General features: G+C 44.9%; 1 protein-coding gene across 1 annotated transcript; it reads left to right on the forward strand.

Annotated features, from left to right (window-relative positions):
• Positions 1-15764: 15764 nt before the first annotated feature.
• Positions 15765-58828, forward strand: gabrb1 (gamma-aminobutyric acid type A receptor subunit beta1). Its single transcript, XM_060051148.1, has 10 exons — positions 15765-16075; positions 16230-16329; positions 16462-16553; positions 16643-16710; positions 28491-28711; positions 36981-37063; positions 38291-38431; positions 45880-46032; positions 55630-55883; positions 56118-58828. Exons 2-10 carry the CDS (start codon positions 16250-16252, stop codon positions 56457-56459), a joined length of 1434 nt encoding a protein of 477 aa, XP_059907131.1. The 5' UTR covers positions 15765-16075; positions 16230-16249; the 3' UTR covers positions 56460-58828.
• The last annotated feature ends 2120 nt before the right edge of the window (positions 58829-60948 follow it).

Raw genomic sequence — 60948 nt, forward strand, 5'->3', positions numbered from 1 at the left:
TTGTTGATGGCCGTATCGACCTTCTTGGCATGTGGGCTTCTACTCCAGGTTGGGGCACAGTACTCAGCTGCAGAGAATACGAGGGCTTGTGTGGAGATACGTAGAACCTTGGCCGAGGCCCCCCAGGTTGTACCAGCTAGGCGCCGGATGAGTGAGACCCTTGCTGTTACTTTAGCCCTCACTTCATCCAAATGCTGTTTGTAGGACAGTGTCCTGTCCAAGCGTACGCCCAGGTACTTTGGGGCCTGCTGGAACTCCAGGGGTTTGTTGTCCACTGAGATCTCCAGCTCCCTTCTTGCTTCCCTGTTGCAGAGGTGGAATGCTGCTGATACAGTCTTTCCCTTACTGAGCTGCAGTCGCCAGCTTCGAAGGTAGGCTGCCATGACGTCCATGTCCTGATTGAGACCCTCTTCAACCGCCTTCCATGTGGGCCGGTGTAGCATGATGGCTAGATCATCCGCGTATCCGTACCTTCTAGATGTCGTCACCGGTAGGTCAAAGATGTAGATGTTGAAGAGCATCGGTGAGAGGACAGACCCTTGTGGGACCCCGTTTCTCAGCCTCCTGAGCCTGCTGCGCTGGCCGTCACTGGTCTGGAGAATGAAGCTGCGGTTTGACAGCGTCTCCATGATGAAGTTGACCATATGACGGTCCGGGATTGTTCTCAGCAGCTTCAGGTGGAGTCCGCGGTGCCAGACGGTGTCGTAAGCAGCAGTCAGATCCAGTAGTACCACCCCAGCTTTGGTTTTGGCCTGGAAGCTGTCCTCGAGATCTTGTGTGAGAAGGGTTACCTGGTCCACTGTAGACCTGCCCCGGCGGAAGCCAGCCTGTTCCCTCGGTAGCTGTGAGTCAACTACTGGCTCAATTCGGCTGTGTATCATCCTCTCCAGGATTTTAAAAGGGACGCACAGCAACGAGATTGGTCTGTAGGACTTGGGGTCATCCGCAGGTTTGTTGGGTTTCAAGAGGGCTATGACAGCGGCCCGTCGCCATGCCCTTGGGAGCTTGGACCTCCGGAGGCACGCAGAGAAGAAAGCACACAGCCAGGCGGATGTTATTTCGCTCTGGTGGATCACAAACTCTGGGTGGATGTTGTCGGAGCCTGGTGCCTTGCCTTGTTTGAGTTTGGCCATAGCGTCCTTGAGCTCAGCTGGTGTGAAATCTCCTGACAGGTTGGCATTGACACTGGCCGCCCTAGAGAGACTGGATACCTCGTGGGATGTTGAGCGGGCAAACTCTTTGTCTGCGTCTGGGAAGCGGCCATTTTTCAGGAGTTGGGCTGCGATGGCGTTTGCTGTCACAGGGCACTTGGGAGGCGGTGTACTTCTTCCTGAGAGCTGGTTTATGGTCTGCCACGCTTTACGGCTGGAGTGGGTAAAGTCAATCGACTCGACGACCTCTGTCCATCTAGCCCTGCGAGTGGCGTCCAGCTTCTCAAGCAGTGCTGTTGCTGTCGCATCCACTTCAGCTCATGAGCTAGCCTGCTGGTGGGCTCGCAGGAGGTGGTTGCACTCCTCGTTCCAACACTCCTCGTTGCACTCCTCGTAGTTTGCATTGTAGCCTCGTGGTATGGTTTTCTTCGCTGCCCCTGTCAGCACTTCACAGTAGGCTGCATATGCAGCATCCACATTAGGAGTGTCTGGGTCCGGGAGGGTGACAGATCTTCTCTCTGTGTCAACAGAAAAAGCATGCCAGTTGGCCTTCCGGAAATTCCATCTTTTGACAGGCTTCCCTGCGACCGGCTGCACCAGTGATGGTATTCTGATGACAGACGGTCGGTGGTGTGATAGGGGGAACCTGTCAATGACCCTTCTCTCTGGCATCGGGTCCTTACTGTGGAACACAGCAAAGGCGAGGTCTGGGTTGGTGAAGGTGTTCCATCTGGAGGAGTAGAAGCTTGGTGGCTCTTTGGGGTCAAACAGGAGATGGGCGTTGGCATTGGAGGCCCACTCGCTCAGCGTCTCCCCATCCGGTGTTGTGTGGGAGTATCCCCAGTCGGTGTGCTGGCAGTTGAAATCCCCGGCGTAGATGGCGGGTGCCGGGGTAATTGGGAGGGCCGATGTGGACAGTACAGATGGTGGGGGCTTGTACACGTTCACAACCGTTGTTGTCTGTATCCTCGTGGACATCCACTCGAGACTAGCGCCTGGAGGGGATTGGCCTGTGGCTGTCCAGCTGAGGTCAGACCTGACAAAGGTGGCCATCCCGTGCTGCCTGCTGAGGATGGAGCCGGCGAGGTGGAACCCGGGCAACCTGAGAAAGTCTGCTTTTCCACAGTGCGTCTCCTGAAGGAGGACGGCCGCGACTTCATGGGAGTCGGCGAGGTGGCGTATGATGTCCAGTTTGGCGGTGGTGAGGCCCTCGACATTTAGCTGGAGCACTGCCAGGCCCTGTCGCTCGATGGTCGGGATGGCTGCCCGCCCTGACGTGAGCTTGCGTCCCCCCGGCCTCTTGCGCCCTGATCTGACAGCGTGACGATTGGGTGGCGACATTAGTTTCATGAGCTGGTCTTGCACCATATCTCATTACTTGCAGGGGAGGCCGCGTGGAGGCTGTCGTCTTCTTCCCCATGAAGTGGAGTGGAGTGGTACATTGTAAAATCCGGAAGTCAAGTCCATGGTGGAAAAGAAGACATTTCCTCCAAGTGCAGCAAGAGTATCTGCTTGGTGAGGCAGTGGGTGTGCATCTTTCAGTCTTCGCATTAAGCCATCTGAAATCAGTACAAATGCGCAGACTGCCATCCTTTTTCCACACCAAGGCCAGTGGTGAAGCGTACTCACTGTGTGACTTCCGGATAATGCCTCTTTCCTCCATCTCATTCAATGCGGTTCTCAACTTCTCGTACTGTGTTGATGGAACTCGGCGGTACGGTAGGCGAAACAGCCTCTCGTCCACAAGGTGTATTTTGTGGACGAAGTCCGTAGCCTCCCCGCAGTCCATCTTATCCCTTGAGAAGACCGACTCATACTTCACGACGAGCTCCAAAAGTCGATCTTTCCACTGATCAGACACCTCACAGCCATCTAAATCCAAGTCTTGTAGTCCCAAGTCGTTTAAGACCTCTTTTCTCTGCTGAGGGGACTTTGTCACCACAGAGCCCTGTGAGACATCTTGGATATTGACAGAAACCTTTTCAGGTGAGGGCAGTTCCTCAACTGCGACACATGGGAAGACATCTGCAATCTTGCAGTTTCTCCTCTTGCAGTCACTGCCTTGCTGCTAGGATTGATCAGTTTTACGGGCACCAACCTGTCACCCCACAGAGGTGTGACAACACGGCCAACCAGTACATTTCTGGGCCTTGATCTTGACTGAGTCGGTTCGACAACAACTGTGCTCCCCACTGACAAAGGTGCAGATACAGGCAACTTGCCCCAGACAAGGTGTTCACACAGAGGTTCAAGTGTAATACTCTGCCTTAACTTTACTGTGCCGATCTTGTCAGGCATGGGCCCCCCCCGCCACTTTTCAGAGTTGGAGAGCAGGGATAAGAACTGGCTACAGTCATCATCTGCCATGTCAACTGGTGCAGCTAGAAGTCTCCAATAGTCCTCAGACTTTTTCATCAAGTGTATGAGCAGTTTGATAGCGTTACTACCAACAATCATGTCGTCTGTCTGTCCAGGGATGACCAGTGTTGGGATGAGCAACTTGAAGCCATAGATAACCACCTCTAAATCATAGACTGCTTTTGGATAAACATGGTGACCTCCAGCACCAACAACAACAATGTCATCAGCAGGACTACTATTCAAATCAGGGCAGTGTTGCAAGAGACGTGCAGCAGCAGCTTCACTTATAGAACATGACATGGAACCACTATCAATCATGGCTTTCAATTGAGCTCCACCTGCAGCACAAACATCAGTGTAGAACAAGCTGTCAGATTTCTGAAGTCTGTGTGTTGATTGGAAAATTACTGTCTTTCCAGACGGTGCAAAGGAGCAAAGAGATTCATACAAAGATTCCAAGTCATCACTGTCACAGCTGGGAGACTCACTATCATGATCCACACTGTCCTCCCTGAAGTGCGGACCCACTAGTTTTACGGCTGCTGACGAGTGTTTGAGGCTGTGTGGCCAGGACAAGCACGACTCGAGTGGTTTGGTGAGTGACACTGAAAACAGAGCCTATAGTCACGGCAGTGAGTGAAGGCGGAGCGAGCAGTGTCACGACAGACGGAACAAGGTACGTCATGTAATCCTTCAATTCTGGGACGCCGTGGGCCAGACTGCCTGGATGGACCCGACTGAACTGGTCTCTGCAAAAGCACCTTCTCCAGCATGCTGATAAGCCGTTCAATGGTAGCAGAGTCTGTGGCCTGTGACTGGCGCGCCCTGCCCCCCAGTAGGTGGTACAGGTGGTGGAGGAGCAGTCTGCTGTATGTTCATTGTTACCCTCTCCCTGGCTACCTTGCTAACAGCGGATGTCAGACCTGAATGATACTTGCATAAGATTTCCTGAACTTCATGAGCAGTCCACTTGTCCATAGTCTTTGAACGAAAGGTCATAGAAAGCTCAGGGGTGGGTCAGTTTCTTATGAACATGCGTGTTACCTCAGCGCCAGGACTTTCTAGCGTCTTGCCATGCTCTTTCAGACGTTCAACAGCAATGTCAACGGCACGGTGCAGCCTGAGCCAATAGTCAAATGCCCCCTCTCCTTTCTCAGGCAGAGTGGTATAGAAGTCTGCTAGTGGGAGAGGTGAGCATGGGGCAGAGTCAAAGTGCTTTCGTAGGAGACCATAGATAGCTTCAGGGTCACGGGTGATGTCTATGTCACTATTTCTAGTACCAACTCGGGCGATGTCTTTAGCTTTACCTCTAAGGTGAACAAGGATCTCTTCAGCTTGTTCCTCAGGTCTCAGATTACTTTTCTTAATATAAGTTCTCATGAGATCCTCCCACTCTCTCACAGACACAGAGTCAGAGCTCTCCCCTCTGAAGCATGGGGGATCTTGCAATTTTCTGTGGGATACAAGCTGTACATGAGAGGCGTCAAGCATGTTTGAAGAAGACACGTCAGCGTTGGTTGGCGAAGCGAAAGCATTGGTTAAAGGGGTACTAACAGATGGGCTGAGCTGGGTTATAATGTTCTGTACAACCTTCCGAGTAACATGCTGAATTACATCCCCCATCTGATTGACTATCTCATTGGCAAGGGCCTCAGGGCTTGGGAGAGCAGAACTTGTGCGTTGAGGCTCATGTGAATTACCCACAGGGTGACTTGGGGGAGGGGACACATCCCTACCGATCAAAGGGAACCCTGGTGTACCCTCATTTTCCCCCAGAACAATACCACGCCCGTTCACAGGTGTTCCAAACTGTAAAAACATAGGAGAACCCAACACTCCTCTCCCCCTGCCAACGGCACGAGGGGCGTTATACCCCTCTTGACTAAAACTCATTGTGAAAAAACAAAACAAAAAAAAGTAAATTGTTCAATGTCACAAATTAAATTCAACACTCAAAAAAATGCAATAAAGTAATTACAAAAGAGCACCTGAAAAAATAAATGAACAGAAAAAATCTATATGCTCTTTGACAGCTCAACAGTCCAAATAAAATGTCCACCTGATTACACTCAGAGGAGCAGCAGTAGAAAACGAATCCCCGGATCGCGCTGAAGAAGCCACCGTCCAGCAGGAGATCGACGAGTCACGGCACCAATGTGACCTTGGGTACACTGCAGCTCTTCTGCTTCTTATATGAACTCACAGAGACAGGTTGGGTGGAGCACTGGACTGGTTAATTAGCTGCAACATGGGACAACACACAACCAGTGTTCACATATATATATATTCAGCCGTAGTCCGTTCGAACACAACGTAAGCTTGGTTGCTTCTGCACTTTCAAACATAAACTTCAAATGATCGTATACTGGTATTTACAACAAAAAACATTAAGTGAACATACCTGCAACATGGGACAACACACAACCAGTGTTCACATATATATCTATTAGCCGTAGTCCGTTCGAACTATAAAAGAGGAGGCCCGCATTAGCGCGCACATGTCACATACACCTCGTGCTCAAGAACTCTTCAAACATCACACACAAACCAACAAAACCCCTTACAGCATGTAACATTAGATGTTACATGTTGTGCTATATTTTAAACATTGTACTTTACATGGCTTGCATTTATAGGTGAACTTATGTACAAGCGGACAGAACGGCGACTTACCACAACGTAAGCTTGGTTGCTTCTGAACTTTCAAACACAAACTTCCGCCGTGGGCTTTCAGAATAAAATATAAAATATTGGTTGGAGTCCCAAGTTTAACAGAATTTAACAAATAAAAGAAATTAATTATTACATATGCATCATAAAGGACCTCTAATACAATAGACAGTTGACAATTCAAAAGAGGTAGCTATTAAATCAATTTACCTCAGAAGTTACTCGACGGCCAGCAATGGAAATGAATGATCTCCTACGCCGTTAAATGGTTGTTTGGAACTATTCGAGGCTCCATACCCCGGAAGTAGGCGCTACAACGGAGTCCAATGGAAGTGTCGCCTCTGTTTCCCAAAGTGAAGGCTGCAGCCTTGCTAGGACGCGTCCTTGCTAGTCGCGTCCTATGGAGATGAGACTAGAGTGCTAGATCGATTGCTTCCTAGCGTTTGTAACGTCGGACTTTGGGAACGACTTGGTAGTGTGGAAGCACTTCCGCTTCCGCTTTTTAATACTGCGTGTCCGCTTGTAAACACATGTGCGCTTATGAATAAAACATGGCAGCAATCAAGCTGATCGATATTTATTTGACTTTTGTCTGTTATGAATGCGGTCATGTCTCCTTCGCATGGAGCCTCTTTGGGGAAGTCACAAAAGCTTTGTTGTGGTTGATCGAATTGTCTTTATTAAAAGGAAAATCCATTAAATTTTTATAAAACTAAGTGAAATTGTCTGAGAACTTAATTCATGCATCACATTTACAGTACGGTTGATTACGCAGGGGGAAAAAGACAAAGAAAGAGATGATAAACGTGTATTTATTTGGATATATTATTTAACTGATCTGATTCATTCATTCATATATGCCTACAATCTACCAGTGCTTTGAACACATAAGTATATCATATAAAATACAATTAAATACGTTCATTAAAAATTACAAACATTGCAAATGATCGGTTGTGCATTAATTGTACAACATTGGATAGTGGCACTATCCCTTCCACCGGTAAACAAATGTTTGTGCGCCACCCTAAGGCGCACAAAAGCCTCCGTTTGCTGGGCTGACCCTAAAAAAAAACGATTCAACACAAACATAAATAGGTATACATAAATAATGTAATCTTGTGAGCGAGTAAATTGACATTGGTGACAGTGGTGTTTAACACCAGCTACGTCCATGCAAAATATAGCAACGTATCATTAAGTTGCAAAAACGTTTGAAAAGTGGCACAGGTCTTTAGGCTTGATTATTTGCATTAACATGATGAATCTATCAAAAGCAATACGACACAAAATATTTCTGAAAACGAATATAACTTCACTTCATTTGAACGTGTACTGCTCTGCCATTTTCAAGAACCCGCCCAGTGAACGCAGAGGATTGTGGGTAGTTTTGGCTCGTCTAGGATGCAGCGATGCATCCTTGAAAAATCTCGGAATTCTCAAAAACAAAGGACGCAAAAATGGCGCGGCTTTCGCGTGTCCTCAACGGGACTCTCTAAATCGACGCCACTTCGACCTGGGCGGGACTTTACGTCCTACGTCACTCTCTATGGGTTTGCATGTGTGCGCGTAGCCGTTTGTCTCAGGGATCTGTGCACGAACTCCCTTGCACTACAGATTACGAGCGTCAGTGTCGTACGCGATGGAGGGTGGGTGACATTCCTACAGTCTGTGATGATAGGCTATATTTCTACAAATGACTTACTATTACTAGCGATTAACATGACGAAACAACACGAACTAAGCTAACATTAGACTATAGCCATACCAGATAACGCCATACCAGCTAACCCTAACTATTTCTATTAAACTCTGAACCATTTTGCAACAGGCAACTGTGTGTTGGTGCGTCTTATTGCTTCCCACGTCTGCGTCTGCATCTTTCCCACTCCTGGCTAATAGTTTCAGCTTTTGTAGCCTACTGTATATCAGAAATGATCACCCTGTACCACACTGCTGACTTGTTGATGTTTTGTGAGCACTCACGCATTTCTCTAGGTATCTTAAGTTTCCTACTGGAGTCATCAAAACTTTGGACTTTGTTATTGTAAGAAATATTGTGTTTCAAAAACACTTTGTGTCTTACCCTTAGCGTTACCCTAACCTTAACCCCAGTAACATTTCTTCATCATAAACTACAAGTTACGCAAAATGGCATACAAACATCCAGTCCAATATGAAAGAAAAAAGCTAGCTTCATTAAAGGCACCCAGTGCAACTTTATGTAAACATTCAATGAAAAATAAACATTCAATTTCTAGTCTTTTTTACACTTAGTAAGTTTCAATAACTCCATACCATTACATATCGACATTCAAGGAGCAAAGATGAGACGTCGTTGTGTGGTGAGAACTGATAGAAAATCGTAAACAACAACAATCGCCGGTGGGGAGAAGCCATTTTTCCATTGACTGGAAGCCTGCTTTATTTATTGTAGGTTACAAAAAATAAAGAAAATGGCGGCATTGTTGTTGTTATCGATTTTGTATCAGTTCTCACCACACAACGACGTCTCATCTTTGCTGCTTAAATGTCGGTATGTAATGGTATGGAGTTATTGAAACTTACTACGTGTAAAAAAGACTAGAAATTTAATGTTTATTTTTAAGCCTCGAAAGTTGCACTGGGTGCCTTTAAGGAATCGAACCCCTTATCCCCGCGTTAATGAGTTGTTCTCTGACCACTAACCCATCAGGTCTTAGTACATGCGATTCAAGAGTTACGCCTCGTGCCCACTGCACCGTCAGTCAACGGACGTGGGAAGGCGTGGCTGACGGATGGGGGAGTAGTCTTTGCAGAGGCATCCGTCAGCCAATCAAATCGCTTCGCCGGGTTCTTCCCGCTTCTTCCTGCTTGTTGCGATGCAAGATTACCCGCTTTCCCGCTTTCCAGTATCGTCAGAGCCCGAGTCGCGTCACAGTGCTTAAATTTGCATACGCAATCTGATTGGATGACGGAACCGTCGCTGCCGAAAAAGTTTAACATTTTTCAACTTTCTGACGGTGGCGAACGCTCCAAACGAACGGACGGATCCACAATGCATTGCGCGTCCGTCCCCATTCAAAGTCAATGGGCAACGGACAACTGACGGAGGTAGTGGGCACGGGGCGTTAACCACTTGACAATCTTTAAACTTCGGTTGCCTAGAAATTGTAAAGACAGTGATGTGTGTACATTGTGCGAGTATCCACTCGCGATGTGTGTGCAGTCCAAAATGAAAGAAAAAACCTTGCATCACTAGGGAATCGAACCCCCAATCATCAGTTGGTCGTTGGTAACTGTAAACAAAGAGATCGCATTTTGTTTAACTGCTAACTAACAAACGGGTTTATGCGTTCACTGAACAAAGATTATGGAAATAAAAGACCACTTTTCCATCAGAAAAATCATCAGAACCGTTATTACCAACCCATAGACACTAAAGCCAAAAACCTTTCTCACATGCACACCCATCGCGAGTGACGGCTATGCGCACACATGCACACCCATAGCGAGTGACGTAGGACGTAAAGTCCCGCCCAGGTCGAAGTGGCGTCGATTTAGAGAGTCCCGCTGTTTCCCAATGTCAAGGAAGCATGCTCAACGGCCGCCCTTTTAAGGACGCTACGTCATAGAACGCCGACAAGCACTGTTCCAATGTTGAGGACACTCGAAAGCCGCGCCATTTTTGCGTCCTTTGTTTTTGAGAATTCCGAGATTTTTCAAGGATGCATCGCTGCATCCTAGACGAGCCAAAACTACCCACAGTCCTCTGCGTTCACTGGGCGGGTTCTTGAAAATGGCAGAGCAGTACACGTTCAAACGAAGTGAAGTTATATTAGTTTTCAGAAATATTTTGTGCCGTATTGCTTTTTATAGATTCATCATGTTAATGCAAATAATCAAGCCTAAAGACCTGTGCCACTTTTCTAACGTTTTTGCAACTTAATGATACGTTGCTATATTTTGCATGGACGTAGCTGGTGTTAAACACCACTGTCACCAATGTAAATTTACTCGCTCACAAGATTACATTATTTATGTATACCTATTTATGTTTGTGTTGAATCGTTTTTTTTTAGGGTCAGCCCATCAAACTGAGGCTTTTGTGCGCCTTATAATTTTTAATGAACGTATTTAATTGTATTTTATATGATATACTTATGTGTTCAAAGCACTGGTAGATTGTAGGCATATATGAATGAATGAATCAGATCAGTTAAATAATCTATCCAAATAAATACACGTTTATCATCTCTTTCTTTGTCTTTTTCCCCCTGCGTAATCAACCGTAATGTAAATGTGATGCATGAATTAAGTTCTCAGACAATTTCACTTAGTTTTATAAAAATTTAATGGATTTTCCTTTTAATAAAGACAATTCGATCAACCACAACAAAGCTTTTGTGACTTCCCCAAAGAGGCTCTGTCACGTTAAAATTGTACCGGGGGCGAAAATTGTACCGGCCTACGTCATCGTTTGTTTACATCCTGACAACCTGCCCGGCAACAGACTACGCGATGCAGAAAACATGTTTCCAAACGACGAAATAACATAATACAGATAGCGGATCGCTATCTGTATTATGATAGATAGCGATAACAATTGTTTTTACTTTATATTTGTATTGTATTTAATTGTTTAATCGAAACAATAAAAAAATTTGCCCGCGAAACTGCCGAACGCGTCAAATGACAAATGTTTTGCCCGCGAAACGGGCGATCGCGTCAAATGACGTAGGAAGGTTCTTGAAACATAATACAGATAACGGATCGCTAGATAACACTTGTTTTTACTTTATATTTGTATTGTATTGAATTGTTTAATCGAATTTAGCTAGTAAATAAAGTAAAAACAAGTGTTATCTAGCGATCCGTTATCTGTATTATGTTTCAAGAACCTTCCTACGTCATTTGACGCGATCGGCCGTTTCGCGGGCAAAACATTTGTCATTTGACGCGTTCGGCCGTTTTGCGGGCAAATTTTTTTTTTGTTTCGATTAAACAATTAAATACAATACAAATATAAAGTAAAAACAATTGTTATCGCTATCTATCATAATACAGATAGCGATCCGCTATCTGTATTATGTTATTTCGTCGTTTGGAAACATGTTTTCTGCATCGCGTAGTCTGTTGCCGGGCAGGTTGTCAGGATGTAAACAAACGATGACGTAGGCCGGTACAATTTTCGCCCCCGGTACAATTTTAACGTGACAGCTCCATGCGAAGGAGACATGACCGCATTCATAACAGACAAAAGTCAAATAAATATTGATTGCTGCCATGTTTTATTCATAAGCGCACATGTGTTTACAAGCGGACACGCAGTATTAAAAAGCGGAAGCGGAAGCGCTTCCACACTACCAAGTCGTTCCCAAAGTCCGACGTTACAAACGCTAGGAAGTACTCGATCTAGCACTCTAGTCTCATCTCCATAGGACGCGACTAGCAAGGACGCGTCCTAGCAAGGCTGCAGCCTTCACTTTGGGAAACAGCCCGCGTCCTCAACATTGGAACAGTGCTTGTCGGCGTTCTATGACGTAGCGTCCTTAAAAGGGCGGCCGTTGAGCATGCTTCCTTGACATTGGGAAACAGCCATTGCGTCATCTTAAACAGGAAGTGTTGGAGATCGATATGGATCTCTCCAGTCTCTCCAGAAAGTAAGGTAATGATGCATGACCATTCAAAAATATGAGTGGGTTTCTAATGATACAAAGCTTAATGGAAATGGGGGAAGTTTCCTTCTAAGTAGTGAATCTCTGACAACTTTTATTTAGTTAGTTATTGATGTAGGATTACTAGGATCAATAAGGTTGATTAAAGACGGGTTTAATCTGCTGAACCTGACGGTGTTTGCTACGATGTTGGAGTACTGTGTGTCTGATGCTATAGCTAGTAGAAATAAGGTGGCTTTTGTAAAAAAAAATATAAGCCATAATGACGAGCTTTCAAATGTTATTAAATGTTATTAGTGTCATTCTTTTTTTCATAATGTAAGCTTCTGTCCACCCCTTCCCCAACTTGGGAGCAATTTGTCCATGTGTGGGGAAACTTATTGACCTACAGGCTATTCAAGGTCTGATTATTTTCACTCTCCTGCAGTTGGTGGCTGCTGGTGCTGGTGGCGACGGCTGCTGCTGCTGATGGTGGATGCGACTGATGGTGTATGCGGCTGATGGTGTATGCGGCTGATGGTGGATGCTGATGGCGGTGGCTGCTGCTGCTGGTGGCTTGAGGTGGCTGGTGCCGGCAAACACTGCTGCTGCCGGCAAACACTGCTGCTGCAGGTCGCTGCTGCTTGAGGCGATGGCTGCTTGAGCTGGCTGGTGGTGGCGAAGGATGGTGGTGTCGCCTTCTGCTGCTAGTGGTGGCGGCTTGTGCTGGCGACGGCTGTTGGTGGTGGCGACTGCTGGTGGCTGGTGGTGGTGGTGGCGGCGGCGACTGCTGCGATTGTTTTCCTTCCTTTCGACCTGATGCACTTTACTATCCTTAACCTCAGCCTGATGTATGTGGAGTATTTTCTTTGTTTATTAATAACTTATAATATTCCTCCCTGTTCCTTCACTTTGTTCTTGTTTTACAAGTTAGATATACACGCACACCTGTTTACACATTTGTTGTTCTTGTTCCACACATGACTAACCACTAACACCTGTTCCCACTTGTTTTTGGTTCCACAAACCTCAGCCTGATATATGTGGAGAAGATTTTTTTCTAAACACTCAGCATCTCAAACACTGGGTCCAGCTTTACATGGTGCATCCTCCTTTGCAGCGTGCAGATGTTAGGAAGTGGAATCTGCATTCGCTGGAGGGTTTTATAACCAGTGGTCCATTTTACTTGTATTGCTTTTTAGTCGTCTCCTTTCCTAACCGTATTCCTCTCTTGTTAACACTTATATATACAATATTCATCCCTGTTCCTTCACTTTGTTCTTGTTTATCAAGTTGGACACACACACACACATTCTTGTTGTCTCACCCATTGTTTAATAAAAAAAATACTTTCATTCATCCAAGCGTAATGATTTGTTATCCTTTAATATATGTGATACTTTGTGTATGGCTTAGTCTTAAAAGCATCATAGTTGTGTGTTCAGCTCCTGCCTCATCAGAAGAAGTTAAACTAAATGCGAAATGGACTGTTGCTACTCTGCTTTCTCAATCGCTCTCTGACCACGGGTAAGTGAATCGGAATTACAAGCAAAATCAAGGAAATCCAATAGTCCAGTTGCGCAAAACTGAACATCTTGATTCGTCTTTGATTTGAGAACAGATGTAGTATGGTAAAAGTTAGGGTTAAGCCACTAAAGTCAGTAGCCTAGTGCTACCCATGCTAACACGAACGTGAAGCTTTCCCTCAAACTAAAAAACGTAACTATGTAGCTTGCAGTTGTCCCCCTACCACTCCAAATGTAAAACTGACGTTTACAAATATGCAACAATAGTCAGAAAAGTACTTGGGTATGTGTTTTTTAATTTATATTTAACATTCAATATTGCAATCGCTGCTGTCAGTCCCATTGAAGAACAAAGCTGCGCGGCGTGTTTTGGAACTATACAGGCTTACATGAACCACGTGACCACCCTGCCGGCGAGATCAGAGAGTGTCGCAACTCTTCTCTCTCTATGGCTCTGGTTATATCCATCACTCTGGGCGGGGCTACCCAGTCTATGCTTCCTAAATAAGAGTCTGATGGTGTGTTCCAGATGCCTCGGACACCAGCCTTCCGATTTGCACTTGTCATGTAATTTCCTGTCTCGTATTACTTAAAGCGTTCCCGTTTGTCTTTGTGATTGTGTCATGTCATTGGCTAGTCATTGTTAAAGTTAGCTACATTAGCCTGTTTAGCAAACCAGCTCTAAAACAAACAACACAACTTTACATTGTATTGCACGTACAGCAAGACCATGCCATGCATAAATTGGTGACCGGAATAAAGTAGCAATGTAATCAAGTGTGTAAGAGCATTTAAAATGCATTAAAAGAGCATTAAAATGATCAAAGTGGTACAAATACAAAGAAAATAAATCTCTTTACGGGCTCAATTATTTTTGTTGTCGACAAGTCGCCTCACAGAACTCGGTATACTCTCAGAATTCAGAGAGGGGCCGACCAAAAGGGGGCGTGCATCCGTAAGAAAGCTGGGAGATTTCGCCACTTGCAATTCGGAAGGCTGGTGTCCGAGGCATCTGGAACACAACTTGACTCGCTCATCTGGAAACTGTAGGCGGGGTACTTTTAGAAACGCATATCTCACTCAAAAAAGCATGTATGGACTTATTTCAAAGTTTGTATGCGTCTGGCAGCACCAGAGACATGTAGTAGATGGTATGGAGGGCGTAGGAGGGATGGAAGTACAAGTAGGCCCTTCTGATGAAGAGATGCACACCGTGGTGAAGGGCAAGATGTATACTGTGACACCAAACATGATTATCATAGACACGATGACGCAATAAAGGGTGACGCAAGACAGACAATATAGCCATCCAATTGTTATCATCTATCAACATGAGAAATCTGCTGGTGAAGGAATGTACATTTCTGATGACATCAGGGTTTTAATAATTATTGACAATACAATTGTAACAAATTGTAAAAACAATAAATATTTCGGCCAGTAGGCTACATGCCACATCGAGAGGCATACATTGGCAAACACAAATATAGCTTTAGTTTGATGCTTCATGTGCCATGATCTCTGCCTCTGGTTCTTGTGCACACCGCAGACTCAGAGTTCAACCTGTTTAGTCTGAAGCAAGGCTTTCACGAGTGCCTTTTATTGGTACAGCAAGTACTGTAAGAAAGTCTTGGGTGACATTATGATGTTAACCAGGTTCAATGATTGCCCATTCCGACATTTTTAGGATATTTGCCCTAATTTTTAGATATATTGTCGCGCACAAACACACACACACACACACGCACGCACGCACGCACACGCACACACACACACACACACACACACACACACACACACACACACACACACACACACGCACACACACATACAGGCGTGCACACGAAACACACTTGCAAACGCACAATCCCCCCTTCCCCCCCCCTACTCCTCCTCTTCCTCCCCTCCTCCCTTCCACCTCTTCCTCCTCCTCCTCCCCTCCTGTCCTCCTTCCCCTCCCCCCCTCGCCTCCCCCTCCTCCTCCCTCTCCTCCTCTCCTCTGTCCTCCTCCATTTGAACCCCTTCTCCTTCTTCCTTCTCCTCCCTTCCTCCTCCACCTCCTCCCTCTCCCCCTCCTCCTTCTCAACCTCCCACTCCTCTCCTCCTCCTCCTCCTCCTCCCCTCCTATCCACCTCCTCCCGAGGGTGGAGTGATACCGAGTGATGCTTTGTCTCTGGGCCCAAACACTGTTCGGACCCAGAGACGAAGCATCACAACTGACATCCACCGGACTTCAACACATCATCATCATTGGAACACACATCGTCACCTATCCTCCTCCGCGCTTTAAGGGATTTTCCCCATTTCATAATAAATAGTAATCGATAGATTTTAATTCCTGAAACATGTCCGGGTGAATTTGTAGAACACATGTTGAACTCTGTGTGTGGAGCCAGTGACGTGAAGCCGAGGAGGAGCGGGGACGCGCAGCGGGGGCGCGCAGGTACAACAGGCACAATGCGCAGCAGCTCTCCAGACGTGCTCGGGCTGCACGATGCTCCTCTTCTAGGTGACTAGAGGTGATCTCCTCACTGCTTCATATCTGGAGACATTCAGCAGAACGACACTACAACCCACCGAGATGAGCCTGATTCGTACTGCAGGGCACTGCTGCTGAACGGCTGGAGGACGCTGGAGGGGATGGCCTCCTTAGCAGACTGAAACGGGTCTGGATCCACTGAAAGAACCTATGCGCCTTTTCTCCTGCGCTATAACGTCTGCTCCACTCCAGGTGACACCGGTGCACCCGTTTTCTTTTGCAATCCGATTCATCTCGAGTAGGACATTTGGCTTTCATGTCGATGACAGCGCGCATGCGTTGGTTCTGCAGTAATTGGACAACCCGGGACTAAGTTGTATCGTTCATATCTTTATATTATATATAGTCGTCTCCAGGATCAGAGTGATGTGGACGACTCAGGACCGCGGACGGTGGGGGGTCGGCTGTCTGTCCCTCCTTGTGGCCATGGTCTGCGGTGCGCAGAGGTAACCAAAAAAACACTCCAACCCCGCATTACTGCATGATGTCCTTCAGAGAGCGCATTTTGGTACCTTTCAACTGTTATTTCATAGTTCTCATCCATTCTGCCAACCCCCCCCCCCCCTCCCCCAACTCAGCGCAAACGAGCCCAGCAACATGTCCTATGTGAAAGCTACTGTGGACAAACTACTGAAGGGTTATGACATTCGTCTAAGGCCTGACTTTGGAGGTAACGCGTTTCGGCAAAATGGACAACACGGAAAATGATCATGATCTTCTTATTGCAGCAACTGAATCCACTCTCGTCCTATTCCCAAGGTGCTCCGGTGGACGTCGGTATGAGTATAGACATCGCCAGCATTGACATGGTGTCAGAAGTCAACATGGTGAGTGACCGCAATGATCTGAGTGGAACATGTGTGATCAGCGTCCTTGGAGGACATTAGAAACACACACGTCTTATCACCGCTCACAGCACTCACAGACCTGCCTGGAGATATATGCTTGGTGCATTGTGTCCTCTGAAACACATATTCACCCACCTTCTAACACCATAGACCAAAACGCAATGTGTCAAAGCAGTCCTTATGCATCCAGTAGGCTTACACAAGCCTGAGAGAGACGCAGAACGAGGGAGAGACAGGGAAAGAGATCTTTCGTCAAAAATGACTTCTCAGCTATTCTGTCCACACACACACACACACACACACACACACACACACACACACACACACACACACACACACACACACACACACACACACACACACACACACACACACACACACACACACACACACACAATTGCATGGCAAGCTATGTCAAAGGGTGATAGGATCCATGTTGAGACTGAAATAGCTAGCTACTTCACTATCACCCTAGTTTCTTTGACCACTGATAGAGCATTCAAACTCAGTCTCACACACACACATACACACACAAACACGCACGCACACACACACACACACACACACACACACACACACACACACACACACACACACACACACACACACACACACACACACACACACACACACACACACACAGCCATCCTCAGTGAACATGTGCCATGTCAGTTAGTTTGCTAATGGCCATCTGTTCACATGTTACAGAAAAGTGCAGTGCAGAAATGCATGTGGATAAAAAAAAAGTGCAGTGCAGAAATGCATGTGGATAATACAGTAGGGTTAGAATGTTAAGGAGACTGACACCTTGACATATTCCAGGTCACCTTATGATGATCATGTGTCTAACCTCATTCATACTAAACCCTTGCAGAGATATTGTATTCATATTTATGGTGAGATACAATCGTATATGAGCATAGAAGATAAAAGAAAAGTCATTGCAATATGTGATATTTGAAGTAAACCTAGGGTGCTCAATTATCTGAACATGCTAACTGGCCTGGCAAAGCTGTACAGGTTATCTTTGGTAAACACAGACCCATCTAAAGCATTTCTCATTCTGGGTGAAATAATTATACAAAGTCAATACGTGGGCACTGCCTTCAACCAAATGTTTGAACTTTTTAGATTTTTCCTTATTCAAACTTTAACCTTCACTTAATTAAAAGACCAAACCAGGTAATTTTGACTTACCTATATTTCCCCTTTCTATGACAAAGCAAGTGTGCTACCTAGGTGTATGAGGTTGTGTGTACAATTCTTATTGGTATATGCATTGGACTGTCACTGGGTAGACTTGTATGAGCAGGAAGCATTATATATGTCGACAAAGTGGGTTCATTATGCCTTATCGAATTTCATATGTGTGCTTTATAACCAAGTAGTTCATTACAGAAGGCAGCCACTGAGGTGTGTTATTGTGTTCTGCTGGACTTGGATAAGATTGTTTATTTGTGCATTTTATGTTACACTTGAATATTGTTGGATAGAGAGTTTAAGATAATATGTCTCCTACTTGTTACGGAAATGTTATGACTAGATACAATCGCTCACGTTGTTTATAAGTATGATTTGTCGCGATGTTTGCTGCAGTTATAAGTAAAAAACATTCATTATTTTAGGCAAATAGTGAAAGGTTCACACATGTCTTGTCATTTCGCACATCTTTTTGCCAGCATCCTTTTTTCATTGTGGTTTCAATGGAAGTTAATGACCTTCTACCTGCTCAGATGAAAACGGAGACAGTATCCAGTCTCTTCATTGCATATTGATACAGAGTTGTGGGGTGATCATGCATGTATGCTTGTGATTGTGGTCTTGTCAGTTGGGGAGAAGTTTACAGGGAGATTTCAGATCATTGTAAGACATGTACAGTCTTAGACACTAGACAAGATCTGCTGTCAGAAGGAAAGTTGGGAGAAGGTGAGACGATTGATGCAATGTGAGGCATGAAGGAGGGCAGCGGCCAAGGCCGTTGTTCTCCAGCTCCCCCCGGATTATTATGAACTGTGGTAACAGTTCTCAGTGGATATAGATGTTGTATATGCACTACAGCATTGGTCTGACCAGCACTGGCAGCTGTTCTCGAATAGACAATTGTACTAACAGTAATTGTACCAAACTGCAAAGATGTCTTAAAGATCAACACAAGTTTGACTGAAATGTTCTGTTTATGTGTCTATTGTTATGCACCAGCAATGCACAAAGAGATGAGATTTGACAAGTAGTGCAGATAGTTTGAATAAAAAAACGTCCTCAAATGCACAGCAATGTTGCCCAATCCGCCCACGATTGCAAAATATAACATGTCTGTTCTACATATACTGTAAATGTATATCTAAATCTATATGTATGGATATATATGTATATTTATGTATATATATAGAGAGAGAGAGAGAGAGAGAGAGAGAGAGAGAGAGAGAGAGAGAGAGAGAGAGAGAGAGAGAGAGAGAGAGAGAGAGAGAGAGAGAGAGAGAGAGAGAGAGAGAGAGAGAGAGAGAGAGAGAGAGAGAGAGAGAGAGAGAGTGTGAATGTGACATCTTCCTGCCTTACTTTGCCTAAAATAAGCTGTGCTGCAGCAATAACGTTTCTAGAAATGTACAAAAGGGAAGTGATGAAAGATGAGTGAGGGAAGTCTAGCTACTGTATATGAACACTGCAAGATTAATTTAAACCGAGTTTCTTAATTTGCTCCACCATTTGCTGCACATCTGGCCAAAGCTTTTTGCTGAATGTTAAAAAAAATTAAACATGCAGCTTTTTTTGATTAATTCAATTGGTCTACGTTTTGTTATCTAAGAGCCATTTCGATTTTTCTGGATAAAGATATGGCAGCAAGTATTTTGTTGCTCATCTGAGTCCAGCCATGGCTTAACTTAGGGGGCTTTTAACAACTTGGATTTCCGGACGTTAGCAGGTCCACTCCAGAGCCATTATGCATGAGGTTAATGGACTTCCATCCAATTATGTGGATAACCATTGCATTCCATCGAATGGAGACGGAATGCCTGGGCCGACCTGTCTCTGCCGGGCAGTGTCAGAGGGTGGAACATGAGGGCTTGGTTCGATGGTTGCTCGGGGCTTAACGTTTAATGTGATCAGCTTCTTTCAACTGGTCTGGTCTTTGCAGCGGTCTGACTTGTCGGAAACTATGAAAGAAAAGAGACTCTACCTTTTGTCTTTCATCACATCTATCACATCTCAGGGGTTGACAACGGCTGCCCGCTTGCCCGGGGCATGTAAAAAAAATGTTTGGGCAAGTTGAGATTTATTCTGGTTGCCCGAACGGGCAAGTGGATTTTGGGTGGATGTTAATATAAAAGCTATTTATTCAAATGTTTTTAGAAACTGCAGAACAACCTTTTGTTCCTCAAAACCACACAAAATAGAAGTATTTGCAATTGATGAGCGCGCTGTCTTCTCTTCTCTCGGAAAGCGAGTTAACAGACACGCATCGCTTCAGTGCGAATATAGCCCCGCCTTCTGTCACTCACTCGCAGTGCGGTCTCTGGCAGTGCTACAGGTTAGCCAACACAGCTAGCATCTCAAGTGCAGCACCTCCGCGAACGGTTTAGGTAGAAGTTAAATGGAGTAGTGATGGAGGAGTGCAGTTTGGAAGTACTTGGATTGAGGCAAATTATCAAGGAAGTCAAGGACACGGTTTAGGGTTTCATAACTGTGCACATGCACACAGCAATAGCGATCTTTTTCACGAAATTGGACCCTCACAAACTACTGTATATATTACATGAAAGCTGAGCCTCCACTTATTCCAACAGTCCAAACCATATCATTCTGTGACTAAAACTCGCAAATAACAACTTAAGAAGAAACGTCCCCTTTTCTTGTAATAACCAAAAATGAAGTATTATTATTAGTATTTCTATATAATACCAAAGATGACATTATCGCCCTTGCAGTTGTGGAGATATAATCTATTTACTTTGGGTATGTTCTTTCCTGAAAAAAACTTTTCCCCTGATATCAAAAATGGTATAGAATATCGATCTTTTTCCAGGAATAGTGTTGAAGTTAGAAAATCCAGTATCGTGACTGACAACCCTACTAGAAACGCGATTGTGATTATTCAGTTAGAGCTACAAGAAACTTGAAAGTTAAAAAGACATATCTTTGCTACTACCTCTGACATTTAGTTATGTACATTTGCATAAAATCATGCAGGTCTACATATAACTTGGCGATAGCTTTAATAGGTTGGAACGGTGGACTGAAATCACTTCATGGCACGATGTTACCGCTCGATAAATAAGTAAACAAAGAGAAGTTTGTTATTTTTTAAACACAACATGTGTGGAAGCTAACATGATTTTTCTGAGCCCCCCCAAAACCAGGCCGGGTGCCTGGCAAAAAGAGGCCCGTTCACGATTCTGATTATAATTTGGGCAAGTGAACATTACATTCGGGCAAGTTGAACCTGACCTGTACTTGCCCGATGGGCAAGTGCTTTTGAAACCTTAGTGTCAACCCCCAATCCCAGTCTTGCTTACTCCTCATCTGTAAGACAGAGCATGCAGAGGGGTGTCAACGTGGGGATATAGTGAGAAGGCTCATTGCGCGTGGTGGTTGTTTTGCTGATGGGTCTGTAGTTTGAGTTTTGTACACTGAGGGTTGTTTTCTTTTACAAAAGCTTAAAAAAAGTCAAGACGTCATTTATTTTTATTATCTCCATAGTATTTATAAGTAAATATGTCATTTCGTTTTCATCATCTCATTGTATTTATAAGTAAATATGTCATTTATTTCCATTATCTCATAGTATTTATAAGTAAATATATAATTTATTTTCATTATCTCATAGTATTCATAAGTCAATATGTCATTTATTTTCATTATCTCATAGTATTCAAACCATGTTTGACTGGTGGGGGAGGCGCCAGAGATGCCAGTGGGCCATTTAAGACTAAACACAGGGTGTCAAATTATATTTATATGTGCCTTAAATCAAATTATAACTTAAGAAAACTGTATATAAGAGTATACAGCACCTGGACAGCGGCAGTTTATGCGCAAACTGGGGAAGAAATCAATCCACCACGGCTAAATGTAAAAACGCTTTAGCATTTTGCTTTGCATCAAAAGTAATATTAGCGTTTGCTGCCAGTCTTTTTTAAAACCGCCTTCTCCTATGCATATTCCAAGCATGCCGCAACTCTCTGGGTCATGTCACAATCATCGGTCAGCATTTCAAAAAAGGATTTTGTGCGTTTCCCCCAGACACTACAGTATGTTTTGTTTTTATGAGTGTAATGTCTATGGATACCGTCATAACCAAATTGCTTACCTTGAAATGCAGCAACCTACGAGTGTACCTAAACAGAACAGACCACAAAGAGCCACTGAGGGTGTTCACAGTGTTTTGGTGAACATGGCCTGCAGGGAGGACAGGTAGTCAGGGTGACTCAGTGAGCTGCTTGTTCTCTCATTCAAACATCGAAGTAGCCTAACGACGCCTAGAGATTTATATTGAAAAAGGTGCTGATTGTATTTAGTGTGTGGCACAAAGATTACAATTATAAATTAATTAGTATTAACATATTTGGAAACAACTGCCCATGAGTTTTATAAACAACAACATTTCAATGTAGGATAATGGCTCCATCTTACTCTGGGATAATTGTTTGATGTCCAATATCTGGTGCTTACCTGTAGTAAGAGACAAATGTGGTAACCCGATAGCCATGCAGTACAGAGTAAAAGCAGAGCTCGACAGGATGAGAGAGATAGAATCATTCTTGACTCCAAGCTATTGGAGTGGATGTCATCCATGGTAGCAATCAACATGGAGCAACCTAAAGACATATGCATTGACCCCGGGGACGCTCACACAACCCTATGCTACTGGTGGAGAGGTCGCATCATAAATATCAAACGCCACAGTCTTCTAAGTTCTGGACACATGAGCTCCTTTTGGCATGTCTCCCTAAACCATAAATGATAACTCATCTCTGTCACACCGTTCCGACGGTACAGATTTCTCAGGTTGCCCTTTGGAATTAATTTGTCCATGGAGGTATTCCAGAGTTCAGTCGAGCAGATATTTGCCATATTCCCCTGTGCTGATATGAACTTAAAGGTAGTGCTAAATTGTCCCTGTCTGGAAAGTCTGAGACACATCCCCCTCAAGCGGAGGTTCCTGAGACACATCCCCCTCAAGCGGAGGTTCCTGAGACACATCCCCCTCAAGCGGAGGTTCCTGAGACACATCCCCCTCAAGCAGAGGTTCCTGAGACACATCCCCCTCAAGCGGAGGAGCGGCTGAATCAGTTCAACTTTGTTGCTCATCAACCCACCAGCGAAGGCCTCAAAGCAAATTAATCCAAGATCAAGGGAATCAGCGAGATGCCTTTCCTAGAGGAGAAAGAAGTCCCAGAAGTTGACAATCTCTTCATATGGTCAATTATCATTTATCATTTAGGAAGTTTATCTGAAACTTACGCTTACATGCAAGGACATAGTGTATTGTAAGTAGTACCACCAAAACACAGCAGCATATCTCCATGTATTAACAACCCTAACCAAACCCAAACCCGTTCTGCACAAATTGAGAAAGAATGGTTGGGGGCTGTTTTATTTGCATGCTCAAAGTATTATGTTATGGTAAGCCGGTCTCCATAGTAACCAACTCCTCGTCACATTTCCCAGCAGCACATTGCCGGCATGACTACAGCATATGCTTTACCTGGACGATTCCCTGTCACAGGCTCAAAGAACATACACCCTTCAGAAAACAGACAAGGAGAACAGCTTTGATGTGATGATGAACCATGTGTTATCCACCTCACCTGGTAAAGCACAGGACACACAGCAGAGGATTCACTGCTGCAGACCTACAGCAGCACCCTGACGCAGGGTTGGCCTACTGAGCAGTGCAACATCGCACCAGTCCTGAGACGAGCTCGTTATCAAGGAGGGAATCATCATGAAGGCTCAAGGAGCAGTAGTCTCTCAGTCGCTACAGAGTGAGTACATTATAGAGCAGCCTAGACCCCCCAGTAGAAGGAACCAGCTTCATCCAGTCCAGGGACTACCTCGGTCTATGGTGGCAACAGATGGAGAGAAATAATAAACTTAACCTAGTGCTTGGAGACTCACATTCCGGCCGCTACGTGAGACTGACTCCGTATGATCACATTGTTTTCAGTCAAAACTGAAGATACAATCCTCTGTACATGGGTCACCACACACACTCATGCACGACAGTAAGTTGCATGTCAGCAGTTTACAGACCTTGCAAGACAGTCAGTCTCTTAGCACAAAACCGCTAGCCGAGAGCATCCCACTAGCAACTGGATCAGCCTAAAGCCATGCAGTGACTGCGTAGTGAAAAGCAGCTGATGGATGAGTTGAAAAGCCACCAGAACCGCCTAAACATGAGATGTCTTCCTCTCATGTCAGGGCGGACACCACTCTACTGGTCAGTAAGCATCTACTGGCTCCCACTCCTCCCTACACCCAGTAAGTCAAAGCCTGATTACTGAATAAAACCCGTCAGAGCGGTTGTGTCTGCGGTTTCCCAAGTGCAGGAGGAACCGTGGACACGTTCCACCTGCAGTCAAGACACTTCCAGAAGAGGATAGTGAGCACAAGCAGCAGCTGCACCCCTCTTAAAACTGAGAGAAGGCGACTCCTTGTCACCATAAAATAGCTCGGAGCCCCTCGCCCACAAGCCTTAATACACACTCTGGTGATCTAAGCCCTAAACACAAAGAATAAGTGCAATGCGCTTTGAACATTTTAAACATAAAACATCTATCAGTAATTTTATTGGTGGGAAAACTAAATAAAATGAAATACAGTAAAGTACATTGCATTTTTTTGGAAATAAAATGTCGTTTACTGTGTTTCTGAAAGTTAAAAGAAGATTGCTGCTATTTTTTCAAATTGCAGTGTGCTATATTTTGTTCTCAGGAATACTAGCTTTAAGGTGCAGTGTGTGGCATCTAGTGGAACGGACTTCACCGGCCGAATTTGAATATAATAGTGTATAGTGTATAATTCCATTAAAATAAGAATTGTTGTCCATGGTGACTTGGCCAAGCATACCCTATTGTGATTGGTTAAACTGATTTATTCAAAGGCTAAAGCCGTAAAAAACAACTTTTGTGTGATTAAAATGTGTATCAGTTTCGCAAATTGCAGCATGTATGCACAGTCCAATTCAGCTCCATGATTTGTATTTATTTGATTGACGTGGGGAAAATCACAACAAACAATCGCTAACAAATTGTATACAGGGCCCTATCTTGCACCCAGCGCAATAGACTTTCTACATTGACGCATATAGCGTTGCAAGCTTTTTTTATGCCACAAAACAGTACAGGTTCAATGTACAGGTTCGATACATTCTGCTGAAACGTTAGTTGTTTACTCTGGCGATCAGGGACAACAGACATGGCTACTCATCCACAATGTCTGGTTGCGTAGTTTACGCCAAGTGTACGCGACATACACTGACATACCATTCCTATCACTGCTATTTATGCAACATACATTTTTCATGACAAAAATATCACTGTGTTGGGATACTATTGTGCTGTTGGGTACTTCAGCATCTAATATTTGATTACAGTAAACCAGTCTCACACTTGTAAGCATTTTAGTTTACATAGCTACGACTTTGACCCTGTCAAAAATAACAGAATAATTCTACTTTTGTTGTACAGGCCCTAAGAATGCATTATAGGTGTTAAACCATTAACAATTATACCTTTTTCCTAATTTAATTGAATACATTTTTTGTTATAGCTGCTTTTTTTAGTAATATTTACCTAATCTCAGATGGAATGTGTGGCTTCTTTGACAAAGGCGAAAAAGGGTCACAGCCTCTAAAAATCACGACTGAGGCTAGTGAACCCTCAAGAGGTGAAAAACAATTGACTTCAAGTCTCAGAAGTAGGTCAGACCCCCCATAATATAAAGACTTGTATAAGGACTGCTTAATTGATCATTTACAACTATTTTTAAATTCAATTACCATCTCCATTGCTCTTCAATCATATTCATTAACTGATCGTTTATTAAGACCTTGTACATAGTTAGCGTTATCAAATTGACCAAACTAAATGCCACGGATCAAACGTGGGTCGCAGAAGAGTTTCCCTCTGATGTCTTCAAGTACTGCACATCCGTAATGATGCCTACGAATGGTTGGGGGGTAATTAGGTCAAGCAGCGCCCCACTGCAGTACGGCTCGTATCGCTCTGACGCTCACAGTGCCCACGTTTGTCACGCCGGCTCCCTTTGCTGCAGTGAAATATGGAGAGAGTCGGAAAGGGAGAAATTGAGATGGAGCGAAAAATACGGTCATGAGTAAGAGAAACAGAGAGAATAGAGAGCGTACAACAATGGGGACATTTGAGGGAACAGAGATAAATGCCAAGGGCATTGCCATCCTTTGGTTTTCTCCTCATGTCCGCATATTGAATGCAGTGCATTTTGGTGCAGTACTGCTGTCTCTCTCCCTCTCTCTCTTCCTCGCTCTCTCTCTGCCTCTCCCTCCTCATGCATTAGCGCAGCTCATAAGCAGAACAGTATTCTTCTCACGTTCAGCACATCATTTTTTGCTGTGGAAATCCTGAGGTGCCAGAGTGATGATGGCAAAGTGGGCGTAGAGAGGAACAGCTGCTTCTAATAATAGGCTCCAAAGAAAGCATTCATCCCCTCGGAGGCTGAACACACACACACTCACACACACACACACACACACACACACACACACACACACACACACACACGCACACACACACACACACACACACACACACACACACACACACACACACGCACGCACGCACGCACGCACGCACGCACGCACGCACGCACATACACACACACACACACACACACACACTGATAGGTGCACACAAAGACACACTTCTTTCTTTGTCCCCTTAACGTCTGTTATAAGAAACTGCTGTCTTATGAGACAGCAGTTTCTTATTCCAACTTATGTCATCTCCAGTGAATGTAACCCCCGTCAGTGGAACCAGAGTCTGATACAGACGAAAAATGCTGGAATCAATTCTAGAAGGATTACTGTCAATACCCGGATCGGTGGTTTGAAGTTGTATTATTTTTTATACCGGCTGCCTTTTAATAATAATCATGACTAGTTTCAAATGGTGATTAACAAAAAAATGCCCTTATTGTGAATGCATTCACAATTCTGATTTGTCCTTGAATCTCTTCTTCTTTGAACACAGACTCGTAAACATGGAGTCAGAACATGTACAATGTACAAGAATGAATGTTTCGATATTGTTGTGCTTGGCGTTTATTTGATCATTGTATATTACCTCACAGAAAGCAAAATCTTTTTTTAAGGGAAAGTTTATATCCCCCCCAGCATGTTTTTAAAGTGCCTGCATAGGCATCTTTGCAAAGTGCAACTAATGCTGAAAAACCAACAGTGCTGTGAGTGGAATGTTAAACTGCAGCTCTGCAACACAGTTTAGACCGATAGAGCAGGAAACGAACCAGGGCCACAAAGCCGCCCCATGTCTCTAGGAGACATGGTCTCGGGAAGGATTTACTCGTGGATAGACGCGTTTTATCTTTTAGAGGTACTAAATAGAATCAGAAGAAAAGTTACATATTCCCGGTTCCATAGCCTTCCTGACCACCATCACAAACCAACTGCTTACATCTAGCCTACTGCTGTTAAATAACTAATTGTAGAAACTAATTTCAAGACTTAACGTACTCCATCCACCATTACAATGAATGCTACCTAGACACGACCAAGGTGAGATAGTTCCTTGTCTATTTTATTTTATTTAACCTATATTTAACCAGGGAGAAATCTAATTGAGATATTTATCTCTTTTACAAGTGAGCCCTGGCAAAGTTAGCAGCACACAATTATTAAGCACATAGTGACTCTTACAGATATGCTATCACTCAACCACCCCTACCACAACCACACATACAATCTGAAGCGATAACTTACTTTAGTGATGTGAATGTAATTGTAGCAATGATGGACTATAGTCATGTAACTTAAGATATAGGGATCATAATTATTACGATAGGAAGACCTGACCAAAAAGAAGAAAAGGCCAGAGGTTTCCCCGACCCAAGTACCATCCCCCTAAACCTCCAAAACATAAGTAAATTTCAACGTAAAAAAAAACGTTAATCTAAACGTCCCAAATCAAATAAATCGGAATGACCAAAACAAAAGTAAAACTGAATGAACAAATCTAAAATGAATCGAAATGAAAAAAATAAGATAATATCTAAAATGACCAAAACAAAAGCCATTAAACTGACCTAAACATAGATATGATGATTAAAACCCTATGAAACTCTCAAGTTTAACCATCATGACGTAGGGCAGATTGAGCCGGGTATCCCGTCTGCAGTTGCTTTCGTTGGGGTGTGGAGGTCATAGCAAATGGTTTTGTAAGGACGTGGACTGTAGGTCAGAGAAGGTTGGAGACATCAGCTCTGGTGGTCATGTGAACAGGCTGGTCCCCAAAGCATCAGATACTGTTCATTTCATGTCGGGCATTTTACCTAAAGATAGAATTTCCTGTATGTTTTAAAGGGCATTTGTGGGACAACTTTAAGTAGACTTTAAATGAACACCATTCAAATGCTGGTAATGGAAGATTAAGAGGTTAAACATCTTTGGGTTACACATTTTAGACTGATTTCAGACTACTTAGTACTCAGTTGGTGGCTGACATTTACTACGAAACCGCTTTTCTTACACCTGCTCTTCCTCCCTTCAGGACTACACCATCACCATGTACTTCCAGCAGTCGTGGAGGGACAAACGTCTCTCTTACACTGGGATCCCACTCAACCTGACCCTGGACAACAGGGTGGCAGATCAACTGTGGGTGCCAGACACCTACTTCATCAATGACAAGAAGTCCTTCGTCCACGGGGTGACGGTCAAGAACCGCATGATACGACTGCATCCAGATGGAACTGTGCTGTACGGCCTTAGGTAAGAGTCTTACTGTCATAGCTTATCTCTCAGATGGCTCCTATGATGTTGTAATCTAGCATGGCTATGGTATTGGATGGCTCTAGTGTTAGATAACCTATTTAAGGATAGATAAACCTGTTAACACACATATATAAAACCTTCTAAGGAGAAACCTTCTAGCAAGCATCATCCGTTGTGATGCTTGCATGGGTGTAAATCACTGAAACATTTCACCCCGGTGTGATGCTTGCATGGGTGTACACTCACTGACACCATTCTTTGGTCGGTTTGCAGACTGTATTCCTTAGCCGATTAAAGATTATCCACTTTGAAGAAGTGAAAGACCATGACAGCATATTCATCTATAAATTATGTTATTATTTATGCATTACTTGTGGACTTGCTTTATTAACATTTCCAGTCATATTGCAAAAAGGCCAAGATGTGATTAGAGCAGATTCAAATAGAATAGAATGTCACTGTCCAACCAAAGCTGCAAACGTGTCTAGGCCTTATGGGCCATTCACATAATAATGAATTAGAGGAGGCTTTTTGTAGAGAACAAAAGATTGATTTTAGCAAAAGAAAGAGAAAGGAATTATGCATATATAATATATAGGTGTGCAGGCCTTGCTATTTAGAAATGTCTAAAGGGGGTAAGATTTCATGTTGTAAAAACAGTTCCAACCATACACTATCTACCTCAATCTAAACATTGTTGGAACTTTTCCAACAATGTTGTATCAACCTAATAATTTGTAAATCTCTGGGTGCTAAATGAGCAACATATGACATTTTGTTTTCGTGTGGCCAGGCGGGACTTCCTGCTGTTTGATCAAGGTCAGTTATGATAAGGCCTAATGTTGAACTTTTGATTACAGGGAAACATTGGTGCTGTGCTCTATAACAGAGGGTGGTTGCAGTTGTGATTTGGTCCAGCAAAGGGCTGCTCAGTATTTTAAGCAACTGGATCAATGACCAGAAAGAGCATTATTGCTTTATTTTGCACATACAAGGAATTTCCGGGTATTTTGGTGAGTATAGAAAGCAAAAGAATAAATAGAAAATTTATATTAAGAATTGAAGAAATAAAAGGAACAAAATATGATCAAATGGTAAAGTGGAACAATGGTATGGTACCAAATGGTACTCCTGTATTACATACTCTTGCCCGCTGCAATGTGAATGGCCCATCATTTCCAAATCATTAAAGAAAGCTGACATTGGTAATATATTGCCCAAATTGTACGACATAAGAATGTTATTGTGACATAATGAATCGGTCATTACAATATCTCCTCTCGTCCAGAGAGTGACAGATACTCTTCAAGCAGCTGTCACCTCTGATGTTTAGGTTTGCTGCATCAGCAACATTTTCCAAAAAAATACATCTGCCAGTGAACCAATGTCTTTTATTTTATATCTCTGGAGCAGAATTTGACAGTGAATCATTTATGGAGCTTTGCTCACCCTGCAGTCCAGAGCCCACAGCATCCCCCAGCTCTAGTGATCCAGTCCAGAGCCCACACCTTCAGCTCTAGTGATCCAGTCCAGAGCCCACACCTTCAGCTCTAGTGATCCAGTCCAGAGCCCACAGCTTCAGCTCTAGTGATCCAGTCCAGAGCCCACACCTTCAGCTCTAGTGATCCAGTCCAGAGCCCACAGCTTCAGCTCTAGCGATCCAGTCCAGAGCCCACACCTTCAGCTCTAGTGATCCAGTCCAGAGCCCACAGCTTCAGCTCTAGCGATCCAGTCCAGAGCCCACAGCTTCAGCTCTAGTGATCCAGTCCAGAGCCCACAGCTTCAGCTCTCGTGGTCCAGTCCAGAGCCCAACGCTTCCCCCAGCTCTAGTGAGCTAGGTTGTGGCCTTGGCTGCAGCGGTGTCAGCCTCTAAGGGCGAGGGAGGGACAGTGGATGTCAATAACTCTTGCTTTAAAGAGATTATGTGCTTTGATGGGTGGAGGATGACGATGACTTGACAGTTTTAAAAATAGAGACAGCCGTTGTGTTTTTTTACTCTGCATATGCAAATCTGCCTCAATAGTTTTGAGGCAGAGTTGGATTTGCAATTGCGAGGGGGCTCTCACATCTGTCCTCCATCTGCAATTAGTTGTTATCATAATAATAATGAGTTAATGATATAAAAAAAAGCTATTTCTACATAAATCGTTGGGTTTGAGTATTAACTGTACACACACACACAGCTGACCAGGCACGTAATGCCGGCCAGCAACCCCAGCGTGCCCCCCGCCCGGCGGTACGCCAGCAACAGGTACCCCCCTCCCAGAAGAACCTATGCAACGGTTGACACAGAGGATGAGACACGTGCAGCAGAGGACGAAAGATATCCCGTGGTAGAGGCTCCAGAATACTGCACACACCAGCAGGAAAGGTCACACACACATTTGCCAACAACAGCAAATGGAACAGAGAAAGGGGTACTTTTTTGGCATAGGACCGATCAATGCATGGCCACAGCAGCAAAGAATCTCCCCGGAAAGAATGTCCAGCACAAAGCTGAAGGCCCGGAGCAGAAGCACAAGATGGATCTGCTTCACAAGGGCTAGCATGTTAGCTTGTTCACTTCGTAGTTGTTGAAGGACACAGATCATTCTACCATCCCTCTACCATATATAAAAGCTGCATTATGTCTGTTTTCCCATTAGGTATTATTTTCAGTGGCTTGAGTTGTAGTTAGAGTTATAGCGATATCGTTGTCGATGAAAGTACTGTCATCTGACAATGAAGTAGCTGCAGGAGAAGGTAACATAGTGCAGGTTTAATGTATTGTCACTTAATCCACTGTATTCAATTCAATAATCAAGCTCCCTCAGGGTCTGTGAGTAGGTCACACTGGGGCATAAGCTCCACTAAACCATTCAAACTTGTTAGAAATACTGGCATCTAATTTAACATTGTATTAACCCCACAGGAGATTAATTAATACTTGAACCTGCACTACACAATTTCCCAGCCTCTAGGATACTTCAGAATTTCTGATGTTTACCTTCATAGACCACCCATTTTCAACATAATTTGTCTGCCCAAATAAGGGTTACTGGAACCATTGGTCTCAGCAGACTATGGAAAACTACAAAGAGGCAGAAAAAGTTTAGCCGGAAAGAGCCCCAATGGCTGAATGGTAGAGAAGGCTTGACACTCAGTCCTTATGGCAAGGGTTTGATTGCAGCCTGATGCCATGTGCCTCATGTCCTCTCTCCCCCTGCCATACCTTCCTGTCTAACTTTCATTGTATCTTTCATGAATAAAGCATCAAATAGACAAAAAAATATATTAAAAAAACAAGGAAGAAAATAACTGTCCTTACAAAAATCAACCTGGCTTACAAATTCTCATTAAAAACATAAATGTATGGCGGGAAAAGAATGCTATGAGCTTGGTAACAATAGTGTAACGTATAATGACCATGTGACCATGTGCCATATTGATTGTCTTGGCTATACACACTTAAAGGGCGAGGTGATTACCAAATTCTTTATTAATATTCCCAAGGGATGACAACACTTGGGTCTATTGTTAACTGATAACACCCCTCCAACAGTGATTATGAGATTGGGCATGAGCCAGTCCTCGCTTCAGTAACCTCTTTCTTCTAAATATGACGAACATTTTAATTTATATGAAGGCATTCCTGCAAGTGGATATTCCTGCAATATAAAGAAATATAAATTTTCTTATAGAATATCGATCTTGGTACATTTACAGCAGTATCCTACCATTTCTTTATTAAGTATTATTGGAAGAATGTTTTACATATTCTTTCTCACTTCCATCAATACATACATTTTCAAAGGGTTACGGAATAAGTCTGGCATTAGTGTATTTTTGATGTTGCTGACAAACCTAAAGACACAATGAGGGGTGAGAAAGTAGTTTTCCTGCTCTCATGTATTGGATATCTATTGAATGGTAAATATATGTTTACCTTCGCTGTGTTAGACTTCAAATATCGAAATTCCTTGCATTGAGCAACAGCTCCATATTCATTCTTTGCACTTTGACATTAGATTAAATCAAAAAATATTGTTTGACATAATACAATACAATGCAAGGGAAGTCGTTTGATAATACATTACAAACCTAGATTACAAACCCGCTAATTTTGATGTCGAAATAGAACTACAAAAAGGCAGTTAGGCAAACATCACATTGCCCAATAGCAATATTGGTTATTGAGTGAGTCAAATTACTGCATAGCAGCAGGCATTATGATTGATTATGATTATTATTTGATGATATCATGATGCCGACCACTGTGCAACCCTCTTAGATAGAATGGGTAGATTCAAGGAAGAGGTAGAATTAGAATCACAATGACAATTTTAAAAGGGGTTAGTGTGTATTCTCAGGAGGAGGACAACTGTGGCGTCCAACCCTCAACCTAATTCAAATTATCTTTAAAATAATACAGTAAAATTACCTTTAACTCAATATGATAGAACGTATGATAGTCGTATATTAATAATATTGTGTCCAATTTACGAAAACTTCAGGAATAAAAAGGCAAGGCCATCTGGTATTTGCTAAGCTCCTCAACAAAATAAGGGACAGCGCATTCCACTGAAGCAGCTCTACTGGTCAGAGGAGCCCGATGTCTCGTGGTAGGCTACAGGAAGAAACCTTGTTGAGGACCTAAAAAGATATATCCAGGGTTTGTTTTGTAAACATGCTCAACAAATCAAGAACTGTTGATCGATCACCCATCATCCAATAGTGTGGTTGGATTCAGGTCAATTCTGCAATTTAGGGTTGCCCAGTTACCAGAATGCAGTGACCATGTTAACACAGCGATGAATATCCCTCAACTGGATAATGAACGTAACCTGGTCATCTGGGTTTCGCGGTGCAAGTAAACTTACGGATTGTTTCTAGTCCCAAATTACAAACCTCTTATCCAACGGAATATCAGTGAGGACAGTAAGGTTACAAACCTCTCATCCAACGGAGCATCAGTGAGGACAGTAAGGCTGTGGTACGAGGACGTTATCCTCATCAGTGAGGACAGTAAGGCTGTAGTACGAGGACGTTATCCTCACTAGTTCTAATGTACAAAGAAAGAAAAAAAAATAATAATTTATATTTCGTTTCACTTCATTCAAGCTGAACTTTCTTCCTTCTTCAACGTTCCTCTCTCTGGAGAGATCAAAAAGTAGAATCCAACTTTCAGTACGTGATATGCAGTGTTGTTTTCTATTGCTCATTATGGTGTCACGGATCCCATCTGCATATATTTACAAGACCCGATTGGCTCAGTAAAGATTATTGCCATGCATTGTACCGCTCAAGCAACCAACAACAGAACTTATTTTAAAAGAGGGTGGCGATTCAGGGGCTGGAACCAGTCCTGGTCTCTCAAATAGACAAGTCATATACCTCTTCTATTATGGACTACATCAACAACTGTGGAGACAGTTTCGCCAGTCACAAACAAATGAGAACTTTCAAGTTCAAGTAGTTCAAGTACCTCGGGGTCTTGTTCGCGAGTGAGGGTACGATGGAGCATGAGATTGGCCGGAGAATCGGAGCAGCGGGGGCGGTATTGCGTTCGCTTTACCGCACCGTTGTTACGAAAAGAGAGCTGAGCCGCAAGGCAAAGCTCTCGATCTACCAGTCGATCTTCGTTCCTATCCTCACCTATGGTCATGAGGGTTGGGTGATGACCGAAAGGACGAGATCGCGGGTACAAGCGGCCAAAATGAGTTTTCTCAGAAGGGTGGCTGGCGTCTCCCTTAGGGATAGGGTGAGAAGCTCAGCCATCCGTGAGGAACTCGGATTAGAGCCGCTGCTCCTTTACTTAGAAAGGAGTCAGCTGAGGTGGTTCGGGCATCTGGTAAGGATGCCCACTGGGCGCCTCCCTTGGGAGGTGTTTCAGGCACGTCCAGTGGGGAGGAGACCTCGGGGAAGACCCAGGACTAGGTGGAGAGATTATATCTCAACACTGGCCTGGGAACGCCTCGGGATCCCCCCGTCAGAGCTGGTCAATGTGGCCCGGGAAAGGGAAGTCTGGGGCCCCCTGCTTAAGCTGCTTCCCCCGCGACCCGACCCCCGATAAACGGATGAAGATGAGATGCGATGAGATGAAATAATATGGCCATCATCACTGAACATCCTTGTCTCTAAACCAACCCCATTGTATTCAGGGTCAGCACAATCATCTGTGAAGGAAGAATGCTCAACAGCCGCCCTTTTAAGGATGCCACGTCATAGAAAGCTGACAAGTACTGTTCGAATGTTGAGAACACTCTGAAATTCATGCCCTAATACCCACAATCTTTTGCGTTCACACACTGCGCAGGGTACTTAAAAATTGCAGATGGAAAGCAATACACAATGCTTTACACAAGTGAAGTTATTTGAAAGTTTTCAGCAATATCTTTTGCCGTATTGCTTTTTATAGATTCATCGTGTAAATGCAGAAAATTAAAGACCTGTGCGATTTTTTTCAAATGTTTTTGCAACGTAATGATAGCCTATATTTTCCATTGGATTGATTCGTTTTTGTATGTACGTAGCTGCTGTTTAAGAAAACTACTGTCACCAATAACAATTTCAACAATTAAAATATTAAAATATTTACCACTGGAGCAGTATTAAAAAGCGGAGGCGGAAGCACTTCAAAACTAGCGGCTTACAAATGGCTATGCCATTCCAAACAAATATCACTTAAATAATAGCTATTAGATCATACCTACAGTACCTTTAAATTGAAACTAGCACAGAAGTCAATGTTTAAGAAGCCCCAAAACATCAAAAAGCAGCTCGCATTTACTACCAATTGGTTATTGAATGTCTTCTATCACACTCATCAATGAGCTTCACCAGGCCTGTGCACAACCTTTCAATATCATCTGATTCCCCGCTGGTTGAAAACTCTAGTCCTCTCTTCAAATGATGGTCCAGAATATAGACCTCTTTTCTGATATCATGACTCTAGAGTTAATATCAACTTTTCGCCCATGACAGTATCATTTACTGGTATGCTGTCCACTTATTTAAGATTGTTAATTTCTATAGATGAATGCAGAAAAGGCATAGATTTAACTAGACTTGTGAACACATAGGGGTTCGTAGGGGTAGTCATAGTAAATGGATAAAAAAAAAAAATTGCGGACTTTCCTTTAACAGGCTACTGGCCTGTTAAACTCTATTTTTACCCCAACACCCTCCCTTTCTAACTGTCTGTCCATGTCCACTCTCTCCGCACCTGTTTTATAATTTATCTAGAGCACTTCTTAATGCATGCAGCCTCTCAGAGGGTCGACAACCATATAATATTCTGCAATGTGGGAGAATATGAATATTCATTGCTGGATGGTTTTTTCATGTCTTGACGTTGTGGTGGCTGAATATAGACAGGCTGTCAGAAGATTGAGGACAGCTGGTCATGGCTACATGGAACACATTTTTATAATTGTATGTATTTTGGTAGTACATTATGTCGAAGTACTTTGCTGGAACCGAACATGTGCAGCTACAACATGTACAACATGCTTATCATTGGGTTTATAATTGATAATAGATTTGTATCATGAAGGCTTTGATACTGAGATACCCGTTACAACAGGCCTGTTGGTGTAGTGTTCCATAGCAAAAAATAGATGGAATATACACAGAGCAACTTAGCTCAAGGGATTCAACATACAGTTGTAGAGGAGTAATGTAGATTGTACGTGCTAATTACTCGAGTCACTTTTCTACTGCAGCTATTTACTCCAATATCTGAACTGGATAGTTTTTGAAAAATCAAACAAACCCATCTATTAGTCAATCCATCCATGGAATATTTCTGTATAAAATGTTGTGGTCCACTCTCAGGGTATTTTCAAACTACAGTACTTAAATCATTTATTTTCAATCAAAAAATCAAAGTCAGCAATCTCCTGTGGTCGGCTACATATGCAGGGGACCAAAAGGTTGGACAATACTTAGGGCTAGGACAGGGATCATGTTTCGCCCTGCTCTTCTGCAAAAGCATTAAAGAAACTTTGGAAACAGGAGAGGTGTAATATTGTCCAAATGACAAAAATTGTCCAACTGAACAAAGCCCAAAATGTGAGGACTGGGCATCGGTAGCAGCAACAGTTACTTGTAGACTTGTACACTTGTGAGTAACTTGTTAGTTGTGAGCCGTAAACAAACGTTGTTGAGGTCATTGTACACAGGTAAACAACAAAAAAAGTGATGCGGTCCCTAAAGTTGGTAACTCTAATGGCATTTGGTGAATGTGCATATATCATTTGGACCCTTATTTTTTTCTCTCCATAAGGATCACAACTACAGCAGCCTGCATGATGGACTTGCGCAGATACCCATTGGACGAACAGAACTGCACCTTGGAGATAGAGAGCTGTAAGTGAGTCTGTGTGTGTTCATAAAGGGCTGTGGGGGTCACAGGCAATGGAGGCCGTGCAGCACTTTAAACCAACTAATGCCAACTGCCATTTCTTGTTTAACTAAATGTCTCCAGATTGCTGCAGCTAAATAATAGATAGTACCTGCCTGCAAAGTCAAGGCTGTTCTTCAAGGTCTTAACAAAGAATCTCTGCCCAGTGTACTCCAAATTGGAGCTTAACAACAAAGCATTGATGTTCCCCCTGGAATATCATCACACTGTGTTAAATTCTATGTGAAGATAGACTGATAATCTCAATTGTACTTGTACTTTATTTGAGAAACGGCAAAGCATCTGAGAGATTCATAGCATGCTGCGGCGATTAAACACCGATTAAGAACTTTCCCAAACCAGAATGGTCCCCTACCTTATATCACTGTACCATCTAGAGCTGGAATGGCCCCTACCTTATATCACTGTACCATCTAGAGTACATTTTTTTGGGCAATGTTTGTTGAAATGTAGACTTTAGATTAGTCAATAGTCAGTTGTTAAGATATGCTAATCAGCAAAGCTTTGCTTTAACTTCGAAGGATTTCATTTACTATGAAATTATGTTCAAATGATGTTGCTGTACTTTTTATACTGGTTAGTTGATGCTTTTTAATCAAATATTTCCCTTGCTCAGTAACATTTCGCAGACAATAGATATAACTATACAGTGCTCTCACAAAACAGACTTCACTGAATCCAAAGTCTGAAGGGAAGGGGACTGAAATGGGTGTTAACGGCTTGTGAACCTTCCTTTCACTTGATTTGAATGTAATGTTAAATGTATTTGAACAATCTTATCAAAGAAGGCATTTGACATTAAACTTAGTATCTGTATAGTGAAAAATGTCAAACATAAAATAGTTTAAATATTAATCTGTAAGATCCATGTTGCCGTTACGAAATAGCACGGATGTAAAAGGAAATATGCATGCAGCCTTTCAGCACTGAAAGGCTCCCCTATTGGAATTATCCACAACACCTGGAAATAATATTATTATAAAGATGCTAATACCTTCTATTTAACTAACCTTGTTTTATTATTCACAATTTGAATGCATAATATCAACAATTTAGACCAACATTTATCAGAGTGTAAATATAAAAATGTCAGTGTATTCTCAAATCTCTTTATTTGCGTTTGAAGGTAGCCCATATAGGCTGAATTATTCCTGTGACATGTGCTCGTACAGATGGATACACCACTGATGACATTGAGTTCTACTGGCAAGGAGGGAGTTCGGGGTCGGTCACGGGGGTGGAGAACATCGAACTTCCCCAGTTTTCCATTATGGACTATCAAACGCTCTCCAAGAAAGCAGTGTTTGCTACAGGTAACTGAAATGTATATAGTGATTTCAAAATGATCATAAAGGATAAAACACATTTTCTTTATGTTCCTTGGAAAGATGTCAACTGTCATGGCGGAAAATTGAATTAATTTGTCAGAGTGACTCATGTGTTTTTACTGTTCCAAATCATGAGCCTGCAACTGCTACTTGCTTAGTCTGAGGAATGCTCCTTGGTGTCTTTGTTGAGCTTCACACAGGTTTCCTGTGGAGCTAAAGGAGTACAGGGAAGCAGGGAGGAATCATTTGGAACAAAATAAAGAAAGACTTGTAGGCATGGGGTACCCTACAGCCAAGCACATGATGTACATGGAATCAATGAACTCTCTATGACTCACTGAAGAAATACACTCCTCGATGTCAGAGTTTGGATTTAATGACAACGATGAAGAAGTCCTGCAGCAATCACACACAATAACAATGTAAGCTACAAACGTAATAACAACAGTAATTCCTACATGCACATAAATGCATGCACACATAAGCATCTCAAGTATCTAACAATAACAATTGTATTGATCAGGAAAGACTCACATGAATCATGCCAGCAGCTCAACATGCTATGCAACGGGAACGTCTGCAATGCTAGTGAACACAACAAGGTAGACCGCCAACTCAGCCGGTCAGCTGTCTGCAATACAACACTATCCCCTAGTGGCCGGAGGTAAACTCTGCATCCCCCCCAGTCCGGAAAGCTATGAACGGGAATAGGTTAACGGACTCAGTCCTGTATCCAACGGCCCGTCTCGGGCTCGTAGCGTCTGGGTGGCCTCCTCGTGCGGCACGGCTGTCCAAGATGGGGCGACTGCGACGCCGGAAGCGACGCATCTGGGTCGACGCCCGTAGGAACGGGGACATCCCGGGCCCCGAGACCAGAGGATGCCTCACCAGGGGGCTCCGGCGGGGAAGTGTCCAAAGCCGCGTCACGGGGTCCGTCTGCTGCCTGAGGAACGACACCCCAGGGCATCACTAGCCCAGGGTGGACAGGCAGGGGCTGGCGGTCCAAGGTCGCGGGCGGTGTCAACAGGGCAGCTGGCTGCTGCCGGGCGTAGGGGGTGGCTGGAGTGTAGCTGCGAAGGAATCGCCGGTTGCGAAAAGTCAGGCGCCCCGACCCGTCAACCCTAACCCGATACTGATCGTGACCCAGTGACTCCACCACGACCCCTGACCGATCCCACTTGTGTGGACTCGGGCCCTGCTGATTCTGGAGGAATACTGTCTCACCAAGTACCAATGGGCAGAGCGGTCTCGAGTGAGCCCTCAAAGACTCAGTGGTGCGGGACATCCGGGTCCGAAGGGCGTCCTCCTTCGCGGCCCATACCTGGCGCCAGAGCGGTCGGATATGAGGGTTCGAGAACTTTTCTAGCCTGTTGACGAAAGAAAAAGAGTCTCGAAGGGGACGACCAAATATAATCTGCGCCGGTGAGAGGTTGCAGTCGGGGTCAGGTGTGTTGCGCAACTGCAACATGGCACGCAAAAAACGATCATGATCAAGACCGCCAGTTGGGCCAGTGTTGGACACCAGAAGACGCTTAGCAGTCTTCACCGCAACTTCTGCCCTCCCATTCGACTGGGGAAAACCAATGCGATGTTTGACGTGCCATAATCGGAGGAAGTCCTCTGCTAGCTTTGAACTCTGGACCACCATCGCTCGAAAGTTCCTCCGGCACGCCAAAGGTGGCAAAGAACGTGCGTAGGTGGCGAACCAAGCCAGCCGAGCCTCCCAGATCAGTGCCTGCTGTGGAGCAGAGGACCTCCACCCAGCCCGAGAGTCGATCACCGACAACCAGGTAGTGGCGGCCTCCATAATCAAAGAAGTCAGCAAACACCGCCTCAAACAGGGTGGATGGCGGTTAGGATGGTAGGGGGGGCGTGGATGCCTGTGACGGAGCATTGCGGTTACAGTCTGAACATCCATACCTGGTGGCTCGGATGTCCCTCGACATCCCGGGCCAGAAGACTATGGCACGGGTGTGCTGCCTCATCGCAGAAGCTCCTTGGTGGGCGGCATGGAGGTGCCGAAGGACTCCTTCACGGAGGGACGGTGGAACCATGACACGGTCGTGATATAGGAGGACGCTATCCTGCGCGTAGATTGACCCACAGACTGGTGACAGACTCGCTAGGGCAGGGTCATTAACATCAACCCTACCCTCATGCTCGATCAGGGACAGAAGGTGGCCGAGGCACGCATCAGCTGCCGTCTCTCGTGCGAGATCTTGGGCATTGTCGCGGATGGAAGCCATAAGTGTGGATTCCACAGTGTCAGGTACGCTAGGCGATCCCAATGAGAGGCCGTTCGCAGAGCCCGAGAGGGAAGGATGCCTCGAAGTCGCATCAGCAGCATGGTTGCTCTTGCCAGGTAGGTACACAATGTCAAAGCGCCATGGGAGGGTACGCTGCTTGAGTCTGAACAGGCGTGAGTTTGTTATCTCATCTAGTGTGCGGTCGCCGAAGATCTTCACAAGGGGCTTGTGGTCGGTGACCACGACGAGGTTGTCACATCCTTGCGTGAAGTATCGCGTCTGCTCCAGGCCCAAGGCCACGGCCAGGGCCTCTCCTTCGATGGCCGCATAGCGTTGCTCCGCCGAGGATAGGAACCGCGAACCGGCGAGGGTGATCCTCCATCCTCCTGGTCGGTCAGGTATGCCCGAAGTGCAGCTACAATGTTGTTGGAGCAGGAAGTAGCCAATGCCAGGCCTGGACCAGTCAGGGCGGAGGCAGGTGCGCCTCCGCATGTCGTAGATCTCCACGCCCTCACGGATGCCCCCAATTATTGCCTGTTTGGATGTTTGGAAGGCTTCCTCCAATTCAGGGGACCATGAGAATTTACAGCGTGGGCTGAGGAACGGCTTAAATAGTGCCATAGTGTCGCGCAACTGGGCGTAGTTCGCCACCTGGTTGACCAGGCCAAACCAGCTTCTGATATCCATCGTGGAGTCCGGGGTGGGGAAGTCCCGGATGGCATCCAAGTACTTTGGAAGCGGCTCTATGGTGGCTTCTGACATCCTGAACCCTGCAAATTATACGCACCTCTCCGCAAATTGAAACTTATCTGGGTTCAACACAATGCCCGACCGGCCGACACGTTTCAGGAAGTCGATGGCCCTCCACCAGTGATGCTCCAGGTCAGTGTCATAGTGGATAGTGTCATCCACACAACGTTTCTTGCGCTCGAAGTCCGATAGGATGGCGTCAAAACGACGGTTGTAGCCGTCCCCAGATGACAGGAAACCTTGCGGCGCCCTGATGTAGCGCCAGCGGCCGAAGGGCGTGACAAAGGTGGTCAGACGACGGTCCGACACACGCAGGGGCACACTATGGTAGCCGTTCCAGGCATCCGTGACGGTTTTCCAGGTGTCCCCCGGGATGCGACGTGCAAGGTGGAATGGGGATTCAGTGGCGAAGGTTTCACGTTGGCAGAACTTGTTAAGAGGTGAGAGGTCCACGGTCCTGCGGGGGGAGCCATCGTGCTTCCTTGTGACTAACATACGATGGCACCATGTCACTGGCTCACCGTATGGCACACGTTCAATGACTCCCAGGGCTTCGTCCCGAAGAAGGTCGTTGTAGACTTTCTGCTGCCAGTGCAAAGGCGCATTAGCCGCGGTGTGGCATGCTTTCGGCGTGGCTGCTGGGTCCACGTGCATTTCGATAGGGGGACCCTCCATGCAAGGCAAAGCCTGATGAGGACAAGTGTGGAATGTGGATGAGGCGTATCTCTCTAGTAGCCAATCTTTCATCCAACCATTGTTCTCCGGTGAGCAGGGGAACAGTAACGCCTGAGGCCGTGGGGGAGGGGCTGTACGCTTGGGGCATGAGCACTGAGCGTCCTGGGGATTACCCTGGTCTGTGCAGCCACTGTCGGCAGACCTCGTAGCATTCACAAACAAGGGCTTGATTGGTATGTCACGTGCGCCAGGGCCATGCTCGTCTCTGGGTCCTCCACTGTTACCTGATGGGAAGTCCGCAGGGAAGAGGCCGAGGTTAAGCAGTGACTCGTAGGAGAGGTACATCGCTCGAACTGAGCTGCTCACGTACACCATCGAGCGGCAGGACGTAACACCACTGTCGCTGGGGGCTGTTGAGAGCCTAGCGAAGAATGCTCCCTCAATGGCTATGGGGGAGCGGTTGGCAGCTGACAGGCTAAGATTGACAGGACGCAGGTCATCACGCGAGAATCCGCAGGCGAGGAACTCCTCAAGAGACCACAGATCAGATTGTCCGCCAGTGTCTGCGATCGCGGATATGCTCACCTCATTGTCTGAGCCTCGGTGGTTGATGCTGCCCCGCGGCCCGACTGACCTGTCGACCGAGATGGTGATTAAAGGGGGGGTGGTCTCTTAGCTTGGCCCGCCTCCATTCCCCCCTGGAGAAAATGTGGTGCCCGAGCCTGATGGGTGTGGGACCACCGATAGTGCTGTGTGTCATCCGAGTGCGGCGACGGCCCCCGCAGCGTCGGCCAGGGCGTGCTTTGAGTTGAACCGATGAAATCTGGGAGATCGGCACCGATTCCATGGCAGCCTGCTGACCGTCGTTTGATGGCTGTTGACGCCTCTTCTGTCGGCGGGCCCTGTAGCAACCGACACAAATCTGGTGAGGCTTGGTATTCCAACCGCGTGATCCCTCCGTGAAGACCTTAAAGGTGCTTTTACAGCCCAGGCACGAGGCTTGCCTAGCCCTGTCTGTTGGGGCTGGGGTCGGGACGGGGCCCGTCTGTTAATCTCTCCGTAGGCGCTGGAATGACGACATGGCTGATAGAGTGGACGACGGGAGAGCATTGCGGGCCATTTCCTTGTTTTCAACGACTGCAATTACATCGTTCACTGGTTTTGCAGAATGTCAGGTATCCCCAGTGTCTCGCAGCGTATGTCTGAGTCGTAAATCCCGTTGATCAGAACATCACGGATGATGTGGTCGGTATAGTCCACATCCTTGCCACACTCGCATGCCGCAACGTAGGCGCATGTCTCCGCCTTCCCTCGCACCCTGGCGGTGAAGGCACGGAATGCTTCATCACGTTCCTGGTGCAACTAAAGCAGCTCGGTGCGCAGGACACATGTGGCAACCGGAATGAAGGCTAGTGAACGCATGGCAGCGATCAGATCCACCAGGGGTCCGGAGGTGATGTTGGGATTGGCCTTCAACATGCTATCTCCAAGTTCAGGCCCAGCGCACTGAAATAACTGGAAAGGGGCGTGGGCAGCCCCGACGCCTGAGCCGGTGCGAAAGACGTCCCAGCGACGGATGAAAACGTTCCATTCCTCTATCGTCACCCCAACATCGACCTTAGGCCGATCAAGTTTCGGACCATGCGGAGTCGGGATCTGGGCCGGCGGGTTCCGATGGACAAGTCCGTGATTCGTCAACAGCGCAATGGCGAGTGCATCAGACACATCTCCGGTCTCGAAAGCGCAGCCAGGAACAGTACATCCAACGACAACCATGACTTCTTCATGAAGAAATACACTCCTCGATGTCAGAGTTTGGATTTAATGACAACGATGAAGAAGTCCTGCAGCAATCACACACAATAACAATGTAAGCTACAAACGTAATAACAACAGTAATTCCTACATGCACATAAATGCATACACACATAAGCATCTCAAAGTATCTAACAATAACAATTGTATTGATCAGGAAAGACTCACATGAATCATGCCAGCAGCTCAACATGCTATGCAACGGGAACGTCTGCAATGCTAGCGAACACAACAAGGTAGACCGCCAACTCAGCCGGTCAGCGGTCTGCAATACAACACTATCCCCTAGTGGCCGGTGGTAAACTCTGCACTCACGTCACCCCTGAGTCACTGATGGTGTTAAAGCATGAAAAGGCAAGCTTTCTGCACCTTACAGATAAAGTCATTTCTAAGGCTGTGGATATAAGAAAGAACAACTGTAGCGTGTCTGTGACACATGAAAACAAGGACAAGGACCTGAAGCTGTGTCTGAACCAGAAAATGCAATCCTCTAAGGTGTTAGAGAGGGATGGGTACGTGGACTCTTAAGGTGGGATCCATGTAGTCCCGGATCCTTACAGGGTCCTACTCTAGTTTGTTTTTATAGCAAAGTGTAAGCACACATGCACACACACTATGTTATTAAGATAATAATTGTATAATAATGATAATCTTCTGAACCAGTCTTCTGCAGTGAGCCCCTTTGCTCTGTGTCTCCAGATTGGGTCTTGACTGTATGCTGGATGTCACTGTAGTGTGTCTCCAGATTGGGTCTTGACTGCATGCTAGATTTTACTGTAGTGTGTCTCCAGATTGGGTCTTGACCAGGGCTCCGAACCGGTTCAAGGAACGAAAACGAAAACCGAAAACGAACGGAATTTAACTGTTCCGGAACAGAAACGTTATTCTGAAATCCCCAAAACCGTTTTTTTTCGTTCTCTATATAGCCTATAAAATTTCACAAAAGCATAGCCTATTTCATGAAAAAATACAAATATTTCCGGTTGCCGCGTTCACTTCGCCGCCCGCCAAGCTCAGTTGTCACAAATTCCCACCACCACCCTGGCGAGAGGTGATTTGGATGCAACAGTTGCACATAGCTCTATCTTCGACAAAGGTAACGTGAGCTAAATTAACCGAGTCCACTATATCGCCTTTGCATTGTTTCTTGTTGGTGGGTGTGCCCTTAACCTGCGTCAGCGTCCAAGTTTCATTGACATGATCAGACAGCCCGCCCGCTCCCTGATGACAGCCCTCACATAGCTGTGTCTACACACAGCTATTTGATAAATGCCAGATTATAAAACACTTATTTAAAAAATGTTGTCTGACTGTCCATAACGGGACAACGTCTCAATTTGCGGGACGTGTACAAAGTAATGGTAATGCGGGACTGTCCCGCACAAAGCGACACATCTGGTCACCCTTTTATCGACCACAAAAATAGACTAGGCCCAATAAAACTGCCGGAACGTTAAGAACGAACGTTATTTCACGTTCCGAACCGGTTCAGGAACGATATGTTGGTGGCGGAACGCAAGAACGAAAACGTTAAATATACAGGTTACGTTCGGAGCGGAACGATTGAAAAATAATTTCGTTTTCAAGCCCTGCTATTGACTGTATGCTGGATGTCACAGTAGTGTGTCTTCATATTGGGTCTTGACTGTATGCTGGATGTGACTGTAGTGTGTCTCCAGATTGGGTCTTGACTGTATGCTGGATGTCACTGTAGTGTGTCTCCAGATTGGGTCTTGACTGTATGCTGGATGTCACTGTAGTGTGTCTCCAGATTGGGTCTTGACTGTATGCTGGATGCTACTGTAGTGTGTCTCCAGATTGGGTCTTGACTGTATGCTGGATGTCACTGTAGTGTGTCTTCAGATTGGGTCTTGACTGTATCCTGGATGTTACTGTAGTGTGTCTCCAGATTGGGTCTTGACTGTATGCTGGATGTTACCTTCACAGGTTCCTACCCGCGGTTGTCACTGAGCTTCAAGCTGAAGAGAAACATTGGATACTTCATCTTGCAGACGTACATGCCCTCCACCCTGATCACCATCCTGTCCTGGGTCTCCTTCTGGATCAACTACGACGCCTCGGCCGCCAGAGTGGCCTTGGGTTCGTAATTGCTATGATCTTTGTGATTTGCTTCTTGATTATTTTTGATTATTTGTTTACTTATTTGGCTTTTTCAAAAGGATGAAGGCGTTAGGACTGTAGTGACTCGTTAAAACAATATAAGGGGTGCATTCCTAGTAACTAACTAACTCCTACTTACTAACACGTCAAGCACCGAGCACCTCTACTGCAACATGTAAATATGGCATATTGGGATTGGGAAGAAGTTGAGATGTCAATGTGGTTTGGTTTTTAAGTCTTTTAAGGGGGACATATTATGCCACCAGGTGTGAGTGTGATTAGCCTTACAGGCCGTTTCGAAAATCGGCCCCATATGACATCACTAGTGGGCGTGTCCACCTAGATCTGTGCTTGATAGATCAGTCTACCAGCCTACCCAGTGGACTGACATAAAAGTTGCTCATCTATCCAGCACAGATCTAGATGGACACGCCCACTAGTGATGTCATATGGGAAAGATTTTCAAAACGGCTTGTAAGGCTAATCACAATCACACCTGTTGCAATAATATGTCCCCTTTAATTATTTTGACTTTAGGACCGATGGGGAAATTGATCAAGAAAAGGGTATATGACGGAAGAGCAGAGAGCAGGAGATAGTTATATTCTCAGTTGCAATACGTAATTGTTTAAATAGCCTATATTCTCTACTTCAGCCGTTCTCAATCTGTGGTACGCGTACCACTGGTGGTACGCGAGCGCCCTCTAGTGGTACGCGGAGTATGAACGATTTTTTGAAGCAATTTTTTGAAGATGAAGCAACCGTTAAAACAATGTTTTGCATGTACCCATCATATGCAATGATCTTAAACCTGCATTGACTAACTGCCTGTGACGATGAGTAGGGGAAGCAAAAATTGTGCAAAATCGTCCTGTGACGAGACGTTGAAGTCTGCCTTCAGGCCAGACATTTCTGGACTTTTGGATGCAGCGACGCAGCGAATATCCTGCGCTTTCAGACAAGGCTGTGCGCTTTCTCATTCCATTTGCGACCAGGCTTCTCTTGGTCGCAAATGGTCGCAAATAAGAGCGATGACTACTGTCATGTCATTGCTCTTATTTTATCCCCAAAAACGCAGCTGATCGGATGCATCACACGATTCGGAGTTATGCTTCACATTTAAGGATTTTAGAAACTGATTCTTATTCTTTTTTTTCAAAAATGCATTCGGAAGAGAAGGGAGACTAGCGTTGCTCACGGGTTGGAATGAAAGGGAGAAAAGGGGACAGAGTTGCCTGCGGAAGCGATGTCTGAGATGCAGAGACTGCTTCACGCTACCAGTGTCTGTTTCGTACGGTGTGGAATGAGAGCTCGTGGAGGCACTATTGCGCAAGTACGCCTGCGTGCTTGCGCAATAGCATGCTGCCCGAGAATGAAGTATCGCTGTCAAATCTGTCCCTGGGAAAAGTAACGTTGCTTGCGCCGAATTGAAAAAGGAAACCGCTATAATGAAATAGCGGTAATATTTCCACATTAATTGATAAAATAACAGGGGATGGGAAGGGGGGATGGCTGTTTCAGAAGGGGGATGATTTTGATCATTTTAATTCCAAAGGGGGATGCCATCCACCCTCATCTCGTGTGCTGGAAGCAGGTTGGATACTGAACCAAGTCTGAGGCTAAAGCTAACCTCAATCGACCCAGACATGTACCCCTCTCACTAAGCATGATAGGCCTAATTTTCAATGTGTGCCTGAGTACATTCTCCTTCAAACCTAAACATAGTTTATATTCTGACCTTATGGCACTTACTGCAGTATTTTTTAATACTGAATACGTTGTTTTTCTATGATACACTTGTTCTTACTCATGATAGTTTGATTACAGTGTTTTCGCAGTACACATGATTTCTCTCTTTGCTGTGCATGATTGCTTATAACAGGATTGTTTGACTCCAGTATTTAAATATTCATGTTCAATTCTTTGAATGTTTTGATGCAGTAAAATTTACCTCACATGATTGGTTGACTGCAGTTGTTAAAATTAATATTCAGTGCTGTGAATGCTTTGATGCAGTATAATTGTTAATAACCTCACTAGATTGACTGGTATGTTATATGCCAGATGATATCCCCATTTGCTGGGTAGCCCTATTGAAGCAGTTGTTCAATTGTTAGTATTATCCCGTTGCAAGTGTTTAAATACAATACATGAGTTATAGACAGTTGGTTGCTTCAGTCAGGTAAAGTTATGTGAATAATAAATCGTATTATCAATATTAATGCCTTCTGTGTAAACTCTATGTAGTTATAGGCCTACGCACTTTATTTTAATTCCGGTGGTACTTGGAGAGCCAAATCATTTCTAAGGTGGTACTCATGGTAAAAAGTTTGAGAACCACTGCTCTACTTCATTAAAAGAAATTGGGTTTTGTTGATCAAATAGGAAAACATTGAACTGGAAACTAACGTTTACTTTGATTCATTTATTAACCAGGGAATTCTTTACTTTAAGTTGAGTAGGTTTCTCAAATGGTAATTTTTACCCATACTTGAGGGGAGTTGATTGGTACTTGTACTGTACTAAAGATTTTCAATACTCTCTCAACCCCTGCTCACTAGCTGCCCTTGCCCAAATAAAAGGCTGGAAAATAAAAGGAAAATAAAAGGCTGGTTTTGTGACACTCATTGACATTCCTGAGTAACTTATAAGGAAGGAAAATAATCGCATGATTTCATCTGTTTTGGTAGGTATATTTCGACAAATTCCACACAAGTGCAGTTCAAGTTGTGGATTGGCCTAAGTGACAGAAAACTTTGTGGCTATCCTCGTGCAAAGTGGTGCATTCATATTTGACACACAGAAACATTTGAATTGAACGGTGCTATCAGTCATAACATTCATTAAGGAAGTGGGTCAGTCAGTAATACACCAGTCACTCATTTGGCTAATGTGCCAATCTAATGCAATCATTGTATCTAAACAACTTCAATTTCTAAGGCATTTTAATTTGTGTCAGCTCGAAGGCGATAAGGACATTAGGGAGTTATGCTGATGGAAAAGGGGGAGATGGAGCCTGTAAAAATCTGTATGGGGAACATGGAGGGTCTTGCATGGTCTAACTTTACTCAAAATGGCAATGAAAACTTGGGTTCATTCCTACTTAACCCTGACCTGTTATAAGTTTAGTTGACTTACCATGCCCTCCACTATATTTTTCCCTCTGTGAATAACATGATATACAATATGTTCTAAATATTTTCCTGAATTAAATTGAACAAATTATATTATAAATGTCACAATCATATGTGCAATATTTGGCTACCAAGCACTGCAAAGAATTTCACAAAAAAGTTTGAAACAGCAGATGTAATAATAATAAAGAGAATGATATGAATTGCATCATAATAACAATATAACAACAACCGAACAATTGCTACAGAGAGAAATTATGAAAATAGCTTTACATCCCTCTAATACAGTTTTTACTTTTTGGCCTAGACTCAGAATCACCATTCTTCTGAAAATGTGAGTTTCAGGTTAAGAATTATCCTTTCATTAGTTAGAGTGCAAATATGTACAATGGACGCTTCTGGGAATGAGCATGTGCAACACATACACACACACACACACACACACACACACACACACACACACACACACACACACACACACACACACACACACACACACACACACACACACACACACACACACACACACACACACAGACACATTCATACACACACACACACAAACACACACACACAAGCACACACACACACACACACACACACACACACACACACACACACACACACACACACACACACACACACACACACACACACACACACACACACACACACACACACACACACACACACACACACACACAAGCACACACATACTCTGAGTGGTTTGGAATTTTGTGTTCAAGTATATGACCTCAGCCTCAAGGGTCTTTTTGACCAATTGACAAAGCCTTCCCTCTGAATCACTGTGTGCATCCTAAATGCTAATTAGATGTGAGAGCCTTTTACATGGTCAGCCTTTACTCATTGCAACCATCTTAGCTGAATCACACAGTCTTTCTATAAAGAGCTCTGGATTCACATTTTCAAGGTCAACTGTTATGGTTGTTTGTTGTTTTCATTGGAGTCGCAGCACAAGTCTGCTGGTCTCTAGTGTGTGCTTCACGTCATGTAGCGTCTTGCGTTGAATGCTTGATGTTTACAGGGACAGGGATGATGTGTCCCCACTCTTTCCACCATTGGCACGTGCAGACCCCATGCTTGATCTGTCACTTGATGATATACCTGCAAGTCACAGTAACAGCAGTAATGTTTGAACACAACATGAATGCAATTGGGCCTTAAACTGCTTTCAAGTTCAGTTACTTGCAAATTAAACCTATTGATATTATCCCACTGATCTATACCAAACATTTCAGGGAGTCAACGTTACCATGGTAAATAAAAGTAAATAGGGGTTCAGGCTTGTCAAAATTGGGTCAGGCATTCAACTTACCTATTTAGTTTTATAATAATTTTCAAAATATTCTTACATTTGACGTTATATCCACTTAACCATCAAATACATTTGGTAAGGTACTTCATGTTCTCTTACCCCATTTCTTCTGATTAATGTTTGGACTATTTTACCTTGAGGAGGAAGTGCAAGGCAATCAGCCTGAGTAATCACGCCAACAATCTAACCTACCTGTATTTTTATTAGTAGCCAATACAAGACTGAAGGATAGGCTCAGTTTAGGGTTTAACGTTCAGGTGGTAGCAATCGCTATGGTGGCAGCTAAGGAATTATCAACTGGATGGATTATTGGGGCACCAGAGTATTAGCACTGGAGTTCAACCCAATGAGAAGGGATAGTCTGTCTTGAGATGTTTAAGGTGTCATTGCATAGTTTTTTCATTCATTTTGAGGTGGTCACTAGTAGCAATGAATGCCCTGTGAGTCGGTTTTGGTGAAAAAAACTGTTTCACACTGTTCTAGTGTGGTGGAGGGGGTGGGCGGGGAGGAACGACATGATTTTGTCTCCTACTCGTGAATATTCATGACATGCAAATGTCTCGCCTCTGATTTGCCAACAGCACTGTCCGTCACAGTAATAAAACCAATTCAACTTCCAGAGAGACACAGAGAGAGGGACAGATGTAGAGAGAGGGAGATGTAGAGAGAGAGAGTGAGAGAGGGCGAGAGAGAGACAGGGACAGAGAGAGTGAAAGAGAGAGAGAGAGAGAGAGAGAGAGAGAGAGAGAGAGAGAGAGAGAGAGAGAGAGAGAGAGAGAGAGAGAGAGAGAGAGAGAGAGAGAGAGAGAGAGAGAGAGAGAGAGAGAGAGAGAGACAGAGACAGAGACAGAGACAGAGACAGAGACAGAGACAGAGACAGAGACAGAGACAGAGACAGAGACAGAGAGAGAGAGAGAGAGAGAGAGAGAGAGAGAGAGAGAGAGAGAGAGAGAAAGAGCCAGGGCACTCACGGGGCACGTGCATCACGGTGCCCAGGAACTGTGACCGCGGCCCGGACACCGTGACCGCGTTGCACGGTCACGTTGCCCGGGCACTCCCACCCGGGCACTCCCAGCAGCCACGACTCCCACCGTGCCCCGGCCGCGGGCACCGTGACACCAGGAGCCACCGCGGTCACGGTGAATGAATGTCCAAAACCAAGAGATGCAACGTTGATTTGTTATCGCCACAAATAGCACAGGCACAAGCTTGTTCCGCAACGTAAGCACCATGCTGTTACCTCCTACACGCCGAGATGGGCTCTGTGTCACCTGGCCGCAAAATCAATATAGTCTTCCCGTGGGCCGTCGCAAGCCAAGGTGTGCGAGGCCATGAATACTAATTGACCAACTGACGTCAGTTGGTGAGGCTTTTCTAATTCGCTCATTCGCTTGACCATGCGTCTATTTTTTTTCATTTGCTAATGAAGGCAATCGCAGTAGAAGAACATTTTCATGTTCAGCATACATATGCAACTCTGGGTGACCTATCGTATTTCAAAAGGAACAAGATTAAACGGTTTCTCGTGGAATGACACCTTTATTGGTAAAAGGTGCTTGAGAGGTTTTGCGATACTTGAACGCCTTGGTCTGCTACTAGTTTATGGTTAGGGTTATCAAGGTTTGTCTAATCCCCATCCGGTATAGTAGTACAAATAGTGTTATTTATTTCCTACAAATGATGAATCAATTATTTGCTTTAAAAAAAAAAAAAAAAAAACATTGTCAAATGGTCAGTTATGGTCATAAACGTGACTTTGATTGGTTTTTTATATACAAATAATATATTCTCTATATTATGTTATATAATGAAATAGAAGCAGAAAGTAGTACTTGGGCTGCTCGATCATGGAAAAAATCATAATCACGATTGCTTTGGTCAATATTGAAATCACGATTATCCAAACTATTATTTTCAGTTCGAAAATATGATGCATTTATTCAGCATTTCTCTCCAAAAAAAACCTTTGCAACTGAAAACCTCGAAATTCCCCCTGAAAAAAAGACAAAAAAATTTCAAATCGAAAATGTTCAAATCGAAAATAATGTTAATATGTCAAGCCTCTCTGCAATCTCTATAAAACATTTAATGAATAAAATATACTTACATTTATTTTAGAATATTGTTTACGTTATATTAGAGCTACGACTCTACTTTGTATTTGATGCGTTTTCTTTTTACCTTGCTGACTAGGTTAATAATTATGATTCTTCTCTTTGGTTTTCTTTTTGGAACCTGCAATATGTGAAGCATATTTTTGTTTGCCCGGGAGGAGGCGATTAGCTTCGCTCTGAGAGTGTAGCTAGTTCAGCTTACGCTGTGCTCACTGCTCAGTCAGCCTCAGGGACCCACGACTCAGGGACCCCAGTCTCAGGGACCCCAGAGTCAGGGACCAATGTCTCAGGGACCAATGTCTCAGGGAGCAATGTCTCAGGGACCCCAGTCTCAGGGACCAATGTCTCAGGGACCAATGTCTCAGGGCACATCAGACTCAATAGGAGGTTGTGCAAAACACAACAGCTAAATAAAAAACACAAAATTCTCGCAAAGCAAAGCAATGATCAGCAGAATAGAGTGAGTCTGTAACCTCTGACTCAACCCGTATTTCATAGGATCCAGGAAAAACTGGCATGGAGAGCAACAATGCGTCTTCTACGTCCGCCACCACTGGAGGCGAAGCTAGGAAGACCCAAGCTGCCAACTGTGGCGAGCAACGAGGCCCCCGCATACGTCCGCTCCCAGCGAGAGGCGGTAGGAGGAACCGCTGGCAGGCGTCACAATGAACAGAGCAGCGAGGCTTCGAAAAGCAACGAAGAAGCTAAAGTTTGCCGGTGAACACACAAATGTGCAAATCTGTCGACGTATGATAGCGACTATTGGAAAAGGTCCACACAAGCAAACAAATTCACTTCTCAATAAATGCCTTGTAGTATTTTTTTCATATACAAGACAAGGGTTACATCCATTATAAATGGTTAGAGGACAGGATATTAAAGACGCCAGGGATGACCATGACGCAGCCGCTCAAATGTCCTCCACCGAAAAAGCCCTAGAGTAGAGCCTTCGAAACGGCCACACCCTGTGTAGAGCAGAGTGTAGCGGAGTGTAGCGGAGTGTAGCGGCCCATGGCAGCATCGCTTTAACACACAAACAACTGTTTTGTGTAATGGAACATGGTCAAGCATTTTCACAGCCAGTGCTATGCACTGCCATCAGAAGCCAACCAACAGCCGGCCCGACGCATCAGGTGGTGCACATCCATCCCATGCGCTTGTGAAAGCGCATTGGTGCCGCATGGCGCCGTGGCCGGTGCCAGTCAGACCAATGCGAGCTCTGAAAAACCCCAGAGCGGACGGCTCTCTGTGACCACCAGAATGAGGCACAGATCCTCCTGTCTGAACAGGTCCCAAAAAGAAGATGGATCAGTTGAAGCAGCGGGAACGCAGACAAGAGAGCCCACGGCAAAGGTGTGTGCGCCGTCGCGTCTACCCCCAGCAGGGAGGATCCTGTTGGGGGTAGAGCAACACAGCCTGCAGTGGGTGTTCTCTCTGGACGTGAAAAGGTCCCCCGGGATGTAACCGCCTCCCGTCTCGGTGGGGACTGGTGTGTGACATGAGGTCAACCCTGAGGTGCTGGGCAACCGCGTTATGCAGGGGCTCTTAGGCTGGGCAGATTCAGATCAGCCCAAAGCCAGAGCTCGACCACTTCTCGATGGAGGTGCCGAGGAGCGACAGGTTGGTTTATGTAAGCCGCCACCGACCACTGTCCGTCGTGATCAGAACATAGTGGCTGCGCATCAGGGGAGCTCTAGCAAATGTATGTGTGCAGTGGGGCCTCCCCTACCCGCCAACAAGGCGCCCATGAAGACAACCACGTAACATGGCACTATGCTGAGGGGAACATAGGCATAGTGCCCCCCTGAGAAGTGTAGGTTGGCTTGTGTCGCCTGGAAACCAACCTCTGACGAGCAAGCCAACACTGTAGTCTGTGTAAAAAGATCAGGCACAGGGGCACCACAGGGTGGCCAGCTGCCATCAGCCCCAACAGGATCATGATTGACAGTGCGGTCAAACTCCTGCGAAAGTAGGAGAGCGCCAACAGAACCGCATTTTGCCGAGAGGGCGAGAGCCTCGCTGTAATCGTGCCCGTGTCTAGGCCACTAAATCTCCTGTGAGTCTAGGCTGTGAGCCATGAGAATAGGGACGGATGGAAGAAAAATATCGAGATCAAGGGATGTGAAGCTCCCCTTCTCACACAGTCCTCACCCTCTCAGAGCGACGCTCTGGGGGTGATTTTCTGCATAACAACTGATGAGTTGAAAACGCAAGATCCAGAATGTGCTCTTCTCCCAAGAGACGAGCCACCTCCGCTGCAAAACCATGCTCGCAACGGGTTCCTGCAACATAGTCTCCACCAACCACAAAAAGAGTAGGGGACGGTGAAGCTAATTGGGAGCTGAATGGGAGGTCCCCATCTCAGCGATCAAACCATGTTGGTAAACGCCTCACTCTCTCCACGCATAGTGCTCAGAGAGAGGGCGAGCAGATCGCTGAGAAAAAACTGTCCGGCCCACCTTCACATCATGTGTGATGGTATTGCTCGTCTGCAATCAGAAAATACCACTGCAGGGCAGGCCTAATCGACCAGGCGATAGAGGGCTCTGCCACGACCGTAAAGTGCTGCTCCTGCTTCTCCTTATAGCCAACAGTAGGGAGGAAGCATGGAAAAGTCAGGGTCTAGGGGACTGGTACACAAGGCCATACATGCGGCCTCATGTGACGAGTCCCTAGCCCACTCATGAAGCACACGGCGACGCTGCAAGGAGGCAGACTAACCCGGTGTATACTACGCCGTCTATGTGCCGCCCTACAATCTGTAGGATGAAGGGAGGCAGAGGGAGCGTCGCAATGATGAAATTAAAATGAAGGGGCTGTTCATTTATGCCACTTACACTTGTTGATTGACTGATGTTAGCATTGGCAAACCAAGATTGATTACACGGAAAAGTAAAGATAGACTGCCATTTGATGTTGTGTGCTGTGTAACCTGTGTGTGTTCATGGAGGAAGACTCCCTCTTGCTGACCCATCTCGTCGTTTGTTTACAGGCATAACGACGGTTCTGACAATGACCACTATCAACACCCATCTGAGGGAGACTCTGCCCAAGATTCCTTACGTCAAGGCCATCGACATTTACCTCATGGGCTGCTTCGTCTTCGTCTTCCTGGCTCTGCTGGAGTACGCGTTTGTCAACTACATCTTCTTCGGACGGGGCCCGCACCTGCAGAAGAAAGTGGCGGAGAAGGCTGCCAAGACCAATAATGAGAACAAGAGCCGGCTGGAGAGCAACAAAGTGCAAGTGGGTGAATGTATATAGCTTAATCCATAAGCCATAATGGGTAATCGTATGATAAATAATTCATGTCCAAATAGTATGTCATATGGAATCACGAATCATAAGGAAGAAAATGTGACTGTTACAATCACAATCAAAGCTCAAGTTACAATATATTCATTAATCGTTTGCGGTAGGTCGGGTTTAGGGGCAAAACATTCCTGAAATGAAATTGCACCTTGGCATTTTATTTTTCAGGTGGATGCCCACGGCAACATCCTGCTGACCAACCTCACCAACGAGATGAGCGGCGCCGAAATGATGGGGGCGCTCAACGACCCGCGAGTCACCATGTTCTCCTACGACAGCGCCAGCATTCAGTATCGCAAGCCCATGACCAGCCGGGACATGTACGGCCGGCCCGCCCTGGACCGCCCTGTGGCCCACAAGAAGAGCCGCTTGAGGAGGAGGGCCTCGCAGCTCAAGGTGAAGATCCCGGACCTGACGGATGTCAATGCCATAGACAAGTGGTCGCGCGTCATCTTCCCCATCATCTTCACATTCTTCAACCTGGTGTACTGGCTCTACTACGTCCACTAAAGGTCAAAGCTTGAGGCGGCCACAAAAAAACACCCGACTGGCGCTTTGCTTACGTCGGTTGGGTCCTTGTACAGTGTTGCGCAAATAAAAGTGTGTCTGTTGGGGGGTCGGGGTGGGCAGGGGGTCAACTTATCCAACTAGTTTGTATAAATTCTATTGCTGAATACACACAAGTCCCCTGGATGTCTTTTCAATGTAAATACGATTTAATATATAATATATAAATATACATATATATAAGAGAAATATAATTTAATAAATGATCTCACCTTTTGATCTATTCATCAGTACAACAAATGAAATAGATGAAATTAAACTAAGGGATTTTAAACGCACACATTTTTCTGTTTGGATTTTGTGCCAAAAAGTTAGAGACAATGCTATTTCCTTTATTAGGTTTCCTACTCTCAGCTTACTTTATCGCACTCTGCATGCATATAAAACACAGCTTTCATTTGCTATTGATTTTTTTTCAAATACAATTGAAAAGAGCCCAGAGCAGAAAAGTGAGGGTAAGAAAAATGTTTTATCATATATTAAAACTAATATTATTATCAAGCAAAATTATGTGTAAAATCTTTCTGTACGATTGACAAGATATTGCAAAGTATTTGGCGAGATGACATACTATAAATTGGTGACACTGGATTGTTTGCGCGCGATGGTTAGACTGAAGTGACTCATTGTCATCGTAAGGGCCATTTGTATTGTATCCGATGAGGAGCAAGTGACATATCTTTACAGAGGACTTTGTTTTAGCCGTTTATCTTATGCTGAGTGCATGTCTGCTCTTTTACACAGTGCAATTTGCTTTATTTATTTTATTGCCGGGCAATATTTAGCCACTTATACTGTATGCTTTTAAACAACCATTGCATTTAAGGTTAGTCCTGGTCAAAATGTTAAATGTAACTTGACCAATAATTACATGAAGACAAATTTGTGAACATTTCTAACAAAAATATTCTCACAGTGTCTGTGAGCATGTATAATGTAATTTTCTTTAAAAGAAATCAGGTAAAGAATGACCTATGATGTCACCATACATTTGAAAGTAACATTTTAAAAACTTGAGGCCCCAAACACTCTGTTAAGGTTTTTTGAACGATGACCTGATCCCAAATCAATTTTAAAATGGTTGCCACGTCGGCAACCAGTGATGAGCTGCAGGTAGTCAACATTGTCAGATTATGGTCCTATGTAATTATTCTGCATATTTAAATAATTGAAAAGTTATATTAAAAAAAATTAAATATATATTATGCAAAACACATTTCCTTTTTTCTATCCCGGTATGCAGCTTTAAGTAAGCATCAACATAACTTTGAACAGTTTTGATTTTAAGGCGGTATATCACGTACACTGCATTCCTTTTAGAAACAGAAGTTGGTTTCCCATCATTTGAAGAGATGTTATTTTTCTTTATTTTCTGATTGTTGCTAGTTCAAATTAAGGCCCCGTCCACACAAAGCCGAAACGATCTATCCGGTTTCGGAGTATCTCTGTAAAGACGGAGTCAAGCGAAACCGGGTAGATCTGTAGAAACGCTGTAGTACACATGCCAGGCCCATAATGGGCGCTGCTTCTGCTACAGAAATCCAGAAGTAAATTAAATAAGAAGAAGAGGCGAGCATGCGCATAAAGGCTGCCCCCCCAAACCACTAACAACACAAACAAACAGTCTGTCAACAGTCTCAATAAATAATGGCTTAGCAACCCAACAAGGGACATGATCTGCTGCAGAACGATTACAAGCCTACAGTCCGCCATCATCTTTGTTGTTGTGAGTTCTGAGACTCCGCGGGCTTAACAGGCATTGGCTAGAGGGTCGAGGGGTGTGGCGATGACGTCATGGTTTAAGGTTTTAGTAGGGTTCAGGCGTCCACACGAATCCAAAACGAAACCGGGTAGATTTGAAACCACCTCCGAGGGTGGTTTCAGAAGTTTACGGTTTCGGTCAGCGGATTCGCCGGCTTCGTGTGGACGGAAGGCTGAACCGTACAAGACCTTTGCGGTTTCGCCATGAAATCGGCTTCGTGTGGACGGGGCCTAAGCTATACTTTTAACAAGCTCCAGTCATCACTGAATTGTTGAACAGCTGTGTCAAATGGGGCTGAATTTTTAAATCAGGACAAATAAATAGCCGTCCCGCTATAATTTAATCATATGAAAGAGGGTAATTAATGTTGCAATATGTGCTGATGGGAAGCCTCCATTGACTGTTTGAGTAGGACTGAAGACAAATTATTGTAATGCTAACTTTGTGTTCAAAGAAACAAAAGTGATGTATGCTCACGAAACCGAGATTGTGTAATTATTAACAGCGTTTGGGAAGGTAGGAATATAACAAATAAAAAGTGTAAAATCGACCTTGCTGATGCACTCTGACAAAGACAACCACTTCTCTCCAAGCCGTTCTTTAGCAGTATCGTGTGCAAACATTAAATATGACAAACTCAACTTGCCAACTAATTAGACAAGTCATCTTCTCGATGCGGAAGTAGGACCTACAGCCTATAGATTTTAACTTTTATGTGGGCAATAGTTTGAGCGAGCATAATGCAGGGTCACTTTGACAGCCACCTCAGATCTATTAGTAATATCATCCTTTGAATTCATTGCTTTTAAAGCCCCCTCCGCCACAACAGTTATCCTCATCTACCGGCCACCCAAACCTAATCCCTCATTCCTCTCTGACCTCACTGAACTCCTCACACTAACATCAACCCTCTCTCCACTTCTGCTGTTACTTGGTGATTTTAATATCCACATGGACTCCCCCACTTGCAAGCTCTCATTTGAATTCACCACTTTATTGGAAAATTTCTCTCTCGCCCAACATGTCACCTTCCCCACCCATGACAAAGGACACATCCTTGACCTTGTCTGCTCCATTAATCTCCCTGTACTCGACCTCCGGCCATGCCCCTTTCCCCTCTCTGATCACAACCTTTTACGGTTCTCCATCCTCTCCCCCATCTCCCGCCCCCGCCCCCTTAGAGAAATCACCTTCCGTAACCTAAAATCCATTGACCCCCACCATCTCTCTGACCTGCTCTCCTCCACCCTCCCCCTCGACTCAACCCTCATCTCACCTGATGAGCTCACAAACCACCTTAATGCTACCCTGTCTTCCTCCCTCAACACTCTGGCCCCCCTCAAAACCAAAACTGTCTCCTTTAATACCTCCTCACCCTGGTTTACACCTGCACTCCGCAAATTGAAACAAACCGGCCGCCAACTCGAACGACTCTCCAAAAAAACCTCACTCACAGTCCACCATCAAGCCTACAAACTCCACCTCACCGCCGCCAAGTCTGCATACCTCTCCGCCATCTTTTCTGACCCCTGTCAAAACCCCAGAACCCTCTTCTCCACAGTGAGCAACCTCCTCAAACCGCGGACCAGCACCCTCTCCACCTCCACCCCAGATCTCTGCAACTCATTCCTCCAGTTCTTCGCCGACAAAATCACTGCAATCAACCATTCACTATTCCCTGTACATAACCCCCCTGCACACTCAATGGCCTCTCCCCTACCCATCTCTCTGGACCTCCCAACACCTCCTCCCCATTGCCGTCTCACCCACTTTGACCTGATTACCCCTCCTGCACTCTCCAAACTTATAGGCTCCTCCAAACCTACTACCTGCTCCCTCGATCCCCTCCCCACTCCCCTGCTCAAGTCCTGCCTCCCCGTTCTCTGCCCTTACCTCACTAAGCTCTTCAACTCCTCACTGTCCCATGGAACTGTCCCCTCTGCCTTCAAATCTGCTGCTGTCACCCCCACCCTCAAGAAACCTGGTCTCGACCCCTCCTCCCTCAGTAACTACCGCCCAATCTCCAACCTCTCCTTCCTCTCCAAAACCCTTGAACGCATCGTCACCACACAACTCCAATCCCATCTCCACGCCAATAACCTTTTTGAATCCCTCCAATCTGGCTTCCGCCCCCTCCACAGCACAGAAACCGCTCGCCTCAAAGTCCTCAATGACCTCCTCATCTCTGCCGACTCTGGTTCCCTCAACTTCCTCATCCTCCTTGACCTGAGTGCAGCCTTCGATAATGTAAACCACACCATCCTGCTCACCAGACTCAGCAACCTCGGAATAGAAGGAACTGCACAGCTGGCTTCACTCCTACCTCTCCGACAGATCTCACTTCATCTCCCTCCACAACCACACATCTGCCACAGCCACCGTCACACAAGGTGTTCCCCAAGGTTCTGTACTTAGCCCCCTCCTCTTCATCATCTACCTCCTCCCCCTTGGTCAATTACTCCGCCATTTCTCCATGGACTTCCACTGCTACGCCGACGACACCCAGATTTACCTCAGCACCAAATCCCCCCACAACCCCCCCCTCTCCCACATTGAATCATGCCTGTCTTCACTCACTCTCTGGATGCAAAATAACTTCCTGAAACTTAACAGCAACAAAACTGAACTCCTCCTCATTGGCTCCAAATCCACCCTCAGTAAACTCGCAAA

This window comes from Gadus macrocephalus, chromosome 5, assembly GCF_031168955.1.
Source record: "Gadus macrocephalus chromosome 5, ASM3116895v1".
NCBI classification, from domain to species: domain Eukaryota; kingdom Metazoa; phylum Chordata; class Actinopteri; order Gadiformes; family Gadidae; genus Gadus; species Gadus macrocephalus.

What these genes read in the sequence shown, in the direction of transcription:
- gabrb1 (XM_060051148.1), top strand. Translation starts at nt 16,250, where the DNA reads ATGTGGACGACTCAGGACCGCGGACGGTGGGGGGTCGGCTGTCTGTCC. An exon ending in ACTGTGCTGTACGGCCTTAG is followed by an intron (nt 28,712 to 36,980) that starts GTAAGAGTCTTA and finishes TCTCTCCATAAG; the next exon opens with GATCACAACTACAGCAGCCT. An exon ending in CACCTTGGAGATAGAGAGCT is followed by an intron (nt 37,064 to 38,290) that starts GTAAGTGAGTCT and finishes GTGCTCGTACAG; the next exon opens with ATGGATACACCACTGATGAC.